Source organism: Pinus tabuliformis, chromosome J (assembly GCF_031772625.1).
Source record: "Pinus tabuliformis cultivar Carrire ecotype Pingquan chromosome J, CPIR1, whole genome shotgun sequence".
NCBI lineage: Eukaryota > Viridiplantae > Streptophyta > Pinopsida > Pinales > Pinaceae > Pinus > Pinus tabuliformis.
In genome coordinates, this window is record NC_142295.1 from 1,087,414,582 (window position 1) to 1,087,486,670 (window position 72,089).

General features: G+C 35.7%; 1 protein-coding gene across 1 annotated transcript; it reads left to right on the plus strand.

The window, feature by feature from the left end:
* Positions 1 to 15,194: 15,194 nt before the first annotated feature.
* Positions 15,195 to 53,839, plus strand: LOC149230789 (agglutinin-like). Its single transcript, XM_089381414.1, has 9 exons — positions 15,195 to 15,255; positions 15,529 to 15,578; positions 16,986 to 17,288; positions 17,463 to 17,513; positions 21,155 to 21,415; positions 22,141 to 22,359; positions 43,018 to 43,224; positions 43,937 to 44,170; positions 53,491 to 53,839. Exons 1-9 carry the CDS (start codon positions 15,195 to 15,197, stop codon positions 53,497 to 53,499), a joined length of 1,395 nt encoding a protein of 464 aa, XP_089237540.1. The 3' UTR covers positions 53,500 to 53,839.
* The last annotated feature ends 18,250 nt before the right edge of the window (positions 53,840 to 72,089 follow it).

Sequence of the window (72,089 nt, forward strand, 5' to 3'; positions counted from 1 at the left end):
TCTTCGGGTGACCTCCAGAAATTCACGTTATACAGAGAAAGAAGGCTGGCTAGTATTCCACTAGAGAGGCTGCGAATACCTACTAGAGAACCGACTCCGAGCATCAGCCTCAGTGAAAACACCAGCACTTCCAGGTCTAAGTCCAACGCTGCACAAGAAGTATCTGAGCATCCTGAAGAGTCTGGTCACGAGCAAGGAAAAAACGAAGAAACGACCAAAGACACAGCTCAGTCGAGTGCAATGTCTCAGTAGCAAGTTATCGCCTCACCACCAAGAGATGTCCCCCCTCCTGTCATCGAAGCACCCCTTGTCACAACAGAGCTAGATAAAGAGTGGGAAACCTTCAATGAATTAATTAATCTTGAAGGGCAAGTCCCGAAGACACCTGTGAGCAATACACAGGTGGTGCAAGAAGTCGTTTCGACCATGGTCAGTAGCACCACAGAAGCTGAACACCTTCCTATCGCTCCAACCTCAGAACTTCTACTTAACGTAGAAGAAATTCCCCCACTGGATGTATTCTATAGTCCCCAACACAAAGCAGTTGTAAGGAGACAGAGAAAAAAGAGAAAGCTTGAGAATACGCTGTCTCAAAATGCTGAACATTTGGACGTCTTGTGGAAAGACCCAAATAATAATCCGACCGAAAATCTCACGAAGCTGTCTCAGATTGCAGGAGCATATGCTTCTGCAACTATTGACAAGGCCTCTGAAGTTCAGCAACTTTTAAAGGAACAAGAAAATCATATACAACTGCTACAACAACAGTTGCAACAAGCCAACGCGAACACTGAAGCTTCCAGACAGCTCGAAAAGCTACAGGAAGACTTTCAACAGATGCAGATAGGCTATCAGAAAAGTCTTGAAGAAAAAGAAAAACAATTGCAGACGGTGCAAGAAATGCATAAAGATGAGCCTAAGCTAGCAGAGTTTATTTCAGAGTCCATCGGCTTGAACGAGCAACTACTGCAGCAACAGGAAGAGTTGGGACGTAAAATATCACAGTGGAGGCACTTTTGTGAGCTGAGCGACAAAATCACCAGTCAGGTGGTGGAATTGCGGAGCGACTATGATCAGAACGACAAGAGGGTGACAGAATATCTGACTTGGCAAGATGATGAGGAAGGGAAAAGAGCAGGGGCACCCAGGATTAATGAAAATCATAAGGAGCTGCTCTTTAATAAATGGGACGAACAAATCACGCAGGCGGAGCAAGCAGCAGAGACAGCGGCGACACAGGCGAGCATTCTTATCGACTGTGTAAATGAAAATTTACACAGGGCCAATTTAATTACAGAGACCACCCCGGGGTACCTACCAAGCAAGTTGCAACTGGAGACAGAATGGAGGCAGAAAGCGCAGGCAAAAGGGAAAGCAATCCAAGCATTGGCTAGGCTGAATTGGGAAGGTTACTGGACGTACTTGGTTAAACCACACAACCAATGGATGACGGTGAAGTGCATTACGAACACAGCCGAGAAGGTAGCGCCAGCTCTCATAGATGCCGTTTTCGCAGCCCAGCTCAGCGCAGAAATCAGCCAGCCGACTCTTCTCAAGCCTATGCTGGACACTTGCAACTTCAAAGACCAAGTTCACAAATGATTTCATTTAGAATGTTGTTTTTTCTCTTTTAACTAGATTAGAAAAAGGACGGTCATTTGAAAACCGTATCCTAAAATTTTGTAATGATACTATTATTAGAATTAGGAAGTAGTATTTTAACCCTTCTCATTGCATTGGAGAAGGGTCTAGAAATTTGTCAAAAACTTGTCCTTGGAACATGCACTTCTGCACCCTCAGAGGAGGTTTTGATGAATGGAAGGATCGAGATTTATTTATGTTTGCATTTTAATGTCTGCTACTGATGTTGCACTTTTGTACTCTTGGTAGATGTTAGAAGTAAGTAGAGATGAATCGTTATTGCTTGAAGTTTGTGAGTGAAAATCAGTCATAAATGGTACTTTTATCTCTTGATGAATTTCTGCTTATATTCTTAAAGTGATATGCAGTTTTAGTTGTTTATATGTTAATGTATGGATGTTTGGGTTACCATTTGGCACTTCTGTACGGTGGAGTCATTTATTTATGCTTGACATATGAATAACTTATTATGCGATATGCTGTTCACAACTGTTTTGCCTAACTTCTTATGCAGAATGGTTTATCTTAATTGATTTATATTCTTATGATAGCTGAATGATATTTATTACCAGTTATTGTTCGAAATCTTTTTAGATCGCATAATAGAAGAGTTATATCCCGGGTTAGCGTAGATTAGATATGTTGTTCTCATTAGATTATAATAACATAGATTTAGTTTATAAGTTAGATTTGAGTTAGCTCTAAAGTACTTCCAGAATCAACATAATCAAACTCTACACACACACACACACACCCTTTAGATTGGGAAGCTGGTCCCATTATCCCCAGTCAGACCCGCTACACCAAACGGGCAAGGAGCCGCCAACCAGGTTCCCGACCGGGTGGGTATCCCCCTTGTTGTTGACCCGATCTCCGGGCCCTCAACAGGATGATGCAAACCTTGCAGGATTTTCAAATCACTTGTACACCACCTATCTCCATCTTATGTGATAATACAAGTGCAATTAGCATTTCAAAGAACCTAGTCATGCATTCAAAGACCAAGCACATACCTATCAAATATCATTTTCTCCGGGAACAAGTGTTGGAACAAAAGGTCAAGCTAGAGTATGTTCCCTCTAAGGAACAAGTTGCTGATATACTCACCAAACCATTGCCCAGGGAAACTTTTGAATACCTCAGACAGAAGCTGGGAGTAGTTGATGCATCATCTTGCTGTTAAAACTTGTGTGTTTCAAAGAAAAAATGGGTGTACGCGAGTTGCCTGAGGAGGATCCACGTACATACGTCGGTTTGTGCAGAGACAGTCGCGTATATGGAGGCTTGATGGATATCAGTAGGGACAGGCTCTGGTTGAAGATAGTCTGATATGGGTCTGGCAGAGACCATCTGGAATAGGTTCAGGGGGAACGGATAAACTTCTAATGATGCATTGTTGGCATTATCTTAGAAGCTTTTGGTTCTAATTCACAACTGTTGTTGGTTTCAGGTGGAACAAAAGCAGAGGGAGAATAGAAGGAAATCTTGGTTGCTGATCTGAATGGTGATTGACAGATGCTGCTGATATCAGTTATTGGTGACTTTCATAAGTCTTGCTCTAGATATTTCATCTCTATGTCATGTATCTCTTTTGTGGTGTCAAGGTCATGTAACGACCTATTTTGGTTTCGCCACTATGCCTGTGATGAAGATGTAATGTACTTGGTTGTCATATGTAAATTTCTGATGTATCCCCACTTGGTTGGGTGATGGATGTATGTATTGAGTCTTTTGGTGATAGGAAGGTCTTTTATGATGTATAAGTCATGGTTCTTCTTGAAGAACATATTTTTGCAAATCTTTCTTACAGTCAGGGGGAGCATGGTCAGCACTGCAGGGCAGAGATTTCAGCATGTACTTAGTGGGAGCCCCACCCTTTTCCCTTGATGACAAAGGGGGAGAATGACTTTGAGGATCTTGGGGTTGCCATCAAGTCCAAAGGGGGAGATTGTTGGAATTAGGGGGAGATTGTTGGCATTATGGCACAGGTGTTGTCCTTGATGGCAACTCTCTCTATTGACAGATCTCAGTTCCAGATCTCAGTTCAGGTTTGGAGCTATGGCACAGGTGTTGTCCTTGATGGCAACTCTCTCTGGTGACAGATCTCAGTTCCAGATCTCAGTTCAAGCTTTCAGAATGAAGAAAAAGATATATATGCAAGTTCACCTAGACGAAGGCACGTATACACGCGGGTTAGACGTTACAAAGGCGCGTATGCGTATACACACACTTTCACACAAGGAAAAGCGCGTATATGTTGGAGAACTTATTTTTGGTCCATGGCAGTTAGTCCTTGGTATTTGAACCTATGGTTTTGGACCATGGTATCTCGTCAGAAGTGTTGATCCCAAGTATTGGGTCCATGGGATTGTTTTATTATGGTTTTGGACCGTGGTATTTTGAAAGGCCTAAGTCTATAAAAGAGGAAGGAGATCACTTGGCAAAGGATCATCTGAATGAATTGAATATCTAATACGTGCTAGATATGAAATATTGGTGATTGGGGTTATGGTACAGATCTGGATCTGAATGAAGGAGGAACCTTAGCGCAAAGAGAAGGATAAGTTCTATTGATGGGTCATAATCTTTAGGCTTGAATGATAGTATCTTTGTATGATTTTGATTTGTTATATATGGCGCATGCTTGATCTATAAATCTGATAATCTGGGTTAATTAGTGTCTGAATATTTGAAAGAGTGAATTATCCTTTATAGATCTGTACGCAGGTTCAGTGAAGCTAAGGCATGTATACACGTTGGTTCAATGAATAAAAACATCATATACGTAGGTTGGTCCAAACACAGAAGTGTATGCATGCAGGTTTCAGGTTATTGAAGTAGCGTATATCTTTTGAGTTGTGATCTAGCTGCTTCTGTTTATTGCTGCAGTGTTCTGGGTTCAGAATTTGGTGTGTGGTTACTGTTACTGTGTTTTGGGTACAGCTGTCAGAGAAGTATCTACTTGATTCAGTTCTAATTGGTGAAAAGGAGATTGTTTGATGCAGAAATTCTTGATGAATGATTGTTCATGGATCTAGTCTGAAAATTTATGAAACATGGTCCTTGGAAGAGAGAGAAGGTTGTAGCCTTCTGTAGGCCAGCACCTACATACTAGTATCTTGGCTAGTGCAAGAGCTAAGGGGGTTGTAGCTCCCTTCCAGGAGAAGCTGGAGAATGAGAGAGGGTTGTAGCTCTCTGCAGGTTGCAGCCTGCGTACTGGTAAAGGACTGCACTAGTACATTGTAAAAAGAAGTTTCTAATTAAAATAAGATCTAGACGAATTGCAGCAGGTGGTTTTCACCCACATTGGGTTTCCACCTTATATCTTGTGTTCTTGTGTGTGATTGTCTTCAACTCTGTTTTACTATTTATGGTTACTGTTTATTTGATTCTAATACACAGATTAATGATCAACATCTGTAAGATAAATTAAATTATAAGTCTGCATTGCATACGCGGGTTTCCTTCTATGTAGTTGCGTATATACACGGTTTTATCTAACTGAAGTAGCGTATATGATCTGGGTTTGAAAAAGAAAATAAGTGACTTGATAATACTGATTCACCCCCCCTCTCAGTATTATTTCCAACAAGAGAGTGTTATTTATTCTGCATTTGAGTACTTGTGCATTATAAATGAGCTGCTAAGGTGGTATCTACTTAAGTTATTATGTATTGAGGTTCGCCAACGCATAGAAGGGACGCTAGACCGTGTAAGGTGAGGATGCCATTGAAGAGGTCGACAGAGCGAGAAATGTGCTAGTAGGTTCGTGTATGGGTTCATGTAAATCAGAATAAGTGGCAAAAGCAGAGAAGAGACTCAACAAGGCCTAGCAGCTGTGTTGATGTTGCAAGCTTCGTTGAAGCCCCTACATAAAATTGGTATTAGAGCCAAAGCATTTGGTTCAGGTTAGTACTTAGAAACACTCAAAATCTAAATGGAGCCTTACAGAAAGTCTATTTCTTTCCGCGAGATGGAAGAGAAAGAATCATTTGTTCATGATAATCCCCTTAGGGATATGTTCTCATCAGCATCTAGTCGTGTTTTAAATTCTGCTGAATTAGAATATGAAGAAACACAACCCTCTGCTAGATGGCAGCTACCTAGAATAAATGCATCTGAAGTTTACTCAGACCTGTCTGCTTTTCATTTGAAGGTTGCAACTAGAATTTCTATTAAGGAATCTATAAGTCAAATTCAAGATAATTCAGACTATGTACAATCCATTCCTCTTTTAAATTCCAAACAACTACAGGCCGAGGCAAAAAGATTAAAAACTCAGTATCTTCATCTGGGATGCATCCGCATTGGTATATATGCTTTAACACATCAGGGTCTAAACACATTAGTCTTAGCCACTGTTCTAGATCTGACCCATAACAAATACACTGACTCATTGATAGGTGGGATTGTAGCTCCTTTGTCCAATGGCCTTGTCTATTTCGATTGTTATCCTAATTTCTCTGTATATGTTTTCGATGAAACAATTGAAAATATTCTTCAGTTACAAATTCAGACAACTGGATTTGATATGGCCAAAATGAGACACAATATTGCCATACAAACCAGAGGCTGCTTCCCTCATACAAACACCCTTTATCCTGCAGTCTTACATGCCCCCAGCAAAGAGTCAAAAGCAAGTGTAGTGGTGTTGAAAGATTCTCGAAATCAAAAGATTGAACACCAAACTATAAGGTGGGAAGATCTTAATTTCCCAGAACACTGGGTGGTATCTAATCCCAAGCCTCCTACCATTAAGAAAATTACTTCTGCTGACATTAGAGAAGAACCCCATTCTGCTATTCTTTCCTTTCCTCGAAGATCAACTATTGATAGACAAAGAATAGATCAAATGTGCAGAAGTTCACCATTGTACAGAAATCCTGAGCTTGAAGATACAGCTTGCTCTAGCTCCAGTTCAAATTCTTGTAAACACATTTCATTATTTGAATTTGCACAGATAGTAAATTTCTCTTCACTTGAAGTAAAATGTCCAAAATGCCATTGCTCTGTAAATCTTAGCCAGCTTGCTGAAATATTCATGCATGAGAATCATCATCCTAGGATAGGAGAAGCTCCACCTTCTACTTTTGTAAACCCTTGTCCAAACCCTAAATGTTCAGACATAGCATTTCCCCATGAGTCTGAGCATATCCTGATGATGCATGAAATAACCACTTTAGAAAATGAAGTTTCGAGGTTAACAACTATCTTTAGCACCATGAGGCCAGTAAAGCCTAGATATGGGCTTGGATACTTAGAGCAGGCAAATGGTTTAATCCCAGATAGAAGATTTGGAAAAATACCTGATGACTGTAAAAAGCCTATAGTCATGGAAATGCAAATTTTTTTACTTTAATGGATGGATGTCCAAAGCACAAAATTAGTGCTCAATGGATGAAGGCTATGCTAAATTGGGATATTTTTACTCATCCAAAGGCTGAAGAGTTTGGTCTAAGCCATTCAGTTGAAGATAAGATCAAACTATCACAAGAATGGAAACAGTTCATGGAAGACACCCATACCTGGATTTCATTCAATTCATGGATGCAGAAGAAACAGTTAGAAATAATCATGATGACTGATTCTGAAGCAATTACATCATCTAAAAACTTCTGGTCAGCACTAAATGGTGACAAGGTTGAAACTCCAACGACATTCCCTCCTTACAAAGGAATAGTCCTAGGAGAAGGCTAGAATTCTGCTAAAGCCATCCCACTAGTATTAAAAGATGACAATTATCTAGGCATTGACGGCAGAATACAAAAAGCCAGTGAACAGCTAAACTGGACTAACACAGTTGTCACAGGGCTAGAGATGAATGTAGCCAAATCTGCAGAATTAAAAGAACAGTTCAATACTGTTCAAGTTTCTATTAATGATATAAATAAATCTTTGAATGATGTACAATATCCCACAACAGAGGTCAAAGGTTATTTCAAAGAATCTCCGATGAAGCTAGAAAATGTGGAAGAAAAATTTGTAGAACATATTGATTCCACTTCAGGAAAAATAAATGAACTGGTAGGAAAAGTTGATAAAATGTCTTTATCAAAAGAAGATAAACCAGTTCCATCCTCCTTTTTGCACAAAAGAAGTGTAAAAATACAAGATCCTGTCAAACCTGTTGACAGGTTTCCCCATCTTTTTCCCAAAGAAGTTGCACCTACACAGAAAGAGAAAACTGAAGCCTCTACTTCGGAAGAACATATTTCCTTGGCATCTCTATTCAAAGAAGAAGAAAAGGAAGCAGAAGTACTTCCAATATATGAGCCCTTAGAAAGCCAGTACAACAGATACTCTGCTCCAGATCTAAGAGGCAAAGGAAAACTCCGAGATTCCCACACATTCTTTGCAGATTCTCATAAAGAGTGGAACATTGCCAACCTTAGTGTTGGTCAAATCAGGGAGATGGTGGACATGATGTTCACTGAGTATAAGCTCATGTGCTTAAGAGGGAAAAATGAAATAGAAGCTTGTAAAACAATAATCCAATGTTTCACAGGAACACTATTAAGGTGGTGGGAAACTGAGTCTTCTCCAGACTTAGTAGCCAAGATGGAAGAACAATTGCTCAAAGATGAGCAAGGAAATATTATACACAATATTGATGGGACTGTTCAGAATAACATGATTGGAGCATTGACCTCCATGATCGTAGAGCATTGGTGTGGCTCAGAAGCAGAGATGGCTGATAAACATGAAGTCATCTTAATGAACTTAAAATGCAATAAGATGTCCTAGTTTGAAGATTTCCATTGAGATTGGATGCAACGCATATATGAGGTAAAAGATTGAAAGGATCTTCTCTGGAAGCAGGTATATCTAGTAGCCTTACCTTCAAGGTTTGTTAATTACATTCACCTGCAAGAAGTTTTTCAAATGCCATTTGAATCTTACACATGGGGACAAATTTATTCTAATATAACAAAAGCTTTGGTTGGTGATGAGCCCCAAAAATGGATAACTATTTTGGGCTCATTCAACCTCCTAATTCGACTTAATCCACCATTCTCATTAGTTTATTGCATGTTTTTTATTATATTTATGCTAATAGAGTGAATTGGGTTAGTCATTATGCCAACAAGTCTAATGGGTGCTTTGTGTAGCCTTTTTGGTCAATTTGGAGACAAAATTGAAGGTTTTAATGAGCACTTGGCAGCCAAGTTCGTGGGAGAACAAGGGAGAGGATTTGTAGGAAGGTGTCCCCTTCATTTATGGGCCCTTACCTCGAATTCTCCACGATCAGCTCGGAGTTCAAGGGCTGCCAAATCAATTAGCACAAGGGCAGCCAAGCAAGTCAAGTAGGACTGCTGTTAACTACAAGTTTTGGGCAGCCGAGTCCCTAAATTTTATGAGGACTGTTGGGGTCCTCAATTTGTATAAATAAGAGGGCTTAGGGCCTCATTTCAGTTAGTCATTTTGGTTAGCTAGTAGTTAGTCATTTTGGTTAGCTAGTGGTTAGTCATTTTGTAGCCAATGGTTAGTCATTTTGTAGGCAGAAGTTAGCTAGTTTGTATTTCGATTTTGAGGCAATAGATTAGCTTTGCTTTCAGCTCATTTTCAAGTTCTCCTTGTGGACAGTCTTGATGTAACTCTTCTTTTCTTGCTCAATAAAGATGAATCCAGCTTTGCACCAGCTCTAAATCTCTCTTAGGAGGCTGTAGATCTTGGGGTTGGGCCCATCTCAAGTGCCTAGTACCTCCTTTGATTATCTTTATGTGTTTTTGCTGCATTCTTAGAATAAAATCTGCTATTTAGATCTAAATCTTGTTTTGTTATTTAGTTTTTTTTTTATGAGTAAAATAGCTTTTCATGCTCAGATTTAGTTGATAGGTTGTTAACAGAAAAAGCTTCAAGAAAAGGGCCAACAAACATCTGTGGTTTCACCTCTCCCTCACTGGGATCAGGAGCTGTGACTAGGATGACTTTGCTGCCCACAAAAACACTGACTTTGCTTTGCCATGCAATCATTAGTGTTTGGTTTTCATTTGCAGAAGTTGGTTACATGTTCAGATCTTTGAATGCTTCATTGCATAGTTAATATACATGGTTTCCTTGCAAATAAAGCTGTTGTCCATTCTTGTTACTGTTAGCTAGATCATATTAGGGTAGCATAACTAGATCTTTGTTTTCTTGCATGTCTTTGTTGGTTCAGTTGGAAACACAAACTGCAGAGCACCTGTACCACTTCTCTGTCTACCCAGACTCCCTCAAACCCATCTTCTCCATCTCCTAACTTGGTTTCTTACCTCACGTTGCCATACTGCCCTCATAACCCTACCTTTTGTGCAGCATTACTTCAGTCTTCTTGGAACAAGTCCAACCATCTACACCTTCTCCTCAACTCTATCCATCAGTCCTTAGGTCATTTCAGGCCCCTAACCTGCCTCCCTATCCATTCATGCACCTTACCTCACTCACCCATCCTCCAAAATCCAATTTTTAAACATCTTGTAGAAAAATTACATAACATCCTGTAGAAATCCTAAACATCCTGTACAACCCCTGTAGACTTCCTGTAGAAGCTCACGAATGAGGTTTCTTGATAGCCAAACTCTGTGAAACTCTCTAGAAGGGTGTTAGGGACCCCTTAGGCCCTCTTTGTACCATCCCAACCTTTTCCAAGCATTTCTCCTCCTTGATCCACCCCTGCACAGTGAAAAGCCAGTTAAAAGCACATGCATGATAATTCTAATAACTTAGTCAAAAATACAAAAAGATGTTTTCTTCAGCTAGAGGCAGTGTAGAAACATGTATTTTACCTTCATAGAAGTAATGGCATCTCTTTTCATAGTTTGCATTCTCTCCTTTGCGTCAGTAGGACTAGCTGGTAGAATTAGGGTTTGCGTTTCTTTTTGGCTTTTAGTTTCTTTCCGCAAGTAGATTAGCTTCCTTTGAGTTAGCTTTCATCCATCAGTTAAAAAGCTTCTTCTAAGAGCTCATAGAAGTTGGCTTAAGCCCCTAGCGGACTTGTGCCAGCTGACCAAGTGACAGCTGCGGCAAGAGCTAGTAATTGTGCATACAGCACCGTCGCTTCCAAGTTTGTTACGAACTACCGGGTTGATAAAATTAAAGAAGGGAGTTCCAGGAGTTGTAGCATTATTGCTGCAATACTGGAGCCCACCAGTTGGCTTATGTACTAGCCCAAAAGTTAACAAATCTCTTGAAAATCTGTCTAAGCTTCCAGACAGTAAGTCTGTTTGTAGTAAATATGGACTATCTATTGATGATCCACTGGTCAGACGAAGAAAGATCAAGATAAGAGCCAAAAAGGAAAGAAAGACAACCAAATTTTATTACAATAAAAGAGGCCAATCTTCTCGGCCTAAGAAGCAACAAAGAAACGGATATTATAGGTATGTCCCTAAGACCCACTACTACAAGCCGTTAGATATTCACTTGCACAGTGCTAAGCAAGAACAATGGAACAAACTAACATGTTGGCTTTGTGGTAAAACTAGACACACTGCAAATAGATGTCGAGTAGGAGAAGAATCCAAGAAAAATAGAGGTACAAAGTCTCAACCTCTATCACAGAAAAAGCCTGTAAAAACAGAAAAAACAGAGACCCCAATGTTTTGTATGAAATATGGGTCTAGATCACATAAAACAAACCACTGTCAAAATGTAGTCATTAGAGACCGTCCTCAAATTCAACAACAACAATTACTCTAGATAACAATATCTCTATCCAATCGAGAAAATTAATTTTATTTTCATACAAAATGAAATAGAAAATTAATAGAATAGAATGTGTACTTAAATATATTTTTTTATATAGAATAATTTATTTTTATGAATATATAAAAAAAGTTAAGTATTCATTTTGATTATATTTTATTTTGTTAAAGGATTTTAACATGAGTAGTTTGGTAGGCAATTTATATCCGAGTTGTGTACATTCAAGTCTTAATAAATATGTTGTAACTCACTTATCAATAATATTTATGAAATAACTGTATTTACTATTTTAAAATTAAGTATTTAAATGGTTGATAAATGTGGATAGGCAATCTATCCACAATAAACATCTAAACATTTAGTTTATGATACTTCTCACATTTTCAAGATTAAAAAAATCACAAAAATTAACTAAAAACAACTTTATTAAATTATTTTTATTAATTATAAAAGGAATTACTAGCATTTGCACCAGATGTTGCAAAGGAAATGCCGTAAGGTAAGAGATAACATATAACACTATGTAAGACAATAGATAGCATATAATATTAATTAGCTAAGTAATGCAATAGATAACATATAACACTAATTAACACTTCTTTGACAATTGTTGAAAGACAAAAAAAAAGATCAACAAAAAGCAAGGACCATGCTATATGCAATACATGCTTCTTAGCCTTACAAATCATGAGTCATATGTCATATAACACTAATTAATGCTTCTAGCATATCACACTAATTAATGCTTCTTTGACAAATGTTGAAAGACAAAAAAAAAGATCAAGAAAAGGAAAAGACCATGTTATAATGAAAACAAATTAAAGCTTCTTTGACAAGTGTTGAAAGAGAAAAAAAATAGATCAAGAAAAGGCAAAGGACCATGCTATAATGAAAACAAATTAATGCTTCTTTGACAAGTGTTGAAAGAGAAAAAAAAGATCAAGAAAAGGCAAAGACCATGCTATAATGAAATCTTACTGCAATACATGCTTGCTTAGTGTTATAAATCACGAGTCTTATGTCATATAACACTAATTTAATGCTTCTTTGTCACCTGTTGAAAGACAAAAAACAAAGATCAAGAAAAGGCAAGGACCATGCCATAATGAAAACAAAATAATGGTTCTTTGACAAGTGTTGAAAGAGAAAAAAAGATCAAGAAAAGGCAAAGACCATGCTATAATGAAATCTTACTACAATACATGCTTCCTTAGCCTTAGAAATCATAAGTCCTTAAGAAGGAAAAAAGAATAATCAAAATTCTTTAACATATTATTTCTATTTTTGAAAATTAGTTAGAGAAACATTTCCAGATCACCATAGTTTTTCTAGCTTAATGGGTCAAGAAGGTTGGTAGCTTGACATCTATTTTGACAAACTGCCCAGTTTCATTATGAAGTTCAAGAGAATTATTTCTTATCTTAGAAATGTTCACTTTCTTCTCAACACTAGTAAAGATAGATAAATAATTATAGTTTTCAAGATTAGAGTTGATGAACTCCGTATAATATCTTAGTTTCCCTTTTCCCCTTATCTCTTTATCGCTCCATAAATGCTAATTTGGGAATCCAAGTCCCATTTGTAAATTGAAATTGACTTTCTATAAGTCCAACTGTGAAACTTATATAATGCTCCTACATCATTATTTTATATTTATAAATATTTTGATTTTAAATTGTATATTTATTAATTAAATTAATTAATTTTTTAATATTGATTAATTATACCTTTTATATAAATATATGATTATCAATATGAATTTTTATTTATTTATTTTTTGTTTCTTTTAATGTGATATGTTTATAATTTTATTAATAAAAATGAGATTACAATATAACAATATGAATTGAATCCATATATTATTTATTATAAATATATTTTAATTCAATGAATATTATGTTTTATGATTATTTTTTATTATTATTTTACTTAATACTTTATTTTATGGAGGGAAAAATGAAACTAAGTTATTATAAGGAGCTCATAAGTTAAATATTGAAAACAATAAAAAATTTATGTGTTTTGGCTTATGTTAGGAAGAAAACAAACATTTCTAATATAAGAGTTAATTCTAATTAGCTTCGTAGTGAAACCATTTGTTTCCCAAGTGACAAAACACCATGGGAAGAAATAGTGTCATTTGTGCCATATAAAGAGGGTTGAAGAAGAAAATCACTTTCTCAAAACAACATGGGAAGAAAGAGTCTATGCTTGTGCCATACTAAGACGGGTGAAGATGAAAGGAAATTTTTCTTAGACTTATGAACTTCCATATCCATTCTAATTTTCAAAATATTTATCATATTACCAACATTCTTAACTTCCATATCTATTCTAATTTTCAAAATATTTATCATATTACCAACATTCTTGACTTATTAATAAGTCGCGCTGAAAAAAAATGAATACAATTCTTGGCCCTAATGTAAATACAATACTATCAAACTCCATTAACCTCTCTGAGCAACTCTTTTTTTTTATAGATTGATTAGTAAATGCTACACTAAAAATAATATAATACATGTACTTATGAGCTTCATAAATACACTAATCTACCAATCAGTACATTTTTTCCATTTTTATAACATTTTATCTATTTACCAATAGAATGATCAATTGGCATTTCTTACATTTCTACTTATACATTTCATGTATTAATAGATTTTATTTTTGTTAAAGTTTGAGACATATCAAGTACATGAGATACATAGTTAATATAGTCAATTTAGGACAAAATCGACTCTATTCACCTTTATTAGATATGCCAAAGTGTCTACTTTGTCATAATAATTAGTTATGACATGAACCCAATAAATTATTTATTTATTTATTTATTTTTTTTCGAGTAACATTATAAACATAAATAAAACATATTATATGGTCATGTAACTACGAATATTTACCATTACAAATTCATTAACTCAATGCATTTAATAGTTTATATAGCTGTGTTTTTATGACTTGACTCCACTGGTTTATGAGGTTGTACCGCTGTGCATATATGACATGACTCCACTGTTTGAAGCAATTCAACCTAAACCGTTGGATTATATGGTAATCATATGCGCATTGAGGCTTGTGTATTTCATTGTCCTTTACTTGTTCTGTGAGTTGCATTTGATTCTGGATAACTCTGATGTTACATTAATTGCTTGCACCTTCCATTGTACGTGGCGTGGGCAGCCCTGACCAGCCCCAGCTGTCACCTTGTACGCGGCATGGGCAGACCTGACGGTAACTAATAAATCTTATGCTATTGGGTATTTAATGTCTTTAAGATAGTATTTGACAGTACTAGATGTCATGCTGACCATTCCCATACATAAAACCATGCTACGCATTAGGAGACGCATCTGAGATGCGAAGAGCTAAGCATGCATGTTACTCCATGTTTTCCGATGGTTCGGAGCAGGCAGAGCCTGTAAATACGGATGACAGACGAATTTGAATTTATATTTACCGCTGGAAATTTGAAATTATATTCACTGCTCAACCAATATTTTCTTGCAGCTGCTAGTTATTTGTTGCAGTTCTGCATTTGAAATTATATTTACCGCTCAACCAATATTTTCTTGCAGCTGCTAGTTATTTGTTTCCTTTCCGCATCAGGGCGAGCCGTGAGACGCCGATTGGAAAATGTTCTAGGAATTCGTTCCCACTGGAAAATGTTCTAGGAATTCGTTCCCACTGATGTCCAACGATTGAAGTTCGCTGAGATTGAAAATGGTGGGCTGGAACTGGCCGAAAAAAAGATTGGTGCTCACATTGAGAGTCCTGAGGAGGTCAGATAACAATTAAATTTGAGTTGAAATTACTCCGCCGAGTTCCTTGTTGGAGAGATCAGGCAAGATTGGTTCTTCATAAAAGCAATGGATGTCAGGACTGCTACTGCCATGGCCAAAGTTAGCGGGGTTGTCCACGGAGCAGAAGGTCTATGCGGGTTATTGCCTCTGCAAACAAACTTTCGGAAGATCAGATCGTGAGATGTCACACGCTAATTCCCAAATTCGGTACAAGATCATCTTGAAAAGAATTGCTGTTAAAGCCGCGAGATCTAGTGACAACCAATTTGGCTCAGGTACTTTGATTAGATCATCTAGAACTTTCAACTTTTCATAAATAAATATCTAATTAAGCATTACTTCTATGTCTAGCCGTCTGATTATAGCTTAATGTTTATTTTCAAAAATACTTCCATTGCAGGTGGTCGAAGTAGAGTGGATGAGGAGAAAACGGATTCAGGAGTTGACGCTGTAAGAAACAAACTATTTGGAGAAAACGGATTCAGGAGTTGACACTGTAAGAAACAAACTATTTGCCTCCACAGCACTGGATGAAGTGGGAGTAGTGGTTCATTACTTATGCTTCAGACATTTGTAAATTTCTGTTATGGTTGCAGAACATGTTGATTAACACTAGACCCGTCTTTGCCATCATTGCTTTGGCTTAGATTGAGCCTCCTTGTATTTGTGTTGCTTCTCCTTTTTCTAGTCCTTCCAGTATTAGCGCCTTTGATTGCATTATAATGGAGTTTGTGACCAAATTATTGCATGTGTAACGCTGGTATACAAACACCTATATACATCATTCATATGTTTTGTGAACACCTGCTATTGATATTGATCTAAATCAGCCGACCACAATGGTTTTGTCTTTGCAAAACACTGCCTATTATGGAAGTTACAGGAATCCCCAGAGACTCATGATAGGGCTAGTATTTTTTAATATTATGCAAAAATTCCGGATGGATGACATACAATCTCTGCATAACGACAGAGAATATCTTAATTCTGAATAACGACAGAGAATATCTTAATTCTGAATTTATAAAAGGATTGAAAGATGAAATCCATTGACGATGGATGAATGTGGGGATACGGCCATGCCGTGATTCACACCGTAAATTCCATGCTGCTTTAATTATTTCTTTCGTGAAAAACCACGTCGACATCACATCACAAACTTTAGTAAAGAAATATCAAACCGTAAATTCCAAGCTGCTTTAATTATTTCTTTCGTGGAAAAGCACGTTGACGTCACATCACCAGAAACTTTAGTAAAGAAATAGATGGTGACGACTCAATAACTCATTTCCACGAAGTTATCCCTGTCCTGTCAAAATGGCGTTAGACTACTTCGTGGAAATGTCAGGATAGAAACATTGATATTCTTTCTTTGTGGGTGACAGGAAGCATTTTTCAATCCAATAATTCATATTCCAGTAAATGTATCCGGATGGTTATTAATATTTTTGGAATTATGGTTTCACTAATACATGAGGTTGTATAGGTTAATAGTTTGATTTTAACAAATGCAAAATCCAACGGATGGAATAAATACATTAATGGATCTACAGCCCCAAAAATATTGGTCGCTGGCAATTGCACGCTTATAATCTCTGTATATCACTGTACAATCTGTCTCGTATATTTTAATACGATGTGGACTAAATCTCCCGGTATACTAGCTTAATTATGAATTTATAAAGTTTAACGATCAAACCCATTGACGATTGACGCAGGCTTGTAATTTCTGCATATCACGGTTATGTGCATCTGCACAATCATGCAATACTTATTATAATATTTTTATTATTTTTATTTAAAACAATTTCAGATGAGATTCCTCATTGCTTTTCTATCCACAAAATAGGGAAGTAGATAAAGATTTTGTCCGTTGCATGGGCAGACCTGACCAGCCCCATCTACTGCCTCGGGATTCCTCTTGTATCGACGGTATTGAGGGCTGTTGAGCGATCCAACGGCCAGGGTTGGTTCCTTAAACTTTCAATACCCTTGGCGTCGTATCGAGGTTTCATTCTTCCGTCAGAGCTCGTGACTCCTGCTTGGTCTGTTGCTTCCTGCTGTGGTCTCATTCCAGCTTCGAACCAGAGCTCTGTTGAGGTTTTTGAAAGGCTATCGAAGTGCCAATCCTTGTCCTCATTGCCAGAGTTGGCATTCCGGGTAAGTTAGCAGTTGGTTAGTTTTCCTGTTTTCGTTTTTCTTTCCTGCAACCATGTTTTAACCTTTCTTCACAGCAGACTAAGCACTTTTCTAAGGAAATCTTCGAATACTTAATCTATTTGTGGTGGTTTGCTCGTAGACACTCCTTGCTCTCGTTTTCGATTTTGCTACCAGATGGCAGCAGTGCCTTCCAGGAACAGAGATGACTCCGAGGGTTTCCACCAGGTATGAGGGTTTCCGCCCTGGTTTGTCTTACAACATGCTGCAGTTTTTTCTTGTTTTCTTCGCGGAAGGAGATGGTTCACCCTTCCTGCGTAGTCTAGCCGTCCTCTCGGGCAAATGTTCATATTTTGGAAAATGTTTAAGTGTATGCTTACGAAGAGGTACTGACCCTCTGGCTTCGGTCCGGAGGCCTGAATCATGTCTTTTGTTTTTTTTTATTTTTTTTAAAGAAGTTTGTTAAATTTGAATGGATTTCACCTCTGATATTTTTAGCCACACTGGCCAGCTCTGTAATTGTAATAGCTACCTTCTGTAAATCGATTCTCTGTTTTAATTTTGGCACTGAAAGACATTTACGCTCTTAAGCTTGTTAATGTGTAATAAAATGGTCGATTTTGTATTATCATGAGTTACTCTTCCTGGGTTATGTTCCACAGAGATCATTTTCTAAACTTATGCGATGCTATACGTTGCTGGCTTATCGACTATTATTTTCTTTATGTCCTTCTGGTTATGCTATTCTGCAGAGAGTTTGGTTTGGTAAATCGTCTCGGTTACCGGACAGTATGCTTATTCGCTATTTCTTGATGTGCTTTTAGCTGGAACTATCTCCGTTCATATTTGTTGGGTTTGATTACAGTTGGGGTTTGGTTACAGTTGGGGTTTGGAAGCTCGTCTACCCGGAAACGGGGTCAAACCATGTTTTTATTTAAAGAATTTAAACGAGTAATCCCTCTGAGTTTAATTCTGTTGGGTCGAGCGACAGGATTTAGGCCTGAATCCTCACATTCAGGGTCTTGGACTCAGCCTCTGGTTGCATACTTTCCTTCGAAAGAACTAGCTTAATTCTCTGTTGAAGAGTCATGACCAGAACCCGGTCTCTAGGAAACTATTTCCCTGTTCCACCGCATTCTGACCCTGTTTTTTTTAATAAGAATATAGTCTAATTTATTTCTGAATCATGAATTTTTTAAGCAGCTTGTTAAATTTGAGGGGATTTCACCTCTGATATTTCGAGCCACACTGGCCAAATCTGTAATTGTAATAGCTACCTTCTGTAAGTCCATTCTGTGTTTTAATTTTGGCACGGAAAGACATTTACGCTCTTAAGCTTGTTAATGTGTAATAAAATGGTAGCTTTTGTATTATCTTGAGTTACTCTTCATTGGTTATGTTCCACAGAGAACGTTTTCTAAACTTATGCGATGCTGCCATACGTTGCTGGCTTATCGACTATTATTTTCTTTATGTCCTTCTGGTTACGCTATTCTGTAGAGGGTTTGGTTTGGTAAATCGTCTCGGTTACCGGACAGTATACTTATTCGCTATTTCTTGATGTGCTTTTAGCCGGAATTATCTCTGTTGATATTTGTTGGGTTTGATTACAGTTGGGGTTTGGAAACTCGTCCACCCGGAAACGGGGTCGAACCATGTTTTTCTTTAAAGAATTTAAACGAGCAATCCCTCTGAGTTTAATTCTGTTACGTGGAGCGACAGGGTTTAGGCCTGAGTCCTCACATTCAGGGTCTTGGACTCTCCTCTGGTTGCGTACTTTCCTTTAAAAGAACTAGCTTAATTCTCTATTGCAGAGTCATGACCAGAACGTGGTCTTTAGGAAAATATTTCCCTGTACCACCGCATTCCGACCCTGTTTTTTTTAATAAGAATATAGTCTAATTTATTTCTGAATGTCGATGAACGTTCGTGTACAAGGGTTGCACAGCTTCCCACAGATTATGTAGTCTCTGCTGCAGTGGGATACGCTGACCAACATGAGTCCTCCCACAGACTGTCTTCAATACATACCCTCGTAACAGAGGACGATGATAGGCCGTGGCTTCAGTCACGCAAGGAGGGTGTGGCTCGCTGGTTTCCACCATTTGCAGATGGTACGGAGGAAGAAGGGTTGTGTGCAGCTTTGCCGTTAACTGTGAATGCAAATATGGGCGCTTGAAGGTTTACCCTAACTGTTAGTGCGGTTGTAAACACATTGTCATGAGTCCAGAAAAATCAACATAAAACTTTACATATTTACAACATTTTTGTAAACCAAAAAAATCTCCAGAATATTTCAAATTCTACAGTACATAGTTTTTTTACGTCTAAACATTGTGTTGGGCTTCTTTTGTGACGCCCGCAATCTTACGTCTTGTGCCTTTCGTCACGGTGCTTGCGTGGGTAAACTATGGCAGCCCACAAAGAAGATTTATGGAATAAGAATTTAACTTTGATACCGCCATTGTGTCTGTTGAGATGAGATTCTATACCATCCAAGCTATGATTGTGTCTGTTGGGATGTGATAACACACCATCCCAACCCTGAAAGATGCGACGATACTCGTGCAAAGATTTGTGGAATAAGAATAACTTTCTGTCGCCATTCTTTCGGCTTGGATGGGATTTTATGCCATTCCATCTCTGCACCTGTTCGTTTGAATGGTCTGAGTTCTACCCAATAGTTCCCACGAAAGATGCCTTTTCTTTAAAAATTCCCATGCATTTCAGATTGAATGTACCGATTCAATTTCAATCTAACTCTCTGCGCCTCCGACTCCGCTTCCTTTTGAAGTAAACGTTAAGGTAATTCTCAATCGAAAGCATCTATCTAGTAATTTTGGAAGGATGACACTAATTTAAACTCCACTCCATTGGGTTTCATGGCACGCTGTAAATGAGATGTATTTTATGGTTTACCAAACCCACAGGAATATAATTGCAACTTGAGTTAAATCCTGTTTCGAATTAATTCGGTGAGATTCAGTGCTATTTGAATTTCTGGAACAATTCAAACTGAGGAGAAACTAACATCAGCCATCATCATCTATATAATTTTTTTCCTTTTAATTATTTTAATATTTTATTACAATTATTAATTAAGATCGGCATGAGAATATCCTCTCATATCAGGTTTTTATTTGTATACTCATGTCAAGTTTATATATATTATATTATATTTTGTTCATTTATTTATTTATGGTTAATTTTTTTATTATTTAAATTAATATTTAAATATATTTTAAATTTAATTATTATTTTTAGTTATATTTATATTTATTTTAAATTTATATATTTATTTTAAAAAATAATTAAAAAGCAATTTTATTTATATTGATACACAATATATAATGGTATTCGACCGAGATTGTGATTTCTTTAGTTATATATCTCAATAAAATAATTAAATTGTAATTGCTTTAATTTTTATTCACGAAAAAAGTTAGGCACAATAGTTATTTTAAATTTTATTTAACAAAAAAAATATTTTTATCAAATCATATTATTATAAATATTAATATTTTTATCAAATAAAATTATTTTAAATATGAAAATATTTATTATTATTAAAATTTATCTTAAATTTAATTATTAATAAATTAATTTTATATTCAAATTATAAAAACATCAAAATTTACTAATAGATTTTATAAAAAAATAAATATCGTTAAAAAATATTTTTTTAATGTTTATTAAACTTTAATTATTAATAAAAAAATGTTTTACAAAAAATATTGATCATATTTACGATTTGTTATTTTCTATATAAAATCTAAATAAAAAAATAATATTAAATTTTATTATAATTATGATATTATTCGTTTATTTTAGGAAATGAGGAAGTTAATTATTTGAAATTTGGTTTTCAGAATCCGAAGACTATATCAGTTGGCCCATGGGGAGGCAAAGGTGGAGATTCATGGGATGATGGGGTGTATGTCATATCAGTTGGCCCATGGGGAGGCAAAGGTGGAAATTCATGGAATGATGATGAGGTGTATGTAGGCATTCACCAAATAAAATTAGTTTACGAAACTGTGATACATTCCATCAACATTGAATATGTAAAGGATGATGGGTCTTTTGTTTGGAAGAAGCATGAAGGACTTGGAGGAAATAATACCGCGGAGGTATTGATCTAATTAAAATTTTAAAGTTTATATGTATTTAAAAGTATGAAATGAATTTAAAGTTTATATTTAATTTTTTTGGTTTGTTTTAATATGTTTGTGATTTGAAAATTTGTGTTTATAAGAAATTTAGAGGTTTTAAGTAGAATTTTTTTGGTAGGAATCACAAAAGATAAATTTTTGGTCAAAATATTTCTCTTATATAATTTCTACGGTTAATTTATTATAGATCACAAAAGCTTAACAGTAAATTAGATATATTAAAGTCCTTAAAATATTTTTGAAATTATTTTTAATTTGAGTTACACAATTTTTTAAGATAGTTAAGTTTTAAATAACTACTTTTAATTATTAAAATATTTAAAATCAAAACAAAATCTTTTAAAACGAATCATTAAGACAAATTATAAATATTTTAAAATATAAAAAATTATATTTATTAAATTATTATCTATAAATATAATTGGTTATATTCAGAAAATTAGAATATATTTAATTATATGAAAATGGTGGTTGTTTTTTTTTTAATTATATGAAAAGAAATGCATTACGTAAATAAATAAAATTTAAATTAAACTAAAAATATACTATATATTAATATGAAAAAATAGCATTTATTTATTTATAAATTATGATATACTTTTGATATGTATTTTGTAATTGTATTAAACTTGTACCATTATTAAATGATTACTAATTTTTGATTTTTTCTTCTTATGTGTAAGATTGAATTGGATTATCCCAAGGAGAGAATCACATCAATAAGTGGACGTTACGACACTTATCTGAGGTCACTCACTTTTGAGAGCAACGTGAAGATATATGGTCCTTACGGAGTTGAAAATGGCACATATTTCTCAGTACCCATTGCAGAAGGGAAGATAGTAGGCTTCCATGGTCAAAGTGGTTGGTATTTAGATTGCATTGGGGTATATGTTTCAAAGGTACGGATATTATATTTTTTTGTTTTGTTAAATTTTAATAACGTACGTGTCACATGCATATAGTATGGATTTTAAAGAGCTTTTTATTTTTATTAATTGATTTTTTTAAACTGATTTTTTTCGAGGATTAGGTTGTTTTCTTTTAGTTTTATTAATTGGTGGTTATTAGGTTGTTTTCTTTTAGTTTTATTAGTCAGGTTGTTTGATTAGTTTTAATGGGAAACACCAAGTTTATTAAAGTAAGTTTTGTAGTCTTTTATATAATTGTTATTGGATTTTTTAAATTTCTTATGAATGATTTTTTTATCCAAAACTTTTTATATTAATTTTAGAGAAATCCAAAATTTATTAAAATAAGTATTTTAGTATTTTGTATTATTGTTATCAAATTAAGTATAATATTTAGTTTAAAAAATTTCACACTTATTTTTACAAAAAGTATCTGATGACTTCACTAGGGTACTCGCAATACCATAATGATTCCCTATAATGCAATATGATGTATACTATCATTATATTAAACACGTAAATAAACAAGAGCAACAATATCAACATGCATCAACACATATAAACCACACACAGAGAGAAGATGTAACACAACATTAAGCACATGGAACCATATTTCTAACACTTATCTTGTGCAAATGACACTAATTAGCTATAGACCTTCGACATTCCATCTATCCATAAACCTTGTTACCCTAGCCCTATCAATAGTAGGTCACCTGAGAGTTGGGACTATGATTCCATAATGGAAATGGCTATCTAATCCAACTGAGTCTCATAGTCAGTACAAGCAATGCCTAGGATATGGTATAAAACTCTAATAACAATTCCAACTACACTCTCATTCCAATCAAACTACATAACTCAAGGAATTGTAACCACTTCTCTACGTCAAAGCCCCTCAATTTGTCCAACTTCACATCTAGGGATCTAACATAGACCAACTAAGATGTCTTAGAGTTGTGGCTCTAGGAACTATAACTAGAATAACGGACTCTTTAGGTTCCCTCTAAGCCTCACATTTTGGTTATTTGTATGGACCCAATTCCCCCCCTCCAACCTTCCCCTAATAAATGGAAGGAGTATTGGCAATAGAATCCCACCTATGATTGACAAGTTTCATAGGGAAATAGGGCCTCATTCCTTTATAAGATAAGGCACACCATACCTAGACTATAAAGGAAAGGAATAACAATGAAAATGAATGTATTTTTCACTATTTCCATGCTTTAAATATGTCTCTCTCTAGTGGAAAGTTGTCATCAAGGATCATATGCCCGTGACTTGGGAACTCATTCCTATACTTATGAACTTGGGAAATAATATATGAATTATGACACATTTTGGTTATTCGTATTGACCCAATTCCCCCTCCAGTGCTCCAACCTTCCCCTAATAAATGGAAGGAGTATTGGCAATAGAATCCGACCTATGATTCACAAGTTTCATAGGGAAGTAGGGCCTCATTCCTTTATAAGATAAGGGGTGTTTCATGAAATGAAGCCCTTGATTTTATCACCCAAGAAGCGATAATGTTATTTATTGAAAGGATTAAATTATATTGTAACACATAACCTGCTACATTTTCTTCCTTATTATTCTCTTGTTGTCCATCTTTTTTATTTTAGAGACCAATAATATTCCTTCTTGTGTCATTTCTTCCCATAATGCCAACATTCTATTCTCCCTCTATATTTGGATTTTCCCTTCTTAGGATTTACATGATTCCTTGGGATATTTCTTCTCTCCCTTTGTATTCCCTTGTTCTCTATGGTCAAAACATTTCTTCACATCTCACTTATAATTTTTTGCGACATTTCATCTCTATGGATAGCACCAACAACATCATGAAACTTTAAAGTGTTTGAACAAAATATAAAATTACTCGTAGCGATGGCCTTATTATTCTCTTGTTGTCCATCTTCTTTTTTATTTTAGAGACCAACAATATTCCTTCTTGTGTCATTTCTTCCCATAATGCCAACATTTTATTCTTCCTCTATATTTGGATTTTCCCTTCTTAGGCTTTCCATGTTTCCTTGGGATCTTTCTTGTCTCCCTTTGTATTCCCCTATTCTCTATAGTCAAAACATTTCTTCACATCTCACTTATGATTTTTTGTGACATTTCATCTCTAGGGATAGCACCAACAACATCATGAAACTTTAAAGTGTTTGAACAAAATATAAAATTACTCGTAGCGATGGCCAAGCCATTATATTTTTTTTAGTGATGAGCACACAATAAAAAAAGTTCTAAGCTCATGACCAAAATTTACTCCTATAGAACTTAACTGATTGGTGACCATGTTAAATTCATTGAAGTGATTAGTAATGGACCCACCTTCTAATATATTTAAATTAATTAAACGCTTCGTAATAAATACCTTGTTGGAAGGTGAGGGTTTTTCATACATTTGAACCAATGTTTTCCTTTCTTTCAAAATGTTTAAAGCCACTGATGTTGCTCACTATAGTTGTATTGTTTTGAGTCCCTTTCTATCAAGAATATCCCATTATTCATTTCCATAGTCACTGGCTTTTTATCTATTCTTCCCATTTGTACAAGAAGTTTTTTTTGATAAAAATAATATTTCCATAGCTCGTAGTTTTGGCCGCTAAAATTATCAACCCTAAAATCTTTGTCGCTATTGCTCCTACTCGAATTAGGAACCTTCATTTCCTATGAGTTTTATGAGTGAAATAACCCCTTGGCTATGATACTAGTCGTTCGAATTGAAATCACAGAGAGAAAAAATAAAACGAATGCAAAAATAAAACATATAATGAAATAATACAAAGGAGACACTAATATACATTGTTCACCAAATTTGGGATACATTTGCTGAGAAATATGTGTTCATTCCTTCTATTCTATCTAGCAAATTGAAGGGATTACAACCCGTAGCACATCTACTCCAACCTTCTCCTCTCTCTCACAATATCCTCTCTCTCAATTAAAATGCTATCTCAATAATACACAATTTCAATATGGTCTCTTCATAAAAATAGTGTTTCCTTCTAAGAAAAAGGCCCGAACATAAAATCTACCATCAAATCATAAAATCTACCATCAAATCTATGACCTAAAGATGAATAGTCAATAGAATTTTATAAGTAGAATTTTCCAAAAATTGGATCCAACGACGATAATAGTAGGGGGAAAGCGCCCCCCACCCCCAAACCCCTCATTAGAAACAAGGGTCCAAACACATCTAAAAATAAGACTTATAAATCATGAAGATAATGAGGCTCCACAAATAATGAGAGATATAAATCAATAGGTAGATCTAAATCTCTGAGAAATTTCTTATGGGAATGGAAGGAATGTATAAAAATTGGGAATTATAAGAAGGATTAGAGATATAAAAGTGTTGGTAAAGGAAAGGGATTTTGTGGTGTTACCTCTATATAAAGGAGTTCCTCTTTAGAGGAAGGAGGGGATGTGTACTTGGATTCTTAAACCACAAATTCAAATCATGATGTATGGCTAATTGATTAGGGTGCTTCTTTTGAAATGAATCCTCATAGGGAGTAGTTTTATGGATATGAATAGTTTGATGGAGGTGACATTTTTACATGGAGATGAATCAATATATAAAATCATATGAAGATAAAAATCCAAGTTGTTGCTCAAGGATGGAAGGGTTGGAACACTCAATGGGGTTTTTTCACATTCCAAAGTTGGATAGAAACTCGATATCTATAAACATGATGAATGAAAGTAGGTGTATGTACTATGTTTGAAAGGAAAATCTACAAAGTGGTTCTAGGAGAAATTACGTTTTTAAAAAGGGAGTTCATAATGGAACTTTGTATAAGCTTATAGGTAGTAATTTCACTAATGGGTGTAATAATTTTGTTGTCCCGGAGGTTGGAAATGAAGAATACAAAACCTTTATTGTCTCTAGAGAGAAGAAAATTATATGGAATCAAATAATAGGGCATATTGGAGATAAGGGCCTTCAAGGATTACATGGTAAAGGTATGGTTGTAGATATGACTAATTGCACACTAGAGGTTGATTTTTGTTGACATTTTATGTATGACAAAGATAATCAGGTGAGATTCTCATATGGTGCTATAAGACAAAAGGGAATCTTGGAGTTAGTACATAGTGATGTGTTTGTACCTATTCTTGTTCCATCATTAGGTATATTTGTGTACTATGTTTCGTTAATAGATGATTTCTCAAGGAATACATGGGTTTATATTTTTGAAATAAATATAAGGTCTTTAGTAAATTCGAGGAATTTAGGATTTTGTAGAGAATTGGATGGAAAAAAAATAAGTGTGTTGATGATAGATAATGGTGGAGAGTTTTGTGAGAATGATTTAAAGGATTTCTATAGGAAGTGTGGAATAGAAAGGAAGAATACTGCGCCATACATATATCAACAAATTGAGGTTATAGAAAGGATGAATAGGACATTGATGTAACTTAGAAAGAAGCATTCTTAGTGGTTCCTATTTAGAACAATTAGGTTGAGGTAGTGGATACTACATGTTATCACATAAATCAATCACCCTCATCAACATTGTTTGACAATATTTTGCACAAGGCATGGCTGGATAAAAAATATTTCTTCGAAATATCTCTGTGTTTTTGGTTGTGATGCTTATATACATGTGCTAAACAAAAATAGGAGTAAGCTAGATAATAAAGTTGAAAGGTGTATTTCTATTAGTTATAATGATGTTAATAGTCAAAATGTTTTCTTTAGAGAGGTTAAAGACATTCCCAAATAGGAAGTCCTACCAAAGGAAAAAGAACTAGACAAAATAGAAGTTGAGTTTAAGGATGAAGAATCTAAATAAATGATAGGAAATGAATTAGAAGAAGAGGAAACTCATACTCTAGTATTGAGGAGGTGAGCTCAACAAAGAAGAAAAAAGGGTATACTCCATCTAATTTTGCTTTAGTTTTCCTTGTATATTATCGATGATTATCCCAAAACTGTTAGGGAGGCAGTGGATTTAAAGGACGATAAACACTAAAATAAGGCCATGGATAAAGGAGTGACTACCTAGGATAATAATGAATATTTGGATCTAGTTCATTTGTTGGCTAGAATCAAATCCATTATTAGTAAATGGTTATTTAATAAGAAGTGGAATGAAGAATGTAAAATGAATATGTACAAAGATTTCTTAGTAGAAAAGAGATATTCCTAGGTAGATGGAATTAATTTTGGTGAAATTTTTTCTTATTCTACTAAATTAACTTCTATTAGATTCATTTAGTCTATCGTTGCTACTTTTCTTCTTGAATTAGAGAAGATGTATACAAGGATAACAATCATACATGGAGATAATGAAGAAGAAATTTGTATGAAACAACTATTAGGCTTCACATTCAAGGGGAAGAAAGAGTTTGTTAGCCAATTGTTAAGGATTATTTTAGTGTGGTGCCCTTATCCAATGTTTGATCCAATTCCTTCTTTGCTTGAGCGAATTCTCTAGATGCATTCTAAATGATGGTCAACATTTCTTGATTGCCATGTGTTGTTACTTGTTTTTAGAGTTCAACTATCTTTGAATTCATTTGTTCATCACGATCAACCAATTGTTATGCAAGCTATTTCACTACAACAATTGGATCATCAGTTCCATCTGAAATATCAATGTGTAGTTTTTCTGCTACTCGATTCTTGCATTCCAACCAAACCTCCCTTTGTTGTTTCTTTCTATGTTTAAGATTATTATTGTATATCGACCTCTTATTCTACCTATTTTTAGCATCTTGAACAATATCTTGTAGACAAGAAAATAATTATCGATTTGACACATCCTTGAGTTCATATACTCTACCTGCGATATCTTTTACTAGAGGTTTTTGTGATGACAGAGTAAAAGTTCATGGTGCAGTTGCTTGATGCTCTAGAGTATTTCACTCAGTGATCAGAGTACTTAGTGTATATTGCATTTTTGGATCAATATTCACTGACATACCTCTAGTTGCATTGTTCGAATTGGTATTCTCTGTTGATACTTCTTGTGCGTCGTCTTGTTGAGTGGATTATGTTTTGACTTATGGTGAAATTGTGTGTCGGACGATGGATTTGTTTTTGTGTCGACGTGAATTTTTTGTGTGTCAACTTGAGTACACTATGTGTCGACTTGGATAGGATGTGTGTCATCCTGAATAGTCTGCCCTTTCCTTCCATGTACTTCCTCAATAATAGGCGTGGAGAGATGACGGTTGAATTTTGGAACTTGCACCTTTTGCTTACCTGCTCTACCCATTTGACCTTGAGTCTGTCATCGGGGTAGAATTTTGTCTGGTGTGGTCGACTAAGTCAATTGTTGTTGTATTTGAGCATATTTCTTGTCCATTATATTGCGTCTGACTGTCTCAATAAAGATATATGTGGTTTAGTCTAAGGATCACAAAATGTCGGGTCCAATGGATGACCCAAGAAAGCGTTGTGACCTCATTGGCTTCTTCACTTATTTTCCTTTTGTTTGAGTGTCCTCAAGGACTTGTTTTACAATAACATCCAATCTTTCTTGAATATAGGGGTATTCAAACTTGATACATGTGAAAACTTCTCGCAAATTTATTCCAATTGTTGGCGTTTTGACCTAAGTTGAATTATGTTCTTCTCTACCTATAAGATTTTGTGGGGATTCTGCTAGGGGCACTGATAAGTCAAATTTAAAAGGCTCTATATACAACTCTGCCTCCCATTCCATTTCATTCTTTGCATCTGCCAATGGTATGAGTACATCCGTCTAGGGATCTCTAACTAGTGATGGAATCAGAAACACCATATTAGTTTGCCAAATTAGTTCTTCAAATATATGGTCGAGAGTCAAATGATATGGAAGTTCCTAGGGGTTGACATCATTGGAGTCAACATACCAAACCTTGGTTTCATCTAGGCATGATTGAATAAGAGACATCATGGGCAACAAACATTAAACATGTTAGGGAACCTGCCATCTATTGGAGATTAACTTTAGGTTTAATAACCAATTTCTAAATATTTCACGGGGTCCAACCCACTGTGGTTTCTCCAACGAACCATGTGAAAATATCTTAAAATCATTCATTAATGGAAACGAAATTGATCGAATTTCTGGTGAATTTCGTTTCTCCAACGAGGAAGACTTGTCTTTTTGCTAGCCAAATTAACAATGATGGGAATTGAATAGTCTTACTTGAATTCTGACATTCTTGGAAGTTGGATTTAACCATGTCAGCTACATGTTGTGACCAATTGTATACTCTCCAAGTCTACACCATTTTCCCAATTGCTTCAAGCATGTTCAGTTTTTTGTTAGAAGATCTTCATGTTGGACTAAGGCATAGGGAGATGATGATGCATGCCCATTTGATCTGCAAGGCCCAAAATTGTCTGATGATTAAACCTTTGGAGTTATTTGTTGTCGTCCCCCTAGTAAACTTTCAAATCCACATAGTCATGTCGACTGTCTTTGGGATTTTGTCTCCACAGTGTGGTAGACTGGTGAGGTTATAAATAGAATTTTACAAAGTAATTAGTGGTTTTTCTAACCATAGAAGGTCATTACGGTACCAACTAACAATATACTTAGCAACTTCTTCCTTCAACCAACGTAAATATGCAGCTAATGGTGTGTTGAGGTTATAAATAGAATTTTATAAAGTAATTAGTGGTTTTTCTAACCATAGAAGGTCATTACGGTACCAACTAACAATATACTTGGGGACTTCTTCCTTCAACCAATGTAAATATGCATCTAATGGTGTGTTGAGAATGTCCCAGATGCTTATTGTGCGTAATATTTGGTTCTACTTGATCCATTCATTATTAATTTTGGCCCACTTCATGAATGTTTCAACATGATTTCCCAAGAAGTATCGTTGATTTTTTCTTGTCTAATTTTGTTTATCTGGACCTGGAAATATATTGAAGTTCCTTGGTCAAATTTAGCTTTTGTCCTTGGTTCTACAATGAAATTTGGTTCCTAAAAACACACTCTCTTCTTATCCATTTTGAAATATTCTTGGAACTCTTTTGTTCTTAAACACTCAAGTAGTTTGGGATAAAAAATAACCAGACTTGGAAACTCTAGAAATTTTGAAAGTTCGACCACTTTGTCTAGTGAAAATTCAAGAATGTTGCATGTATCTTCATGTTTATAGTTTTAAAATTAAATGCTGCATTGATTTTGACCTCAGGATGCATTTGAAGTTGTCTCGTCACAATAACACTCATATTTTGCATATCTGTCAACTCTTGTGATGCAAATGGTTCACTTATTTTTTTAGATTTGATGGTTGATTCAGATTTAAACTTTAACGCGACATCTTAGGGTTATAAATGCGACATCGGTCATTTGGTTGGTCCAACTTCTGATCACGGGGGCTTCACTGGGGGAGCAATATCATACCATGTGGGTTCATATTGGGGGATATATATTGAGGAAAGAATGATATAATATATTGGCAGATATATAGGGGGTAAAGGGTTTTTATATTGGCAAATATAAAAAATGGAGCTTAAAGTTAATGAAAAAATATAAAGGGGTATAAAAAATGCTAATGGAAAAATGGATACTTACAATATCTAGTGAAATAGGAGTTTTTTAAATTGGGAAGCTATATTGCGTTCATATTGGTAGGGGGTTAAATAATGTGATTTTTAGATGGATTTTCCAATATGTTGTCAAATTGAGGGTATTGTTTAATATTCCACGAATGCACATGATATGTCAAAGGTTCACTAAGTGAATCCCCTGTGCTTCTGATTTGAGCTTTATTCGGTCTAGTCAAGTCAATTTCTCTGTAATGATGTTCTCTGAATTCCCTTCAACATTCTTCTCTTCTTTCATGATGATGTCAGTTCCTCTGTTGTGCCTTGTTGTTGAGATAAGTTATCAAATATGATCCTTGCTCCATTTTTCGTAGGCTTGTTTCTCTATTCTAATGATTTATTTCCTTAACAACCTTTTGTTTTGATGGTACAATTATTTTTTTCCCAATATTTTGTAATAGTACTTCTACTAACTTGCTAACTTAATCCATTAAATGACAATATTAAATAGAAATATACTAATATACATTTAAAATGTTAGCTTAGCCTACCATAATGTGCTTTTTAGACTAGCCCATGTGACTAGTGCCTCATAGAGGTTTTCATGAGCCACATGCCAATACTTATCAAGAGATATATTTTTTGAGTTGGAAACCATCGAAAAGTGATTTAAATAAGTGCCTTTGTAATTTCTTTAACTGTACAACCCTTGAAGAACACATATCTTTAATAACAAAGGGTCCAAACCATGCAATTTCTAACTTTTTAGGTTCTTCCTTCAGCCAACTATCATAAAACAAAGCTAAGTCTGAATTTTAAGTTCTTGGTCTGCAAATTTCTATCATGCCATGCTTTTTGTTGACACTTGATAACTTGTTGCTAGTGAGTTGCATGGAGTCTATCTTCTTCTAAGCGTTTTATTTAACGAGTTCATACCTTTTCTGCTTTTTTATTATATTTTAGGATAGTTTACACACTTCAACATTTGATGTATAGTGGAGTGGTACATCTGCCTCTTTCCCATAAACAATTTTGATTGATGTAAACCTAGTCGATTGCTTAAATGTTGTGCGATATTCCCACAAGACAACTGGGAATTTATCATCGCAATCATCTATGTCGAGGTTCGATATCTTGGTTAGTCCTCTATGCAATGTTTTATTAAATGATTCTACAATGTCGTTTGCCTGTGGGTGTTGAGCAATGGTTTTTATGTGACCAATCATGAAAATTTGCATCAAAGTTTGGATTGTAACATTGATAAAATAAGTTCCCCTATCATTGATTGTTATGAGGGGATAGACAAATATTGTTACTCTATTCTCATAAATGAATTTAGCTATTACTTCTTTCGTACATGATTTGACTGGATCTACTTTTACCCACTTCATCATTAGAGAAATTTTGAGGTCTAAAATGGGCCTCCTAAGGAATATTATAAAATAAAGTGGAAAATATAAAATAAATTATATTACCTCATCAAGTTTTGGAGGGAAAAAGAAAAAAACTATTTTTCAACTCGTATTTTCAACTTATCATCCTACAATTTTGCTCAACTCTTGAGCAAGAGCAAGGAGTACCCATGTTGCATACTTTTGAAATGTGAAATGCACGAAAAAATGTGACTGCAAAAAGATTTCTTTTGCTCGAAATTTGAGTAAAATCATAGGGAGTTAATTTGAAAATACGAGTTGAAAAAATAGTTTTATTTTTTATACCTTTTTACTCCAAAAATGGTTGAATTATTCCCCATGGTTGACATCATCATATTAAGTTCTATTGGTTCTTATAAATTGGTTTTTATTGTACATTTTTGTTTTGAGGCCCATTTCTGACCTCAAATTTTCTTAATGCTGACATCCCATTGTTGTTATAATATATTTTTCTCTTGTTCGTCTAGCTCTTCTGTGAAATGGTCCGATAAAATTGATTTCCCAAATCCCAAAAGGTAGTGTTGGGATAATTGAGTGAAGCGACATGATTCTTTGCTAACGATTGAGTTGATCTTTGACATACATCACATTTTTGGACTTGCACTCGATAATCCTGAAATAGAGTCGTGCATCATAATCTTGCTTGCAAAATCTTCCTTGTGGTCATGTCACCTTGATAATGTTCGCCTGCAACTCCTTTATGGGATTCACTAATAGTAGCTTTCCTTCCATGTTCCAATGTGCACCATTTGAGAATATCGTTTTCTCCTAGCTTGTGTAATTGACCATTTATTAATAAAAATGATGCCACTTTAATTGCTACAATCTTCTTCTTTTTATTTGTCAATCCATCAGGTGCCTTTTTTGTGTGTAGAAATCATGCAATTTATGCAAACTCTAAAGGAATTGCTTCTACTTTAAATAGGTGAGAATTTGGTAAGTCATACTCTAGGTCTATCGACTCTTCCCCTATCTCCAACTAGGACAAATTATTAGACATGACATTCTTCTTACCAGGTCGGACGATGAATTCAAACTGAATTTTTTGAAATAATAATAACCATCAAGAGATCCTTGATCGATGGACTAACTTATTAATAATATATCTCATAGCTTGTTGATATGTAAAGAATATGAATGGGTTAGTAAGGAGTTAATGAAAAAAATTATGTAGTGCAAGGATAATGGCGAGTGATTCTCTTTCAGTTTTCGAGTAATTTTTTTCAGCTTTATTTATCTTCTGGCTAGAATAAGCATTGGGATGATGTATAGACTCATTGTATGGCTGTGCTAAAATGACCTCGACTAACAAATTAGAAGCATCAACATGAGCATGAATTTTTTTAGGACGGTCGGGGAATTTTAAGTTAGATGCCTCAACCAACTTCTTCTTTAATAGTTGGAACGATTCCTTGCATTATGTCGGCCATACATATGGAACATCCTTTTTCAGTAACTCATCCATTGGAAAAGTAAAGTCAGAGTAATGCCTTATCAAAATCTTGTAGTATCATGTGTGCCCAAAAAATATTTTGATCTGTTTTTTATTAATCGAAAATTACTTTCATTTTTTCCATGTCTACCTTTATTCCATCATTGGATACTACATAAGCTAGCAATATTCCAATTGGTGTAGAAAAAAATACATTTTTGATGTTTAAAGATAACTAAATATGTTTGCATCTTTCAAGCATTAAGCGTAGCCATTGAATATGATATTTTAATAATGAATAGATTGTCTAATCATCAAAGTATAATTCCATTGTATTATAGATGTATCATTGAAAGGATTTGAATACAACCCTGGAAAACACTGCAGGTGCATTCTTTAATCCAAAGGGAATTACTGTGCATGCAAAAGGCCCAAATTCAGTAACAAATGTGCTTTTCTCCTAGTATTCCTCCACAATAGGCACTTGATTATACCTTGAGAATCCATCTGTAGAGGAATAACACTCATGGCTCACTACTTCATTTATTATTTCATATGTGAATGGAGTAAGGAATGGATTGGTTATTGTGAGCTTGTTTAGTCCACGAAAATCAACACATATTCCCAATATTGTAGGGTCGTGCCCTTTTTGTCCCACAACCATGCGAATTTCATATTCTGACTTATTGATAGGGTAGATGATGCCAACAACTAGCATCCCTTCTATCTCTTTTTGTACAATGGGTTTATATTTACGTGCAAGTTTGTATGGTATTTTTTTTATAGGTTTCGCTCCTGAAATGAGGTCAATTTTCATTTCCCCCATTTCCTTAACAAGTCCCTTGATTCTTTTATAATTATGGGAAACAATTCTTTGTACTCTTTTAGTAAGTTGATAAATTTTGTTGTTTGTTTGTCTGACTGACTAGTAGTCACCTATTTGGGCTAGCTTAGGTTGGTCGTCATTTGATATATCAACTTCCTTTGTTTTAATCTCTACATCCATCTATTCAGGGGCTGTTGACTTGTCGAGTCTCTGACATTTGACTTTTACCTCTCAATATGTGGGTGGAAAGTCTAATTGATCAAGGTTTTCATTTTCTTTCTTTTCCACTTTAAACATTGATTTAATTTTTTTGAGATTTTCGGAATGTTCCTTCTTCCAACAAAAAATTTGACCAGTAGTATGAGTATTTTCCCTCTTCAAATGACTAATTTTCTCATTTGATAAGCATGATACATGATTGCATATAGGATTTGATGAGATGTGAATTTCTACTTCTTATTTCCACTTATTGAGGGATTTTTCCTTCAAAATTTATTTAATATATTGAGTTTCCTTGACCAATTCCTACTCTTTTGGCTAGAATTCAAAGTCCTTAATAAAATTATCTTTAGTTCTTTCCCTTGTAATGATTGATCACGAGCTTCCTCTAGTTTGTACCTTTTATTAGGAAAATTATCCAAAGTGTTAGGAAACATAAGAGGCAATACCCTTTCATCCCTATATCTAATTCTTCACCATTATGACTCACAGTTTTGTATATGAAGAACGAGATCTTGTACAGGCTGGAATATTGGGATATTTTCTTGTATTGATAACTTATGCCCTCCAAAACTTTCAATAAAATATGTTGTTGTTATTGTCCACGTTTGGATTTGGGTCGAATGAGTATCCCACCAAGGCGCTGCTTGACCAATGAAAGTATGAACCAAGCTTTGCATTCTCCCTTGATCTCCAATATATTTGGTCACTTGCTCAACGTGATTCATAGGAGATGCCCATTCCTTGAATCTAAGTATATTACTGGAGTCTTCATTTAAATCAAACTGTAACAATGGTGACACTCCTTTGCTTTTCCTTTCTTAGATTATGGGCATAGATTTTATGGCGAAACATGACTAAACATTCTTCATTGGTATTTCTTCAATTGTCTAACGTTCTTTCACTTTAGATTCATAATTGTCGATTTTACATTCATAGATCTTGGTGTCAGAATTTTGTCCAATAGAAAGTGGGGAGTCTATTAATATCTCTCTGAATACATTAGGCTCCAAATTTCCTTTATCTTCCTGGAGGACTTGATATAGCCTTCTTTTCTCTGATTTTTTTTCCCATGGTTCAACCAAAGGATTTCCTTCGCGAGGGTTAAGGCAAATAATTATGTTATTATTATTACCTTTTAGTTTAATTATGTCTTTTTCTAAAGATAAGGTGGCTTTCATCCTTCGACCCCATGGTCTCCTGACTAAATTTGGATAAGCCGAAATTACGTCGACTAAGTCAATGGATTCGAAGCAATGTGGAAAAAGTCGAAGTCGGGATTAATTCGGCAAGGGTCCAAAAGTTGAAAAACTCGTCAAAGTCGGGAGTTTTTTGAAAAAGTCGGCAAAAAGTCGGCAAAATTAAAAAAACACAAAATTATTCATTTTTTTTTTTTTTTTTTTTTTTAACATCTAGAGTATCCACAACATCAAATAAATGCATTTCTACATAAACATGTAAAGAAAGCTAATATATAATATGTATATGAAGTCTAATGCTACATCACATATCAAAATAGTGAATCAACTCCTGAGTTTTGGGTCCTGTCTGAGTCTCAACTCTCAAGAGTCAAAATATCAACAAAAAAATATAATAAATGTATATCATGAGTCATCTAAAAGTCATCAAGTAATCAGTCACTGAGATCCTCTTCCCCTTTTAATTTTTGTTTCCGCTAATTGTATTAAGAAATAAGTCATGCATTTATTCAGTAGATTGTAATCTGCTTGGGTAATAAGGTGTCAGGTGGTAGGTCCAATGAAAATTAACAGTGAGTATCACAGTAGATGTGAAAATTAACGCTTGGTGACTCCAAGCTGCTTATTTTCTGAGAAAACAGTAGATGTCAGATTACTAACTTAGCCTTGGCATCTATTATTCAAAAACTCTTGGAGGTAAAATCCACTTCTGATACATAACCTTTGCCCACATTTATAGGGAGTTCACCACTAAAGAAGATTCCCTTTCAAAACGTGCTCTCATTGCAGGAAGGATCTTTGTTGTCACAAGATTTCATAGGTACTTTGTCCCTGTCTGAAAAATGGGTTCTTTTTTGAGGCACTGGTTTTGTTTTTTTTGGACAGGTTGTTGCTATTTGATCTTCATGACCTTCTCTTTGTTGTTTCTTCTGGAAGCATTCAACAACTGTAACATTGTTTTTGATGGTGTGGGGTTCTTTCTATGGAAGATTGTTGTATGCCTGTCCTTTACTTTTGTAATCTTTTGAAGGGGCAGTGGTTGTTAGAGTTTGGATCACTGAAAGCCTGGAGGCTTAGCCAATGTATACTTTGCTTTCTAACTAGAATTATGAAGTATAAAAATTTGCTTTTCCTTGGAAAACAAAAACATATCTTAACCTCAAAACTAACAGATTACAAATGAGATTGCTATGCTCGCAAGAAGTATGACAAACAATACAATGCAATAACTTGAAAATGCATGGATGGAAGCTTCAATTTACAGTTTTTTCACCTTTGCGGCCTCTTTATTTGCAGCCTGGGAAGGGAGGCAGACTTTTTGGGTCGACTCCCGATCTAAGGAAAAAATCGGGATTTTTTCCTTTGTGAAAAAGTCGCCAAAAAGTCGGGGGATTAAATCGTTTAGTTCAAAAAATCGCGTTTTTAGGATTAAATCGGGATTTTTTCCAGACTTTTTCCACACTGATTCGAAGTCAACAAAGGTCAAGATTCCCATAATTGATGGCTTAAGTTGTCATAGTGTTCCAATTTTCTCATTGAACCTTTGGTAAACTAATTTAAGATAGTTAGTAGTCTTGTGAAGTGATGGTTTCCCAAAATTAATCCATGTTTCTCTTGAAAGTATATTTACTTGAGATCCAAATTTGACCATGACTTGTTTCATCATATATCCATTTATTTGCAAATTTGCCCGAGGGTTGTCATCGTCTGAAAATCCACTTTATGAAGATGGCACATGTTTTTGCATTGATTTATTTCTTCATTGCAATCTTTTAATATATTTACAAGTTCAACAAGGCGACCAAATGATTATTCTTCCTTTAATAGTTCCAGAGGATTCAACGATTCCAAGAAGTATTTTCTTGACCCGTGCTAGACCTAGTAAAGACATGGACGTTTTTTGGATTTATAATATCTTTCTTTGAGAAGGACTGTAACAAATTGACGACCCTTTTATTTAATATATTTTTCAGAATTTTAGGGAAATCCTCCAATGAGTGCTCCACCCAAACCACACATATTATAAGAACATAAGTTGGTCGTGTTTCAGTGGGCATCTAGGTGTCGCGGGGCCCTCTTGGTAGCATCTAAAATAATAAATCTTCCTCACTCTCAACCTCTACCATGACCTTGACCATTGTGTCCTCCGCTTCAACCACCATATCCTCCTCTTTTGTTTTCTCTTCCTCCTTGGATAGGTGGCTCACTATATTGACTCGAAGCCTGAGTATGGTAAACAAAATGATATTTGGGATTGTTCTTCACATTTGAATGACTTTCTTGCATTGAGTGGCTATTATTCTCATATATTTAACACCATTTTGGCTTAGTATTATGTAAATTATACCAACATTTATGAAATCCCCATGACTCCTATACCTATCTTTTGGGCTATGAATTTGATGAGAGGAATTGGACTTTGCATGGCCCTTGGAACATACATCTCTCTTTGGAGACAATTTTCTATTATCACTACCATCATGGTGTTGCATATAATCACTTGATGATTTCTTTGCCTCAACAATTTTAGAGCACCCTCCAATTTCTCCATGGTCATAACCCAATCCTTCATATCATGGTCATTCCTTCACCCCGATAGGATTAATGATACCTTGTCCATTGACTCCGAGGCCTCTTCAATCATAACCCATCTAATTTAAAAGCTTCATACCAATACCCTTGGTATGCTTTTCAAAGGATTCAAAATGTGTGTTATCAACATTAGCTGAAGGAGCAGAACTAGAAACACTAATTACCTCCTTTGGCCTATCACCCATCTTTTCTCTTTCAGATGCTGATGACAAAGTGGATCATGACTCTAGCCAACCAATTTTACCAATTGACACAGGGAGAATATTTCAGATGCTTGCAAAAATTCCAAGCATTATTTTCAACATAGGGTCGATATCCTGTGTACGAACCATGCCCACAAATTGGCTTCATCTTGGAGGGATTATTTGCTGCTTTCAGGATGCAACTCTACCGGTTTGTTCATCCAATACATGCTGCAAATGTAGGCACAATTTCCTTTTATCCTCCTCTGCAATTTCAAGTAATCTCCTTACCTCAACATTCTCCATTTGAAGAGATAGATTAATCACCTCCAAATCTTGGAGTCTTTCATGCTTCAGTTTCTTGCCCATAGTTTCAATCAGTCAGAACCCGCTCTGATACCAACTGATATAAAAATGGGATAACAACACTCCTTGATAAAAACCGATCGTCCTCTAACACTTTTGAAGTTAATAAAATGGGTCTTTAAAGGTAAAATAAGTTTCATAACCTCTTCAAGATGGAAAGTTAAGTTTTCACATGAACTTAAAAGAGAAACAAATTGACATGCAACTCAAGATGATAAACATGAATAGAAGAAACCAACATTTGATAACATAGTTCACCACTCTTGGGCTCTGTCTCTGGGCCCTGCCCCAATGACTAGGCTTGCTATATTGATTTCAGCAACAAATGAGTACATCACAAATTGTTGACACAAAAGTGGCTTATTTCTCCTACCAAGAAACATTCTTCTACAAATAATTCTCACTCAAAAATATGATTCCCTACAACAAGTCATGATGTCAACAGAAAAATGACACTCTCACAACAGGTCCTTATACTCCACCTTAAATCCAAACAAATAAACATACAACAAATCCACACTGAAGTGTTGAAAAGAGCTTCTCTCATGTGCACATTGAGAAAACACTGAAAATAGTTGCTGTGTTGAAGTAACAACAATTTCAGATGGAACTAGAAGGTTGGAAAACCTCTGACTATGCTCTCTCCATAAAAAATGCCGCCTTGTTGCTGCAAAACTTTGGTTGTCTCTAGCACTAAAGGACTTGACTGTGAAAAAGTCCATCATCCAGTGCCCAAATCAGAAAACTGAGGATGCCATTAAGTCCAGGACACTCAAAAAACCCTATTTAGACTGTATACTTATTCGCTATTTCTTGATGTACTTTTAGCTGGAATTATCTCCGTTGATATTTGTTGGGTTTGATTACAGTTGGGGTTTGGTTACAGTTGGGGTTTCGAAGCTCGTCCACCCGGAAACGGGGTCGAACCATGTCTTTCTTTAAAGAATTTAAACAAGTAATCCCTCTGAGTTTAATTCTGTTAAGTGGAGCGACAGGGTTTTGGCCTGAGTCCTCACATTCAGGGTCTTGTACTCGCCTCTGGTTGCGTACTTTCCTTTTTAAGAACTAACTTAATTTTCTGTTGTAGAGTCATGACCAGGACCTGGTCTTTAGGAAAATATGTCCCTGTTCCACCACATTCTGACCCTATTTTTTTAATAAGAATATAGTCTAATTTATTTCTGAATCATGTCTTTTATTTTGTTTTTAATAAGCTTGTTAAATTTAAGGGTATTTCACCTTTGATATTTTGAGCCACGCTGGCGAACTCTGTAATTGTAATAGCTACCTTCTGTAAGTCCATTCTGTGTTTTCATTTTGGCACGGAAAGACATTTACGCTCTTAAGCTTGTTAATGTGTAATAAAATGGTCGCTTTTGTATTATCTTGAGTTACTCTTCCTGGGTTATGTTCCACAGAGAACGTTTTCTAAACTTATGCGACGCTGCCATACGTTGCTGGCTTATCGACTATTATTGTCTCTATGTCCTTCTGGTTCGCTATTCTGCAGAGGGTTTGGTTTGGTAAATCTTCTCGGTTACCGGACAGTATACTTATTCGCTATTTCTTGATGTGCTTTTAGCCGGAATTATCTCCGTTGATATTTGTTGGGTTTGATTACAGTTGGGGTTTGGAAACTCGTCCGCCTGGAAATGGGGTCGAACCATGTTTTTCTTTAAAGAATTTAAACCAGTAATCCCTCTGAGTTTAATTCTGTTACCTGGAGCGACAGGGTTTAGGCCTGTGTCCTCACATTCAGGGTCTTGGACTCTCCTCTGGTTGCGTACTTTCCTTTAAAAGAACTAGCTTAATTCTCTATTGCAGACTCATGACCAGAACATGGTCTTTAGGAAAATATTTCCCTGTACCACCGCATTCCGACCCTGTTTTTTTTTTAATAAGAATATAGTCTAATTTATTTCTGAATGTCGATGAACGTTCGTGTACAAGGGTTGCACAGCTTCCCACAGATTATGTAGTCTCTGCTGCAGTGGGACACGTTGACCAACATGAGTCCTCCCACAGACTGTCTTCAATACATACCCTCATAACAGAGGACGATGATAGGCCGTGGCTTCAGTCACGCAAGGAGGGTGTGGCTCGCTGGTTTCCGCCATTTGCAGATGTTACGGAGGAAGAAGGGTTGTGTGCAGCTTTGCCGTTAACTGTGAATGCAAATATGGGCGCTGGAAGGTTTACCCTAACTGTTAGTGCGGTTGTAAACACATTGTCATGAGTCCAGAAAAATCAAAATAAAACTTTACATATTTACAACATTTTTGTAAACCAAAAAAATCTCCAGAATATTTCAAATTCTACAGTACATAGTTTTTTTACATCTAAACATTGTGTTGGGCTTCTTTTGTGACGCCCGCAATCTTACGTCTTGTGCCTTTCGTCACGGTGCTTGCGTGGGTAAACTATGGCAGCCCAAAAAGAAGATTTATGGAATAAGAATTTAACTTTGATACTGCCATTGTGTCTGTTGAGATGAGATTCTATACCATCCAAGCTATGATTGTGTCTGTTGGGATGTGATAACACACCATCCCAACCCTGAAAGATGCGACGATACTCGTGCAAAGATTTGTGGAATAAGAATAACTTTCTGTCGCCATTCTTTCGGCTTGGATGGGATTTTATGCCATTCCATCTCTGCACCTGTTCGTTTGAATGGTCTGAGTTCTACCCAATAGTTCCCACGAAAGATGCCTTTTCTTTAAAGATTCCCATGCATTTCAGATTGAATGTACCGATTCAATTTCAATCAAACTCTCTGCGCCTCCGACTCCGCCTCCTTTTGAAGTAAACGTTAAGGTAATTCTCAATCGAAAGCATCTATCTACTAATTTTGGAATGATGACACTAATTTAAACTCCACTCCATTGGGTTTCATGGCACGCTGTTTTGAATTAATCCGGTGAGATTCAGTGCTGTTTGAATTTCTGGAACAATTCAAACTGAGGAGAAACTAACATCAGCCATGATCATCTATATAATTTTTTTCCTTTTAATATTTTATTACAATTATTAATTAAGATCGGCATGAGAATATCCTCTCATATCAAGTTTTTATTTGTATACTCAATGTCAAGTTTATATATATTATATTATATTTTGTTCATTTATTTATTTATGGTTAATTTTTTTATTGTTTAAATTATTATTTAAATATTAACTAGTATATTTTAATTATTAAATATATATTTTAATTATTATTTTTAGTTATATTTATATTTATTTTAAAAAATAATTAAAAAGCAATTTTATTTATATTGATACACAATATATAATGGTATTCGACCGAGATTGTGATTGCTTTAATTATATATCTCAATAAAATAATTAAATTAATTAAATTGTAATTGCTTTAATTTTATTCACGAAAAAAGTTAGGCACAATAGTTATTTTAAATTTTATTTAATAAAAAATATATTTTTATCAAATCATATTATTATAAATATTAATATTTTTATCAAATAAAATTATTTTAAATATGAAAATATTTATTATTATTAAAATTTATTTTAAATTTAATTATTAATAAATTAATTTTATATTCAAATTATAAAAACATCAAAATTTACTGATAAATTTTATAAAAAGAATAAATATCGTTAAATTTTTTTTTTTTAATGTTTATTAAACGTTTAATTATTAATAAAAAATGTTTTAAAAAAATATTGATCATATTTACGATTTGTTATTTTCTATATAAAATCTAAATTAAAAAAATAATATTAAATTTTATTATAATTATGATATTATTCGTTTGTTTTAATCTAAATTAAAAAAATAATATTAAATTTTATTATAATTATGATATTATTCGTTTGTTTTAGGAAATGAGGAAGTTAATTATGTGAAATTTGGTTTTTCAGATTCCGAAGGCTATATCAGTTGGCCCATGGGGAGGCAAAGGTGGAGATTCATGGGATGATGAGGTGTATGCCGAGGTGTATGTCGGCATTAGCCAAATAATATTAGTTCACGAAGGTGTGATACATTCCATCAACATTAAATATGAAAGGGATGGGGCTTTTGTTTGGTCGAAGCATGGAGGAAGCGGAGGAAATAATAGCTCGAAGGTATTGATCTGATTAGAATTTTAAAGTTTATATGTATTTCAAAGTATGAAATGAATTTAAAGTTTATATTTAATTTTTATTAATTGATTTTAATATGTTTGTGATTTGAAAATTTGTGTTTTATAAGTAATTTAGAGGTTTTAAGTAGAATTTTTTTGGTAGAAATCACAAAAGATAAATTTTTGGCCAAAATATTTCTCTTATATAATTTTTACGGTTAATTTATTATAGATCACAAAAGCTTAACTTCAAATTAAATATATTAAAGTTCTTAAAATTTTTGATTTGAGTTACACAATTTTTTAAGATGGTTAAGTTTTAAATAACTACTTTTAATTATTAAAAAATTTAAAATCAAAACAAAATCTTTTAAAACGAATCATTGAGACAAATTATAAATATTTAAAAATATAAAAAAATTATATTTATTAAATTATTATCTATAAATATAATTGGTTATATTCAGAAAATTAGAATATATTTAATTATATGAAAGTGGTGGTTGTTTTTTTTGATTATATGAAAAGAAATGCATTAGGTAAATAAATGAAATTTAAATTAAACTAAAAATATATGAAAATTAATATGAAAAAAATAGCATTTATTTATTTATAAATTATGATATACTTTTGATATGTATTTTGTAATTGGATTAAACTTGTACCATTATTCAATGATTACTGATTTTTGATTTTTTCTTCTTATGTGTAAGATTGAATTGGATTATCCCAAGGAGAGAATCACATCAATAAGTGGACGTTTCGACACTTGTGTGAGGTCACTCACTTTTGAGAGCACTTCTGAGAGCAACGTGAAGAAGACATATGGTCCTTTCGGAGTTGAAGATGGCACATATTTCTCGTTACCCATGGCAGAAGGGAAGATAGTAGGCTTCCATGGTCGAAGTGGTTTGTATTTAGATTGCATTGGGGTATATATTTCAAAGGTACGTTGTTGGTTGTTTTTTGTTTTTTAAATTTTAATAACGTACGTGTTATGCATATAGTATGGATTTTAAAGAATTTTTTATTTTTATTAATTGATTTTTTTAAACCGATTTTTTCTGAGGATTAGGTTGTTTTCTTTTAGTTTTATTAATTGGTGTTTATTAGGTTGTTTTCTTTTAGTTTTATTTATCAGGTTGTTTGATTAGTTTTAATGGGAAACACCAAGTTTATTAAAGTAAGTTTTCTAGTCTTTTATATAATTGTTGTTGGATTTTTTAAATTTCTTATGAATGATTTTTTATCCAAAACTTTTTACATTAATTTTAGAGAAATCCAAAATTTATTAAAATAAGTATTCTAGTATTTTGTATTATTGTTATCAAATTAAGTATAATATTTAGTTTAAAAAATTTCACACTTATTTTTACAAAAAGTATCTGATGACTTCTTTTAGTGTATCTATATGTTCGGTAGAGTTTTTTGTTTCAAGAAGAACTATATTATTTGATGATAGAGACTTTCTCTAAGGAAGCTTTTTAAAATTTCATTTCACAATTTCAAGTTTTCATAGCCCCTATTTGTTACGTTTAAAATTAATACATCCTTCATTATATTTATATTCCGATAGATGTGCGAAAATGTCCCAAGGTAAAAAGGGCCCAATTAGACCATCTTCCATTGAAAGTGTGAACCTTGTAGCTATGGACTAAATTCAAAACATATTAATTATTATTCTTCAGTATAAAATGTAACTGAGTATGCAAATGCAAGATGAAACTATTTAGAAATAGACTAGCCTATATAATCCTATCTATGTTTTGCTAGCTTAAATCACTTTTAGGAACCAATTGATATAAAATAAAAGTAGAGCTATAGAGAGTAAGGAGAATAGTCCATGAACTACAAATCAACACTAAACTTAAGGAAAACTCTCAAAACTAAGGATAACCTATAAATAATTGAGATTGGACACTAGATTCATGTTAGGATTGATGTAAAATAGAGAGATATGTATAAAGAGTAAGAATAATAGTCCAATAATTACCATAGGTTTGTTATGGAAAATTTATAGTATTCAAGGATGGATAATAACTTATTGGGGGAATATCTACTTTACATAAGTAGTTAACAATGCATAAGGCAAGTAAGAATTTGCACTATAAGCAGGATAATAAACTATAGATCACAACCTCTATCCCCACAAGCTTAAAGAAAGGCAGTGAATAGATATAATTGTCCATAAACATCCACAATTTGCAAGAATATAAGAGCATAAGCTAACAATGTATTCTATTCAATAAGGCAATTTACATTATTAGAGTAGAAGTTTTTTAACACAAAGATAACTTTGAAGTTCATTTATATTATATGTTATTTTGCTCAATATTTCACTTTTTAACCTCGTACCTCAAAGGTGATGTTATGAAACCAGCTCACAAAAAGATAGAAAAGAGAGATCCACGCCTTAGAATTCAGCCTCTTCGAGGGGGCAACCTCCTTTACATTACATAAATGAACAATTCTTGGATGCTACAAATGACAAAACCTCCTTTCTATATATAGGAGTCTAAGGAGTCACAATATAATCCAGCCGACCTAACAATAATAATATAAAGCCACAAAAATAACAATAGAGGGATTCTATGGGGCACAGAAATAACAATATGGGGGTAATAGGGGCACAACAATATAAATAAGGGGTATAACTACAATAGTAATGGGGTAATCACTAGTATTATAGGGACCCAACATGCCCCTCTCCTTCAAAAAAGTGTTGTCCTCAACGCTTGAGCAGTTCTGGATACTTCTGCATAAAATTCTCATCCTCCCATGTGGAATCTTCAGCGGATAAGTTCTTCCACTTGATAAGATACTCTGAAATTGATCGATTTCGTAGCTGTCGAGTTCTTGTTTCTGTGACTGCTTTCGGTTCCAATATAATTTTTCCTTCCTCGTCAAGTTCTGGCAATATTGTTTGAACTGGGAGCTTGTCGCCTATAACCTTCTTTAAACATGAAACATGGAAAACTGGGTGCAATCGAGAAGCTGCAGGAAGCTCCAATTTGTATGCCATAGTACCAATCTTTTCCAACACCTTGTACGGACCATAATACTTTGGTGATAATTTATTATCCTTCTTAGCTTGCTTTAGGGACATTTGCTTATATGGTTGTAGCCGTAGGAATACCCAATCACCTACATCAAAACTTCTTTCACTGCGATGTTGATCTGCCTGTTGTTTCATTCTATTTTGTGCCAACACGAGGTTATCCTTTAAGAGTTGGAGGACTTGTTGTTGATGTTCGATGTGATGTTCCACTGCCTGAACCTTAGAATTTTCTCTTAAATATGATGTGATGGATGGTGGTTGATACCCATAAAGTGCCATAAATGGGGTCATTTTTGTTGCTGTATGGAAGGAAGTGTTATACCACCATTCAGCCAGAGGCAACCATTTGACCCATTGTGTCTGTTTATCAGATACAAAGCAACGAAGATATCCTTCCAAACATTTGTTTACTATCTCAGTTTGCCCATCAGATTGAGGATGATAAGATGAGCTATGAGCTAACTGAGTACCAAGACAAGAAAATAATTCTGTCCAAAAATTTCCAGTGAAAATGGGATCTCTGTCACTTACAATAATCTTTGGGTTTCCATGTAGCTTTTGAACTGTTTCCATAAATGCAGTAGAAACTGTACTGGCTTTAAATGGATGTGATAATGCACAAAAGTGTGCATACTTGGTAAGTCTGTCAACTACCACCATGATGACACTCTTTCCCTCAGACTTGGGTAAACCTGTGATAAAATCCATTGAAACCTCCTCCCAACGTTGGCTTGGAATGGATAAAGGTTGTAATAGACCTGGTGTCTTAATTGTTTCAACTTTATTTTGTTGGCAAACCAAACATTCCGCCACAAACTTTTGAATATCTGATTTAAGGCCATCCCAAAAAAATTCCTTCTTAACCCTGTGGTAAGTTTTTAAAAATCCTGAGTGCCCTCCTAAGGGAGAAGTGTGCAATTCCATAAGAATCTTTTGTTTTAGCTGGGAATTCTTACAGAGGTATAAGCGATCTTTGTACCATAACGAATCATTTTTCCAGCTAAATGTATCAGAAGTACTGGAATCTTGTTGTAGCTTTCGAATAAGTGCCCACACTTCTTCGTCATTCTTCCATTCCTCCTTTGCTTCGTTTATCCAATCTGGTTGGATAATAGAAATGGCACACAACAATGCTTCCACATCCTCATCCTTTCTTGAGAGTGCATCTGCCACCACATTTTGCTTCCCTTTTTTGTAGATGATTTCAAAGTCATAACCCAACATCTTTGTGACCCACTTTTGTTGCTCTTCAGAGGATAATCTTTGTTCTAAAAAGTATTTAAGGCTATCATGATCCGTTTTTACCTTGAAGTGTCTTCCCATTAGGTAGGGTCGCCATTTCTTAAGTGCATGGAGTATTGCCAACATTTCCTTCTCATAAATAGCTTTGCTTAAAAACTTTCCCTTGATTGGACGACTTTCAAAAGCAATGGGTCTTTCATCTTGCATTAGAACAGCACCAATTCCATTTCCTGAAGCATCACATTCCACAATAAAGGTTTTTGTGAAGTCCGGTGTAGCTAAGACCGGTGCTTGGCACATTGCCTCTTTAAGATGTTCAAAGGCCTTTGTTGCTTCCGGAGTCCATGAAAATGAATCTTTCTTCAATAATGTTGTTAGAGGTGCTGCTATTCTCCCATAATTCTTAACAAACTTGCGATAATACCCTGTCAACCCAAGAAATCCTCGCAGATGCTTTATGGATGTGGGGATTTTCCATTCCTTAATGGCTTTAATTTTGCTAGGGTCTACCTTAACTCCTTCATGAGATACAATATGACCCAAATATTCCACCTCCTGGACTCCAAAGAAACATTTGGATCTTTTTGCATATAATTGTTTCTCCTCCAATAGTTGTAGCACCTTGTCAACATGTTCAACATGATCCTTCCAAGACTTGCTGTAGATTAGTATATCATCAAAAAATACTAACACAAATTTTCTAAGGAATGGTTTGAAAATTGAATTCATCAAACCTTGAAATGTTGAAGGTGCATTGGTAAGGCCAAAAGGCATGACCAAAAATTCATAATGACCCTCATGAGTTCTAAATGTCGTTTTCGGAATGTCTTCAATCTTCATTCTGATTTGATGATATCCCGAACGAAGATCCAACTTGGTGAAGTAAATTGATCCATGCAATTCATCCAGTAATTCATCAATGACAGGAATGGGGAACTTATCTTTAATAGTGAGCTTGTTGAGCTCCCTATAATCTGGACACATGCGCCATGATCCATCCTTCTTGTGCACCAATACTACTGGAGCAGAGAAAGAACTTTGACTCGGTTGAATTATACCAGCCTCTAGCATTTCTGCAACCATACGTTCAATTTCACTTTTTTGGACATATGGATATCTGTACGGCCTGATGTTTGGAGGAACACTTCCTGGAATCAGATGAATAGCATGATCATGATCACGCATAGGTGGGAGACCTTTGGGAGTCTCAAATACCTTGGAATGATTGTCCAGGACTTTTTGGAGATCTGGAGAAATAGATGATTCCAATGTGGAAACATCTAGCGAACATAATTGTGCAATTACACCTCTTTGCTCCTTTTTTAGAAGCTTTGTCATGCCATTAGAGCTGATTATCTTTCCTGGTTTCCCTGCAATACCCCTTAATTCAACTTCCTTTCCTTCCACAGAAAATTTCATGAAAAGTTCTTGAAAATTAAAAGCTATTGTACCCAAGGATTGTAGCCATTGGACTCCTAGTACAACATCAGCACCTCCCATTGGAATGGAAAGCATTGGGCTAGTCAATACATATTCTCCCATGGATAGCTTGATATTATGGCACTTTCCAGAACAATTTATTGTTCCTCCATTTGCAATCATCACTTGACACTCTGGTGCTGGATATAGGAAGCAATTCAATTCTTTTGCTACCCTACAATGAATAAAATTGTGGGTGCTTCCTGAATCAATCAACACTATTACCTTTTTCTTCTTGATTTGTCCTTCTATCTTGATGGTTTGAGGAGTGGTAATTCCCGCCAATGCATTACAAGATATGGTCGGATTTATTTGTTCTTCATCTAGGCTTTGTTCCTGGAATATATCCTCTTCTTTTGACCTTTCTTGCTCCTTTTCTTCTTCCTCTTCACAATCTATGTAGAATAATTTCTTCTCAGCACACTTATGACCTTTGTGTATTTGCTATCACAATTGTAACAAAGCCCTTTTGCTCTTTTTTCTTCCAATTGTTGTGGTGTCAACCTTGTAGGTTGTGGAAGACTATGGGCAACAACACTTCCGTCTTTATAGTTGTGAATGGTATGCTTCCTAGTTGCCATAATTTTGCTTTCCATTTTTCTTGCTAACCTGAATGCCTTCTCTAATGAATCAGGTTCCCAAAGGCACACATCATGTTGGATATTATCCTTTAAAGACCCTATGAACACATCAATCCTATGCTCCTCTGGAATATCTTTTACCCTTATGTTCAATTTTTGGAACTCCTCAATGTGCTCCATTATTGAACCCTTTTGTTTGAGACTTATCAATTGGCTAAAAAAAGTGTTGCTTTTTGTATCCTCATAATGTGCTATCAATTCTTCCGTAAAAATTGCCCAAGTGATAAATTTTTTACGAGAACAAAGCCATTGATACCATACAAACTGATTTGGTTCCAAATATAAAGTTGCCATACGTACCTTTTGTGTTTTGCACATTATTGAGATCGAAGAATTGCTCCATCTGTAATATCCATGTGGCGGGATCCTTGCCATCAAACTTCCTCATATCGATTTTTGGAACATGGTGAGTCTTCGATCCAACATTAGAGTCTATGGAATCATGATTAACATTTCTTTTGTTCTCATCATGAGTTTCCTTTACTACCTTTTCACCATTAGTGACCCTTTCTTGTAGCAACTTCTTCAATTCTTCCATCGAATTCTCTATCTTAGCTTCCATGCCCTTTATCTTAGAGTCCACGCCATTTATCTTAGATTCCACGCCACTTATCTTAGCTTCTGTTAGCTTTTGTGAGCGTGACATTTGTTGCACTTGTTCTTGTAATTTTGATATATCATGTAGCATTTCTTCCTCTTCTTCATGAGTCATGCTAGAGCTTTCAGGTTCCTTACTAGGTGTTTGCATTTTCTTTCCTCGGGGCATCAGTTACCGATAATAATGCTTTACTATGCCCTTTGAATTCCTTCAAACCAAGCTTATGCAAAAATTAAAAAAAAAAAAACTACACACCTTTTTTTTTACTTTGTAGAAGCCTGATATTGAATCTGATGTATCTCTGTAATTTCGAATCATCCAGTTCTGAAATTGTGACCTGTAGTAGCCTTCTATGTCCTCTTTCCAATGCCACTAGTCTGATCCAAATTGGATTCTCCAAGAAAGAGTTATGCACAATCTCCCGCAGTGACCTGATTATAGACTAATTCAGTAAAGCGAACTTGTATGAAGTGCCACGTGTCACTGTTTCAACCTTTGACTCTGAAAAATATATAAAAGAGAACTACAGTCTGTCCTCTTTCTGTACCTTCTTACGAAATTTCAATTCGATGCTCAGAAAGAAAGTTATGACGATTTTCCCCAGGTCACCTGTTTTGAGTGTAATTCAGGAGTCTGCAAAAAGACCAACTTCCTCAGATCATATCTCCGAAAATATTGCGCGAAAAGCTCTGAAATTTGGACCCAAGGTTCAGCATGATTTTTTCTCAAATGGGTTTTTTTTGTGACTTCTGAAACGTCACAGAAAAAAAGTTATAGCGAAAATGCCACGATGACCTGTTTGGAGCAGCGAAACCCTAGAATCCAAAGCTCTGATACCAAATGTTATGAAACCAGCTCACAAAAAGATAGAAAAGAGAGATCCACGCCTTAGAATTCAGCCTCTTCGAGGGGGCAACCTCCTTTACATTACATAAATGAACAATTCTTGGATGATACAAATGACAAAACCTCCTTTCTATATATAGGAGTCTAAGGAGTCACAATATAATCCAGCCGACCTAACAATAATAATATAAAGCCACAAAAATAACAATAGAGGGATTCTATGGGGCACATAAATAACAATATGGGGGTAATAGGGGCACAACAATATAAATAAGGGGTATAACTACAATAGTAATGGGGTAATTACTAGTATTATAGGGACCCAACAGGTGATTTGAATCAAAGAAGCAACTTTGGCAAGGCCTTTTCTTCACTCTTCATAGAAATTTGCAAGAAGAAATTTAGGTAGGAGATCAAGTGGTCAAATGAAAAGGATATCAAATGTGTAGTTTTATGAATATGTTCCTTTGACACTCTCAAAAAAATCCATATCCCTTTAAACATAATATTCACAATAATTGAAAGGAAATGTGGGAATTGAGTTGGTAAACATTCATCAATGCATGCCAAACTTGTAACCATTAAACAACCTATGAAATGATCAACAAGTCCATGCGTTGAAAATGAAAATGGCCATGAGATTACCATAAATTAAAATGTACTATAATTTATGTACTTTACTTGAATTCTTCATCATGGATGAACACGTTTAAATCTTGGGACAAGGTTGAAATATTTCTTCGGCTTTTGGACACCAAAATTTATTCTTATTTTTGTGGCATTGCCACCCAGATTCAAAATGCATTTGTTTTATTTTGATTTTGATTCCCTTCATGTCTAGTAGCTCCTCAATCAGTGCATTTGTGAGAAATATATCTTCTTTGGAAATAAACAACTTATAGTAACAGGAAGGTTAACATCCTTTTTCAGTGTTGGAAACACATTTATCGAGGTTTTCTTCATAATTTTTTCACACACTGACCTATTAATTTTCATTAAAACTAAAATAATAGCCTCAAAGTCCCAATGCATACAAAATTAAGTTTAAAAAATGGCATGTTGTTCTTCATGGATTTTGACATTATGCAACACTCTAGAGATGAGAAAACATAGTTCTTTCTTGTCATGTTGGCTTTATATGAGCTAAGTCATGAAAAATAATTTGGAAAAGGAGAGAAAAAATATCAAGGAAGGAGGAACAAAAAAAATTAGGGAATGCGAAATTAAGGGAAAAGCGGTAGAATTTAACCATGAGAATGTTGAATGTTTCATGTTGTAGTCAAGAATGGAAGTATACTAAACACATATCCCAAAACATAATTAAATTTAATAATTTTGAATGCTAAGATAATGTTAATAAGTGAGTGATTTTCCAAGGAGAGGAAAATTTCTAAGTTTGATAGTCAGTAAGCCTAATTATCAGCTTTGGAAGATGAGAAACACTCCATGATGTTTGATTTGACTTTTGAGGGTGAACCACTAACATCAAGTAGTAAGAAGATTGACTCAATGGCATTGATGTATTACTAGATTACTCAACCAACCAGTTACCTTTTATTAGGGAGAATATCAAAAAATAGTAAAGTTTGTAATGTGCATATACTCCAATATGAGCGATAATTCCAACTTTATACACATTGTATATTTCAAAATTAATTCAACTTAGCTCATAGTTTCCATAAATTAACAACTTTATACCATTAATTATTCAAATTTCACTTTTCTAGAGGATCAACTTGAATGAACTAGTATCTTCCTCTTCTCATCTGTACTAAAGGCAGGAATGTGGGTTGTTTATCGGCCTCATCTCTTGGCGAGCTTGAAGTTATTGTATCTGGATGCCTATTTTACTGGTTTTGGAATTGGTTGTTTATATCATGTACAAGCCTCTCAACTTGTTTGAAAAATTGACTGTTTTGGTTGTCTATATCTGTACAAGTCTCTCAGCATGTTTGAAACTTTTTGCATTGGCAGGGACTTGCTGCTATGCAGCCCTCCTTGTTAATGCATATGATGAATCTTTCTATACCACAAAAGCGTTAAATGTTGTTGAATGTTGACTAGTTTATATTTTAATTCAATGATCATTGCTGTTATCATTACATTCTCCTTGCATGCTTCTAGTATCATGTTGGTTATTTATGTTTTGTGAATGATATGTCTTCTCATCCTTGTCCAGAAATTTACGTGTATTAAATGAGCATTGATTTGAGCTTGCTAGATAAGCACAAAATCTATAAAATCTATCATAGAAAATGTGTTGGTTAGCTAGGGTTAGCTAGGCATAAAAACAATCTTGAAAGCTATTTATTTCTATGGAATTATATGTATCAATGATAAATCTAATTATCTTAAATGCACTTCATACTAACATTTTATATCATCCCTTTGTTTTATTTTTAGGTTTCCTAATCCGAGGAAATAGAAGATGGAAATGAAAACAATGATACAGTTGGATCAATTTGAGATAATGATGATGGTGGTGGTTTCACGAAATATGAGAGTCCAAATACTAGTGTAGATGCATAGGTTATTTGCATTATATCATTGACATGTTTTATATTTTACTTCTCTTATGTGTTCACTTTATGGTTTGGACATCATATTGACTTGTTTCATTGAGTGGCATTAGGAAATGGTTATACATTCATCATTTTGATTTTTTTATTTTTTATTTTACATATGACGATTATAAAAAATTGTTTTATAGGATATTATATATGTCTATTTGAATTGATTATTTAGTTTTCTATGATGATGTCCATGACATCATGATGTGATTATATTGAAATCATATACACTGACTTGTTTGATTTGATGGGGATGAAGATGTTGCTACAAAATTACGTTTATTATATATTTTTCCAGAGTAAAATTTTAGGCACTAGGGATGGGGTGGGGAAAAAATCAACCTCCCTCTTATCTTGAAGGCAAGAGGGAGGATGTTGATATCATGCCAATGCCACATTATACACTCATTTAAGAGCACCACATAGATTATTATATTCTAAAGCTTAATATTTCACATATAATATTTGAACCTTCGTGGGGGAGGCTAAAAAACTATTTTTCCCACCCTAGGGAAAGAAATAACCCTACCTCTTTGCCCAAAGTTAAGATTAAGGTTGTTGATACCATGTCAAAGCCACATAATATACTCCCTTAAGAGGACAGATATTACTCTTTTCAAGAAGGTATAATGTCATTTACAATATTTAAAACTAGGTGGAGAGGATAACAATCATTCCACCCAACCGTCTAAGTTAAACCCAATTTACATACTTTTCTTATATCTATTGAGCATTGTTGATTTTAATTAATTGCAATTTTGTATGGAAAAATCATTATCTTGAGATATTGTTTGTATAAGGAATATTTCATTGATGCACATTTTTTTAGTTAGGATGAATGCCTTTAATTTCACTTTAACTACCTTAACGCTTCTTATAATGTTAATTCAAGTTGAGATATATGTTAAATATTGTATTTATTTTGTATTTCTTAAAATAATTTGAATTAAATAATGAGTATGATAACATTAGCATTAAACAAAAAAATTTATTAGGCGAAAAACAATATATGAACTGGATGAATATGGGAAAGAAAAATTGGAAGAAAAACTTAATGCTAAAATGGACGAAATACTAGAAGTTATAGCTGAAGAAAAAACCCAGTGGTAAAGTGGAAGCCTTAGTGGAAGAAAATATGGTGTTGAAGTGTAAGTTATAGTTAAAAAAAACATGATGCTAGAGTTGAAGTTATAGTGGAAATAAAGCCAATTTCTAAATGGAAGCAATAGAAGAAACATGGAATGTTAAAGTGGAAGAAAAAAATTTCTACAAGCAAAAGTTGTAATGGAAGAATCTCAATGCTAATGTGGAAGCCATTATGGAAGTAAAACTTATTATGAATAAAAGCAAATATTAGAAGATATAGACAAACTAAAACTAGATGCTAAAGTAGAAGAAATGCTAGAACTTATATTGGAAGCAAAGCTCATTTCGGTGTAAAAAACAAGAATATGGTAAAGTTGGTGGTATAGAAGAAGCTACATTATGAGAAAAAATCAACACAATACATAGTGCTACTCTAGTTAAATTGCATGATGCTAAACCTAGTACAAAAATGTGATCATAGATAAAATTTAGAAAAACAATTATGAAAAATGTAATGTGAGAAAAAATGTCATTAAAATTAGTACCAAAATCAATGTAAAATAAAAAAATTATCATTTAACACCAAATTTTGTGTTGAAAAAAATGTTCTACATTGACAGGAAAAATACATTGAATTTAGAGATAAAATTGGTGTTAATGGACTATTTTGTTACAGTGAAAGAAATACATTAAATAAAAGAAAAATAATGTAACTTATCTAAGAATAATCCATCTGTGTAACATTGAGCTCATCCTCAACTATACATTTTTATAATACTTAGCAATGCATTCATGAACTCCCTCATTTACCTAATATTTCTCTCATGGCTCCCTATTCATTGGAAACTACAATCACTTAATATAATGTTGTAAAAAAATATATGTTGAAGTAAAATTATTGTTGGAATGTGCCCCTTTGGAAGATAATATGTCTAGGTTATGTCAAAAGAAACGTTAGCCTTATGTAAAAGAGGTACACCCCACATTCATCATGGAGTAAATTACCCTTGTAATCATTTATTATATAAAAAAGTGAAATTACATTATCCCATATGTATTATTTGGATGTAATTCCTCGATCACTTAGATATAACAGAGGTTATGGAGTCCTATGAAAAGCATAAAAAAGAATATCAAAGTTTCATCTTTGTAAAGTGGTGAAATATTTGTGGAGATGCTCTATGTAAGATTGGATATTTTTGAAGATAGTATAGAAGTTATTTCCTTCCCACGGATGTTTCCCCAATTAGAGTTTTACCATGTAAATTTGGTGTGTTTTATTATTGTTCATGTTCTAAATATTCTAACATGGCATTAGAGTTGGTTACTATTTTCTATCTTTTTCAGTAAAAAAAGTTGTAACAATATTTTCTTCAATTGGCTAAACACTATTATTTATAGTTGTGCCATATAAATATATTAACCATTAAGGCTTCTCTCTCTCGGAATTTTCACTACAAGATTGATTTTATATATATATATATATATATATATATATTCCGACTTCACCATTGGCTCCATAATAATGAATAAGCTAGATCAACTTATTGATTCATTAAATTTAATTTTGTTAATTAGTTTGTTTAACCCATCCTTGGTATATTTATTTATTTTATAACCTGAAGTTTTTGGTGCATATATATATATATATGTGTGTGTGTGTGTGTGTATATATATATATATATATATATATATATATATTTTTTTTTTTTTTTCTCTTCTTCTGGCTTCATCATTGGCTCTGGAATAATGAATAAGCTAGGATCAACTTATTGGTTCATTTAATTTGGCTTTGTCTTTCCTAATTTTCAGTTAGTTTGTTTAACCTATTCTTGGTAAAAAATAATTATAACCTAAAGTTTTTGGTGCATATTTTAGGTTTGGTGTTTACCATTCCTATTTTTTTTCTACCAAGCCTTATTGTTCTCTTGAAGCTAATTTGTTTTTCAATAGGAGCTTATTTTTAGTGAATTTTTTTGTTGGGTTTATTTTTCTAGTGATTTAGCTATTCAACTTTCTCTCTCACATCTTCGTACATCGTACAAGCATGTACATATCCATATGACCTCATAGGGTTTAGAAGCTTTTTTGTAGTAACATATGGATGGGTTTGCATGTTTCTTTGGTAATGGGTTTCTTGAAGTTCATTTTTAGTGGTCTATATGTTGGGCCTCTTCCCTCCTTTGTACATGAATTGTACGAGTCTTTATAGAATTTGTATGGTCATTTGTTTGATACAAAGTTTTTGGGGACCAAGATCTAGTGTGCATATGGGGGTTGATTTCTTTTCGAGCAAGGATACAATTTCTCTTCTTGGTTATATAGATTATGATTAGGAAACTAAAAATTTAGATATATGAGCTACCATAGGGTAGGTCTTTCAACTTGGTTCATGTATTTTTTCATGGTCTAATAAGAAGTTGAGAACTCTTTCTCAATTCGTGTGGATTGGTTCAAACATCAAATACATAATTAATATGTGATAACTAGAGTTCAATTTATTGTGCATGTAATTTGGCGTACCACTCTATTGTACTGTGCAACAACCCCCCCATTTATTATATAAATAGTTAGTATTGTATTAATAAATGGGGACCTTTCAAATTCTTTTAAAAAAACTAGCAAATAAGAGCTTGCCTTTTGAAGCCATTTGGAACAAAACCTTGGATAAACTTAAGAGATCAAACCAAGTCACTTTGTGACTAGGAATTCTCGCTTTATCGAAAATTGTAGGATCCAAAGTAACAAAGGTTATTTGTGAGTCAGAATCTATGAAATGTGATAAAAGAAACCCTTGTAAAAGACCAAAGGTAGCGTTGAAATTTTTGTAAAACTTCAGGCTTAAAGCATTCATTATAAGATAAAGTATTTATCGCAATCGCGTCGCAGCTTCCACAAAGATGCAAACATGCAATCCATGAAAACTGTGAATGGCAAGGTGGCCAGGACCCAACAGAATAATGCACTCTGTTATAACTTCAATCAGGTCTGACATATCGTGAATAACTGTTTTTATGGAATAATTATCCGTTTAAGGAAAAGCACTCGTAAAATAAAAAAGTAAGTCGCTCATCGCAAATCGCAAAATACAAGCGACTTTGAATTGGTGTATTCCCGATATCACCAATATTGTGATTTGCAATATTGTAATGTTGCGATTTATCGTAATCGCAAGATTGGTATAACACTTTTTTATTAACGAAATAAAAAGTTACATTGCATATGACATAGCATTCCTTTCACTGTTATGTGATATATCATACAGCTGCAAAAAAAAAAAACTGAACTGTACTTCCTGTGGAGAACTACCTGTCTATGAATCTACTGAAAGCGTAAAAACCTTAGTCTTTTTACGTTTCCAGCCATAAACCTTGAGGAACCTTTCAAAAAGAGTCATGATCGAGTCTAAAACCGGGTCTCCTCAGTAGAGGAAAACAACCCTTACAAAAAGATAATGAGCATTATATTTTGTACTAGTTCCAATATTAACAAGATTTCAAAAAACTATGTCATGAATATCAAAAAGATGATAAAAAGAAAACTGTATCGGCATCCCTGGAGCTAGAAATGTGGTGGCTGATCCGATACACTAATCTGTCCATGATCCTCCTCTACAACTTTCCAGCTGCCCATATTCTGCTGCAAACCTTCCTTAGAAAGTTTGTCGGCTGATTCATTGCGCTCCCTGTATATATGGCACAAAGAGAAACTATTAAAAGATATTTTTAGAGCCTGTATTTCTTCTAGTAATGGTTTCAACATATAATTTTTGCAGGTACTTTGGCCATTAACCCAGTTTATGACATTTAGAGAGTCTTCGAAGATCTGAATCGTGAAGATATTCCTTTGAATGAGCCAACAAAGAAGAAATTTTAAAGCTGACATCTCTGCATAGTTATTTGATCCAGACCCTAGTCCCACTGAAGCTTTTAAAGACTGATTTGCATTTACATGAATGATCATTCCTGCTCCAGCCTTATTATTCTGCGAAGCCCCATCAAAATATGCCCAAGGGATGCCTTCTTTAATCTGTTCTTCCCTTATCTGTCTTGGAGTTCGGTTCTCCTCAGGTTCCGAGATGTTTGAGTAGATGGAAGTACACTGGATTGCTATTGATGATGTAGGGGATTCCTTGTCCTGAAAGATACTCCGGTTCCTAGCGATCCAAACCCCCCAACACAGGATGGGAGGTAGGTTCCGCATGTTTCCTTCTGGGTATTGTTTCCACCATTTGTCCCAAACCTCAGGGAGATTTTCTCGTACCCATTCTATCTTTTTGTTCATCAATTTTCCTACCTCCACCCACACATTTTTAACTGCTGGACAAACTAAAAACAGATGATTGATGGTTTGGGCTTCAGATTTGCATAGAGAACACCTCCTTGGGCCTTGCATATATCTAGATTGAAGGATGTCCCATGTAGGAGTTTTCCTCTTTAGAATGCACCAAAAGAAGAGTTTGGCTTTTGCTGGGCATTTGAGTTTCCATAGATTCTTAGCCCACCATTCCGGAGCTCCCCATCCTTTCCTTGACATGATGAATTTATATCCATATTTTGGGGAGTAAGATCCAGAATCCGCATGGGCCCATACCAGCTGATCCTGCCTGTCTTTCAACCTAACATTTGATCTGGCTAGTTCTTGGATATAATCGTTCCACTCGTTCCACCAGAGGGGTCTTAATTCTAATTCTTCTCCAGTTTTCCAAGCTTGTCCCCATATTGTAGAGAAGCCAACTTTCTCCACCTGACTTAAGAAAAGGATGCCTTTTGATTCTAGGTGTCTGATTAAACCAGGGGAAAGTGCATATTTTTCATTGCAGCCAACCCAGGGATCCTTCCCTATCTTCAGATTTCCCCCATTACCAATCTGCCATGCCAAGCCTTGTTCAATCACCTTGAAAGCCTCCACGGTTGCTTTCCAAACCACCGAAACATTTTTCTCTTTCTTACTTGGGTTCCTGATCCAATCTTCTAAAGGTACCGGATCTATGTATTTTCTCTTTACCACTCTCGTCCAGAGATTTTCCATCTTAATGATTCTCCAACCTGATTTGGCTGCCAAAGAGAGGCTGAAGTCAGAAAGATTTTTAATTCCCCATCCTCCCCACTCTTTTGGCCTTGCCACTTTTTCCCAAGCAACCCATGGAAGGACCGAATCCTCCTTTGAAACAGCCCAAAGAAATCTGCAGCATATCCTTCTTATTTTGTCCAGTATCCCTTTTGGTACCCATGTTAACGCTGCCCAGTAAACCGGCATGGCTAGAAGCACAAATTTGATTAATGTCAATCTCCCCGCTTTGGACAGCCATTTATAACTCCAATGCGTAATTCTGGCTTCAATTTTAGCAATCAACCAGTTCCAGTGTTTTTTCTTATAGGCATTGGGCTTTAGCCAAAAGCCTAGATACTTGAAGGGGATTTCCGTGTTACGCATATCAAATGGAAAAACAGAAGAAATCTGTGCTTTCTCTTGCCGTTCAAACCTTCCAGGATTAGCTGAGATTTCTTGAAGTTTTTTTGCATTCTTGTTGCTTTCAAGAAAAGGTCAAAAATATTTTTTAGTTCCTTTATTTCATTTGAGTTTCCACTTGAGAACACCAAAATATCGTCAACAAAAAGGAGATGAGATATGAACATGTTGACCGCCACTTCTAGGTTGTTTACCTTGCCTTTCCTTTTGGCCTTTTGAATCAGTTGGCTCAATCCTTCTGCAACCAAGAGAAAAAGCAATGGTGACAAGGGACATCCTTGCCTCAGACCCCTTTGTCCTTTGAAAAAGGAAGTGGTTGCACCGTTGATGAGAACTACAAAGCTGACATTTGTGATACACCCCATGATCTAGTTGATGAAGTCCGTTTTGAAGCCTAAGTGTGTTAGAAGCATCCGAAGATATATCCAGTTTATTCTATCATAGGCTTTTGATAAGTCGATTTTTATTACAGCTCCCTTCTTGTTCATCTGCTTTACACTATGCAGTGTCTCCTGCGCCACACCTATAGCTTCATGAATCTGACGACCATCCAAAAACCCAAACTGTTCGTTGGAGATGCATCTTGACAAAATCGGCTTTATTCGGATCGCAATCACTTTTGCAATAATTTTGTAGATACTATTGCACAGAGAAATAGGTCTGAAGTCTTCAAAGGATTCAGGAACTTCCTTCTTAGGGATGAGAGCTATGAAAGTTGCATTGAACGGGTGGTAAACCTCTCCCTTCCTTCTGGACTCTTCGACCACTTCTGTTAATTCTGCTCCTATCTGGTCGAAGAAGTGTTGGAAGAGTTCTATGGTCCACCCATCCGGGCCAGGGCTTTTGTCTCTTGCCATAGATTTAATGACAATTTCTACTTCCTCCTTTGTGACTTCACTCATCAATTCCTCCGCTTCTTCCTCCTCCACATACCGAGGGAAGCGTTGAGCAGTCTTGATTACTTCTGCAATGGTAATCTCACCTTGATTAGCATACATGTTCTGGAAATGGCTTTGCCCCAGCGCTGAGAGAGACTCAAAGGCATTTGCCTCCCTACCTTCCTCATTCTTTAGTTTCCATATTGTATTCGCGTTTTTCCTCCCTTTTGCATAATTATGGAAAAATCTCATATTTTCATCCCTGGCTTTTAGCCATATCGCTCTGCTCTTTAACCTCCATTCCTCTTCTCTTGCCAAAAAAATTTGGTTTTTGCGATTTTCAAGAGAGAGAATCTTCTCCTTTGATTCCTGGGAAGCATAGCCATTCGACTCAGTACTTTCCAGCGTTTGGAGTTCCTCATTGATCTGGTTTAATTCCTTGTTTTGTTTTTGCTTCCTTCCCTTTGCCCATTCAATAGTAGCTTTCTTTAATCTTTTTAAATTTTCCATAAACAAAACCCCCCTATCCTCTGATGAACTTCTGACTGGGTGTCTCCATGTTTCTTTAAACAGTTTATTGAAAGAGTCCTCTTGCAGCCATGATGCATTGAACTTGAAAGGTGCTGCCGGCTTACGAGGGGGCTTGGAAAGCTCTAGAAAGATTGGAAAGTGATCCGAAGATCCTCCCTCTTCAACCCATTGTCTAAACATTGGAATTCTGGAGGTTAGCTCTTCGCTTATGAGGAAGCGATCCAATCTTTTGGCAACTCTTGCTTCTCCTACTCTTCTATTCCTCCATGTCGGTTTTAATTTTATTGGGTTTACATCTATCAAATTATTGGAAATTAAAGAGTTTTGGAAGAAATCTGATAGGGAGTCCTCCCTGGCCGAAGGTCCCCAAGCCTCCGTGCTTCCAATAGAAAAGTTTAAGTCTCCACCCATAACCAAATTATTGCATTTCACTATCGATTTCGACAGGAGATCATTCCAGAAATGCACCCTCCCCTGACATGGCCCATAAATGTTTAAGATTATAAAAGGGAAACCAAATTCAGGAGATTGAATCTCAATTCCCATCGCCTGCTTCATACTCCATTGGTTTACAATCTTCATTCGCCCTTCCCTGTAACCAACTGCCAGGCCTCCCGAGTGTCCAACGGAGTCTATAGCAGTAAAATGCCAGCCCGGGAGGAGGGAATTTAACGCTGTTTCTACTTCTGCACTCTTCCCTAAAGTTTCTTGGAGCAAAAGGATATCGGCATTTGAATTCATAACCATCTCCCTAAGAGCCAGTTTTTTGGGTTTACTGGCTAAACCCCTACAATTCCAGGATGTAAAAATCATTTTATAACATTCTCAGGGGCCTGCACTGCTCTAAGTGCCCCAGGGATTGACATTTGTTTACCATCCGCGACATCATACTTCGCTTTTACCTGAGCTTTTGAAAGATTGGATTTCCTTCCCCTTGTTTTCCTTTTCAGGCTCTGAGGAGGAGTCAGACCTATTCCACCGACCGTTTCTAAGGACTCAGGTTTTTTATCTAGAGATCTGAGGTTATAGTGGCATACGGGAAGAGAGGGGTCGGATTTTGGCTCCTCACTTGGATCATCTTCATGATTCAGATCTAGGGAAGGGATGGCAGCCGAGATGTTTTCAACACAATCTTCAACATAATTTACATCATGAATTTCCACAGAAATTTTATTGTCAGGGATGCATTTTCTAATATGTGTTCCAGAGAACAAGCAAGCATCTTTTATTTCAGAAGGTAAAGATGGATTACTTGAATCTAGACACATACCCTTTAAGTCCTCGCTGAGAATTTGATTAGGAATTGCTGCCGTTTCTATGATGGACTCCTAGGCCGTTTCTCCATTCCCAAGCTCGACTTCATCTTCTTCCCTTATGTCTATATTTACTTGATTGGCTTTCTCCGATGTCTTCCCCTCCTGAGGGTTTTCCACCTCCATAGCCCCTTCGACTTGAATCTCTGATGGCTTTAACATCTGGAAAGATTAACTCTGATTTGCTATCTTCTTCGTCTGATCTGTCGTCCTCTGGTATCGTCTACGGCGCCTTCCCAACGGGAAATCCCTAGCCAAATGTCCATAGACGTGGCATCTATGACATCTGAAAGGAAGATGTTCATAGTCCAAAATCTGTTCAAAAACGTATTCTTTGTACTGGATGTTTATTTTCTCAGCTAGTCCTCCTCGAGGATTTAAACTAACCAAAATCCTCGCCATCGCTTTGTTCTGAGTTTGAAGGAAAGACATATCCGCTTCCAGGTAGGTGCCCAACATATTTCCTATGGACTTGAACACCGATTCTACCCAGAGGAAAGAGGGCAGCCCCGGGGCCCGAACCCATACCGGAAAAACATCCGTCTTTTCGTGCATCGCATCAAACATCAGACTCCATTTTTTTAATAACACAGGGATATTTCCAAAAGCCCAATTCCTTCCTACGACCCATTCCGCCACTTCCTTATTCTCAAACCTCACCATGAACCGACCTTTTGCTAAGGCCGACACCTTAAAGCTTTTGATTAAGTCCGACTGCCAATTTTGCTCTCCCCAGGATTTGATGAAATTGGTTGTGTATTTTTTCCCTCTCGCCCTTCCTACCAGGGTACATTTAGCCACCTCCAATGCCTCTTCTATCTGCACGTCCATTCCCAGAACCAAATTTGCTTCTAGATCCTTCGACTTTATCGACCTCTATTTTTTTCCTTTTCTCCCGTCTTTCTGATCCCGTAACCCTCTTCACTTATTGGCTTTCTCGCCTCATTCCTGTGTTGCAGTTCCGATTCGTACCTTTCCAAAGAGGGGCTCCTCGGCACAGTGGAGTCTGAAATTGTTTTGCTGCCTAGGTCATTAACTAGCCCTGTTAATTCAAGATCCGCAGCCTGCTTCTCAATTCCAGTTCCAAAGGGGCTCTTTCGCGGTTCCAGGATCCCACCTAATCCAGCTTCCTTCCTTCCTTCATTCCTGCTAGGGCTTACCAGGTCCTTGGCAAGGGAGGCCCTGGTGACTGCCGGCGCCCTTTCAATACCCCCATCGATTCTTAACCCTAATGACGAGCCATAATTCACAATGTCTTCGAGTCCTCCTGAAAGAAAGGGGCCGGTAGAGAAAGGCTTACCTTTACTGTCTTGGAAGGGGTGGAATAATCTTGCATGCAGCTCGTTATCCTCCGGCACGCTTGTCTGCTGTAAACCCTTGATGTCGTGACAGCTTGAATTGCTCCCATCCAGGTTCCCTTCCAACGGGATTTTAAACTGCCTGTTATTCCTTAACCCTCCCGGAGAGAGAGAGTCATTTCCGGGATTTTCTGATGCCCCAAAATACCATTCTAAATTCTGGGCGGTTAGATCCTTCCCCCAGACCGATAAGATGTCCTCCGGAGCTAGGTCCAGGTCTACAAATTCGCTAGGGTTAACCATGGTTACTGAAAAGGGTCACGAGAAACACTCTCAGGTCTTTGAAACTTTCTGCAGGTTCGATGTTGGGGCTATTCGGGGGAAAGTGCCAGCACATTACTCTTTTCCTCCAGGCTTTTTTTACATAGTAAAAACCTCGATCCGAAACACTAACTTCCTGCTTTCCCCCAGATGTCTACCTCATGTCCTTTTCCGCCACCTACCCCACTAAACCGCGCACTGACCTCCATCGTACTGGCTGCGTTCGTCATCATGTTTTGCTACGTAGCCCGGTGGGATCCAGGCCCTCGGCCTAGTCACCCCTGGTTCCAACTTGTGCCCCTGTGCCCAAACCCTCCCATCCTTCCTACCATCGCCGGATTGGTATAACACTTAATAGACACCAATTTGAAATATCATTTAGAAACATGCGATGTGATGTTTTGATGAGTCATAAAGGAAATCACATGTAGGCCTTAATGCATAGTTAATAATGTTTACTTGCATTTACTCTTTTAATGGCTTGAGAAGATTGATATATTTTTTATCCGTATTTGAAATAAAAGCTTCGTCTTTATGTTCTTTCAAAATTTATTGTGTTATTGTCTTTCCGCTTTCATTGTCGCTCTGTGTTTTCATTCTGTTTTCTCCATTACCCAAATTTCAGGAAATTTTTGAAGAAAACAACGCTTGAAAAAATGGTTAAGAAAGGAAAGGGGACTGTAGAGGCTACTATATCTAAGGATTCAGACATGATTCCATTCTTCTCTGATACCACCTGCAACAAGGATGGTGGGATTACATCATGGGAGGTAATGTATAATTCACTGGAGGAAGAAAACCCAAGGGTACTGGAAATTAAAGCAACAATAGATGATGAGGACTCATCCGATGCTTCTTATTTTGAAGTAGCATGTTTTCCTGCACAAGATAGTTGCAAGGCCTAAAATATTACCATAAATGGATATGGTAATGTGGATTATTGATAATGTGGAAATTTTAGATAGAACATTCAGAAATTCCAGGCATGAAGTCATGGGGTCATTTACTTCAGACAATTTGCGCTGAATGTACCATTTGTCAGAGCCATAGAAGCTCTATGATAAAGCCTTTATTGAGCATTTTACGAAAGAAAATTAAGACTCGATGGATGTGATGCAGAATTGGAGGTCTGGCTCCAGCAAGTTCAAGTGAGAGAAATCTGGTAGGTACCCAATCGTACCTCTGTCAGCCCCACATAATTTTGCAGCCGCAATGATGTGTAGGCTATTTGGAAAGGCTAACAACACTAAATTTTCTATTGAATGGGTTCCATTGATTGATATGGCTGTTCATGCTATAATTATGAACTGGAGCAATATTTTGTCGGGAAATTTGGCTATGGCCATTAGAGAATATAGGTGCAATATAATTATTGGCAAGAGAGATTGCCTATCAAACAATGGGTGATGGTATAACCAAAATCCTCAAAGAAATGAAGAAATCCATCTGGCCGACCTTTTCGGTGCAATGTGGTTCTTTCATATTACATGATTTTGGGCACGCGACAAAAGAGATACAAAACATCACATCTCTAAATCTGGGTACTGTGTCAGGCAAACAGTGACCCTAACAAGGTCGCTCGAAACTTCCACTAATATGGTCAAACTTAGGCAATTTATTCACCAAGACCCAACGTAAGCTTGGAGGAAAGTTCCAAGCACAATTCTGATGAGGAATCTCAAGAGAAGTAAGGTCAAGGTTCAGAAAATTTTGAACATCAATCTCATAATAAGGAAGAAAGCCCTGAGAAAGATCCCGAGAAGGACATAGAGGAAAACGCTGAAGAAACGGCCAAAAAGGCCTTAGCCAAGGAACACATGGAGACTGACTCCATACAGGTTCGAACAGAAAAGATCAAAGTCATTGATCTGGATAAAGAATGGGAGCAATTTAATAAAAATATCCAAGTGTAGTAGATAGAGACAAGTCTTGAAGGAACATATGGATTTCAGACTCCTAAACAGACTCAGTAGGTTATAAATCCATAAACAACAATACAAGGAGTTACAACCACTGAATATATTGAAATCATCCATGCCTACCTAACTTCAGAAATTGTTTTAAAGATTGAGTTGATACCCCCACTACATATATTCTACATCCCAACACATAAGGCTATAGTGAAGAGGCAAAGGAATAAAAGGAAACTCGATGCATCAGCAACAAAAATTCTAGAGAATGAATTGATGGAGGTAGTATGGAAAGACACCCCTGTTAGGGCCTAGATTTGTCTCAGGCTGAAAAGATAAGGTTCTAGGTCCACATCAAACCACGCTCAGCCTCGTAGCTAGCCCTACGAGGACAGGAGAGGGCTCTCTCTGGGTCAATCTCGGCAAAAGGTAATCGATGAGGCTCGAGATGACTAAATTGGCAATTGATCTTAGACTAGGTATTAAGTGCAGGGATTTGATTTGGTTTTTTGAGGATTTTGTTGAAAAAATGGGCAAGGCAATTTTGGGCTCGGGGATGAGGCACAGTTTCTGCAAAGGTCTATTTAGGGGCAAGGTAGGTGATCGTCTTGATGCTTTTAAAGAGAATGAATGGGTAGATCTGACTGGTGAGGAGCTAAGGAGAACAAGAAGCTTTCAAGGATTCTCCTTAAACAGATGAAAACATGGAAAATCAAACAAATTCAAAGGCAGAGCATAACAATCTATGGATTCTACCTTAACACTTCATTTGTTCAATTGCAGAAGATGAGAGAAGGAAGATGATATACATAACAACTTACAAATACTAAAAGAAGCACATCATCAACACATAACACCACATGGATCCCAAATAGTGCTGCAAAACCCTGGTCTTTCCTTTGCCAAAAATGCAGAAGTGAATGTACAATAGAGTGCCAAGCTTTTCCCAAGAGTCCAACCATGAAAATGACTTAGAAATTACATAATATAGGCAAGCCAACCTATTTCCTTACCTCTAGGGGTTGAGCTCATCATTCTAGGAGCTGTTTCAACCAATTCTAAACAAAGCACTACAATCTAGGCAGTCAAAACAACTTGCCTCTATAAGGTAGGAAACTGATCCATTCGTTAAATTTTCACTCTTTGGTGAATGAATCTTCTAGAACAAGTAACTAAGTGTCAAAACTACCTCATGTTCAATCAATTACATCAAGAGAAGTCAAAAATTACATCACAAATCAAAACTAGTCAAACTGGCCGAATTTCTGAGCTGAAAGATGAAAAATTGGGCAAAAAATCTATATGCGCCGCGCTACTTTGCTGCTGATTTTGAGGCACTTTCGGGGGTCCAAATTGAGCTTAGGTTGGCTTGTTAGAAAGCCCTGCCTGTCTACTTTCCAACCCAAGTGGAATTCTCCAATTTGGTGTCCATTTGCCCCTCTAAAAGTGCATTCTCCCAAGACTGCTTCTTGTGTGTCAAAATAGGGGCAGTGAGGTCATTTTTTGCATGTTTTTTGACCTTTTGGGGACCCATAACTCACCCAAATTTATTGTCCAAGTACCAAAATTCACGATTTTTAATGAAAAATCCAAAACTGCAAGCCATTTGTAATTTTGAGCTCCCAATCCTATGCGTCGCGCAAGGTGCACGACGCATATAGAGAAAAAGCTGGTTTTTTAGTGCAAAAATTTCAAAATGTCAAAACTTTCTCCAAATTTCTTGAAATTTGGACTGTAGGTCCCCCATTAAGTGCCATGCTCAACCAAAGAAGCTTCGGTCAAGATTTGGAGCCGATCATGTGTTTTGTGCGTCCTCAGTACCCTCCTGGTGTATGCAATTTCAGTTGTAGAGTCATTGTTTTGGTCATATGATGTATCGGTGCCCACCTCCATGGTGTTGAAAGTCTATGCAAAATGTATGTTTGATTTGTTGAAAATGAGAAATGAAGGCTTGATGTCTTTGTCTCCAAGTGCCAAATATGCCAAGGGAAATGAGGAGCTGTGAGGAATATGGAACAATAGGTATAATGGAGTGGGGGTAAGGATATTGTTCAATCAAGTGAAGTCTGCAATGTGAGGACATTCACTTGATTGTGTTTTAGGAGTGTGAGGTTTGGGGATTTATGTATAGGAATATGATTTAGGGTTTGGGATTGTTGTATAGGGTTGGGAGATTTTTACAAGGGCTAGGGTTTTGGGGTTTTAGGATTTGAATGGGTAGCAGGGATTTGGGAATAGGGATGTAATGATTTTTAAGGGGTAGGGAGCAATAAGATTTGGGGACAAATGAAGTCAAGGGGAGGAGAAAATTATGGGAAAATTATATATTTAGTGACAAACTATTTTTCAAAAACCCTGGCAACAATTATCTTGAGGATCTTTAGAAGTAGGTTTTGAGACTTTTTGTTGCAACCATTATCACCCATCAACCACGGTATTTTATCATAAAACATGATGCAACAGAAAGATAGCAAGCTTACCTGGCAAATTCATGTAAAGTATGGGTGAATTGGTGAAGTTTCCAGCGATTTTTGGGCTTGAGGCTATATGCGCCGCGCCAGTGTAAATTTACACTGGAAATTTTCTCTATATGCGCCGCGCCTTTTTCCAGGAAACTTTTGGAGGCCTTCCCGATGTCCAAATTAGGTGAAGGATAGCTCGTTGGAGAGGTATTTGAGTCTACTTTCCAACCCAACTAGGATCTTTCAATTTTGAGTTTATTTGCCCTGTCAAAAATCAAATCTCTCAAGACTGGTCAAAATGTGCAAAATGAGGCTGCCCAAAGACAGAGTGCTGTTACAGTCAACTTTTGAATGCCTTCCTCAACTCCAAATTGAGCTTATGATAGCTCATTGGAAAGATATTTGTGTCGAGTTATCATTTGACTCATCAAGCAAGTCATTTGGCCCACCACTCTAGGAGAAAACGTGATTTTCCCAAGGACACTGTAGAGGTGCATTCAATTCTCCTGAGGCAACGATATTTTTGACATTTCTCTAAAACCATGACACCTGTGTAAAAATGAAGGAGGTTTTTCTTCCATGACCTTTTTTGGACAAAAACCTTTCTCATTTTTCCCAAATTCATCTTTGATTGCTCAGAAACATCATTTTAGTAAAACCTACCCCGATGTGTGGAACAAGAGATTTGTCGAAATGAGGCGAAATGAAGGAGATAGGGAGCTTCTAAATTCTTGAGGAAATTTTGGGAAGTAGGGAGGGATGTTAGGAAGTAGGGGAAAGTGGAATCTCAGAGATTGAGTGAGGGGAAGGGGTCCAAAAGGGAAAAACACAGGCCCAACCTAGAAAATTGCCAAGTTGCAGCAAGAAACTAGGGTTTGTGCGAAAATGAGGAATTTGGGGGATCTCAGTGATGGGAAGTGTTTAATAAGGTACATGAAGGATATGGGAAAGCTTGTGAACATCTGGATACAAGTTTTGCTAATGATTTTACCATTCAAGAGAAATTGCCTTCAAAACCCTAGGAGAGGGAAATGAACCTTGCCTAGGCGCAACTGAAGCATGAACAAGGTGTAAAATGACCTAATGGAACCTGACATGATGATGAAAAACCTATGAATGATGATAGACTTAGCTGAATAGTGACATAGACTGACATTTGGGCAAATTTGAAAGGAGTGAAAGCAAACCCTAGACCTAATGCCTAGTGACCAAATTTTGCATAAAGACTCACTGAAATGATAAAATTTGACCTTGACACCTTAAAATCACTTTGTAAGAGCATGTTTGATCACTGGAGGAAGGCTGGAAAGACTGACACTAACATTGACTCCAATGGGGATGGTAGCTCCTTGGAGGTGCCAAGAAAAACAGATCTTTGGGAGAGCAGACAAGTGCCTTCATCAATTGGGCAATGGAGTCAAAAACTCAAGCTGAAATGCATGACTGAAAACCGACACAAACTAACTTAACAACAAGACTAAAAACTGACTCACAAATGACTCATGACTCAACTAAAAACTGATGCGATACGTAAACACAACCGACAATCTGGAAATGATGCTCAAAGTGGAGCTTATTCATCAAAACCTACTCTAACAGTTTCATTCATCACCTGATCAAGTGAAATGAAACAACCAATGTAACCAAGTAAGTATTCCATTTGCTGTTCGAATTCTCCGCAAGTGCTCGCTTGTGAACAACAAGAGAAAACTACTGAAAGGCAACTCCCATGACAACTTAAAAACAGATCCGTTGAATGATATGATTCTCTATCCGCCTCCAAAAACATTGCATAAGGATCTTGAAATTCATGCACACTGGGACTTAGCTCATCCAATGGATTACTTCTCTTTTCCTCATACCATGAATGCAAACTTTGCTTTGAGCTTTGTGACGAGACTTCTGCTGAAAATGACAAAGAAACTGGCTGCCGGATCAAGTTTGTATCAATACACGTTTCAAGCTCACATATAGTCAATGGAGAAAGACTTTGACTGCAAACTTCATCCAAAACATCAGCTATTGGATCATGAAAAACTTGAAAAGACTGCTGCAAACCATTTTCTATTGGTTCCATTGTGATTACATGATTGCCTACATGCTGCTCATTTTTTACTAAAGATGTACTATGCAATTTTCCCTTCAAAAGCTGAAATGATTCGAAACAAAATGGTATGGAATCATCTTGCATCATTCGAGCATATGTTCCAGCTTCCAAGTCTTTATTTGCAACTTGACAATCAAAGGCAATCGGGGGCTACAAATCTGGATATGAAAAGTCTTGAACAAGGTTTTCATTGCCCTCAAGATGGTCCAAATCAAGACTTGTTGACAGGTGATTTCTGATTGCATGGAAATTGGCTCTGATGAACTGACATGAATCAAAACAAAAAGGCAAAGATCCTTCACTTACTTCAAAATTTGCTGCACTTTCCTCGTCATTATCATAGCTGATACGCATCGGTTGATTACTGTATTTGCGCTACTGTAAGTGAACTTCTTCCTCCTTCCACAAACTAACTGCTGATTTGTCTGCAAGATTAGCTTCTGTTTGGAGAACATAATCATCATCATACTGATCAAACTGAGGCAAATCATCACTATAAAAGACATCATCAAGTATACATGTCAAATCAACAGATCTCTCTTCTCCAAGATGATTAATAATACAATCATTATCAGATCTATAACAACTGGGATAAGAAAGAAGATGTTTTGGATCAACAACTTGTTCCTTTTCAATCAACGAGCCATGGGCGTGAACACTATTCTCATTCCTTGCGTTGATCCTTTGCATCATCTCTTCTACTGCACTTACCAAAATGTCAAGCTTTACCTCTAGAGATGTTGATTTTTCTGGATCTATGTTTTTCATCTCTTCTTCCTTCATCCTTGCCCTTCGGATCAGCAGATGAGCCTCTACATTTACTGCACTGTTCTACATCTCGTGAAGTGTTGCAAGGTTCCTTTCTCTCAGCTGAAACTCCATTTCCAGATCAAAGGCACCCGGATAGTGCAAGAGAGCAGATTTAGGAGTAGGTCTTATCTCAACTGGCATTGAATAATAAACTTGATTAAATTTGGCTGAAAACTGTTGTACTGTCTCCCTTGGCAATCTTTTCAATTGGTTATACTCTTCTATAATCAAGAAAAGGTTCTGT

Excerpts from the sequence above, each read along its gene's own strand:
- LOC149230789 (XM_089381414.1), top strand. The coding sequence starts at position 15,195 with ATGGATGTCAGGACTGCTACTGCCATGGCCAAAGTTAGCGGGGTTGTC. Across the intron at positions 17,514-21,154 it reads ACTCCGAGGGTTTCCACCAG|AATCCGAAGACTATATCAGT; the intron begins GTATGAGGGTTT and ends TTTGGTTTTCAG. Across the intron at positions 22,360-43,017 it reads TTGGGGTATATGTTTCAAAG|ATTCCGAAGGCTATATCAGT; the intron begins GTACGGATATTA and ends TTGGTTTTTCAG.